The sequence below is a fragment of the Papaver somniferum genome, chromosome 3 (assembly GCF_003573695.1).
Source record: "Papaver somniferum cultivar HN1 chromosome 3, ASM357369v1, whole genome shotgun sequence".
NCBI lineage: Eukaryota > Viridiplantae > Streptophyta > Magnoliopsida > Ranunculales > Papaveraceae > Papaver > Papaver somniferum.
In genome coordinates, this window is record NC_039360.1 from 15,438,512 (window position 1) to 15,510,600 (window position 72,089).

The 72,089-nt window shown below is 35.7% G+C and overlaps 5 protein-coding genes, 2 long non-coding RNA genes and 2 other non-coding genes across 9 annotated transcripts; 8 read left to right on the forward strand and 1 right to left on the reverse strand.

Annotated features, from left to right (window-relative positions):
* The first annotated feature begins 24,060 nt into the window (after positions 1-24,060).
* Positions 24,061-24,713, forward strand: LOC113360950. The gene is made up of 2 exons (XR_003364883.1): positions 24,061-24,269; positions 24,421-24,713. It is a non-coding gene; the product is annotated as an uncharacterized LOC113360950 (long non-coding RNA).
* A 5,617-nt stretch (positions 24,714-30,330) lies between these two features.
* Positions 30,331-31,036, forward strand: LOC113360951. Its single transcript, XR_003364884.1, has 2 exons — positions 30,331-30,493; positions 30,655-31,036. It is a non-coding gene; the product is annotated as an uncharacterized LOC113360951 (long non-coding RNA).
* Positions 31,037-32,079: 1,043 nt separating this feature from the next.
* LOC113359039 (EP1-like glycoprotein 2) lies at positions 32,080-32,868 on the forward strand. Its single transcript, XM_026602736.1, has one exon. It carries the CDS (start codon positions 32,080-32,082, stop codon positions 32,866-32,868), a length of 789 nt encoding a protein of 262 aa, XP_026458521.1.
* An 813-nt stretch (positions 32,869-33,681) lies between these two features.
* LOC113359040 lies at positions 33,682-34,503 on the reverse strand. Its single transcript, XM_026602737.1, has one exon. It carries the CDS (start codon positions 34,501-34,503, stop codon positions 33,682-33,684), a length of 822 nt encoding a protein of 273 aa, XP_026458522.1.
* A 17,560-nt stretch (positions 34,504-52,063) lies between these two features.
* Positions 52,064-52,151, forward strand: TRNAY-GUA. Its single transcript is given in 2 exon segments — positions 52,064-52,100; positions 52,115-52,151. It is a non-coding gene; the product is annotated as a tRNA-Tyr (tRNA).
* Positions 52,152-52,720: 569 nt separating this feature from the next.
* On the forward strand, positions 52,721-53,711 carry LOC113359041 (N-alpha-acetyltransferase 20-like). Its single transcript, XM_026602738.1, has 6 exons — positions 52,721-52,792; positions 52,883-52,979; positions 53,072-53,192; positions 53,288-53,357; positions 53,469-53,532; positions 53,638-53,711. Exons 1-6 carry the CDS (start codon positions 52,721-52,723, stop codon positions 53,709-53,711), a joined length of 498 nt encoding a protein of 165 aa, XP_026458523.1.
* Positions 53,712-54,603: 892 nt separating this feature from the next.
* TRNAY-GUA lies at positions 54,604-54,690 on the forward strand. Its single transcript is given in 2 exon segments — positions 54,604-54,640; positions 54,655-54,690. It is a non-coding gene; the product is annotated as a tRNA-Tyr (tRNA).
* A 108-nt stretch (positions 54,691-54,798) lies between these two features.
* On the forward strand, positions 54,799-57,334 carry LOC113355390 (BI1-like protein). The gene is made up of 4 exons (XM_026598242.1): positions 54,799-55,120; positions 55,859-55,972; positions 56,133-56,290; positions 56,735-57,334. Exons 1-4 carry the CDS (start codon positions 54,874-54,876, stop codon positions 56,942-56,944), a joined length of 729 nt encoding a protein of 242 aa, XP_026454027.1. The 5' UTR covers positions 54,799-54,873; the 3' UTR covers positions 56,945-57,334.
* A 538-nt stretch (positions 57,335-57,872) lies between these two features.
* Positions 57,873-58,936, forward strand: LOC113359042 (ATP-dependent DNA helicase PIF1-like). The gene is made up of 2 exons (XM_026602739.1): positions 57,873-58,402; positions 58,561-58,936. Exons 1-2 carry the CDS (start codon positions 57,873-57,875, stop codon positions 58,934-58,936), a joined length of 906 nt encoding a protein of 301 aa, XP_026458524.1.
* Positions 58,937-72,089: the final 13,153 nt, after the last annotated feature.

Here is a 72,089-nt window from a genome sequence, read left to right on the forward strand (position 1 = left end):
CTCATATGTTGAAACATTGAGGACAATGCTAGATTCAGGTTTGGGGGAGTATTTTGCGTATAGATTTTTTTTTTTTTTTTTTTTTAGTCTTTGCATATTTTAAAATTTTCAAAAAAAAAATCAAAATCAAAATATTTGCATAAAACCTCAAAGTTGTAGAGATTTTAGAGTCACTAGCATGCTCCTAACTATGTTTACGTAGAGAGTCTGACCGAAATAACTGAACTTGGAAGTACTGGAGAACACAATCGGGTTTCTTGTTTGTCTGAGCGTTAAAGTTGGAGTTAACCATGTCGGTGGGAAAATTAGGTGCAACAACGTTATTTGGTATTAGAGTTGTGATCACCATTAGTGGATACTACCTATTTTTACATCAAGCGAGGCACCGATCTTCATTTTTGTGACTATCTAAAAAGTCCTTTTAGAGTGTGTGTCTCTGTATGTAAATTCTGGGTAGGAATGGTGATCTACCCAACTTCGCACCTCTTTCAGCACTATTTTTGATCTCTTGAGTGCTAATTCCGTCAATCATGAGGATGACGTCTAAAGATGAAAACTCCTTCTTGTAGTTTGATTTGCAGTTAGCACCATTCTCTCTCACTAGAAAAAATCAACAGATCCATAGAAACACATCATCATCAACGAGTAGAGCAACGTCAGATTTTATGAAGAAAGATTGAAATAGTCCGAGGTTAACATGCAACATTTCAATGAAAAGTAAAAGAAAGTCATATTCAAAGTGAAGATACAGTGCAAAGAGCATAATTCTATATAGAAGATTGAAGACTTATCTTACAAGAGCAAAGAAAATCAAAAAATATGAGAATTAGTGACGTTTATGAAATCAAGACAATAAAAGTTGTGATGAATTGAGTAATAAATTCCTTCACCCATGGATTTAGTAGTTTCATTATTTATTTTGTTATTTTGTACAAAAAAAAATAAAAAATCAACTATCGTAGTTTATTTTCTTAATTTTGTTTAAATAACACCATGGTAAAGAAGAAGAATTTAAGAAGAAATTCCAAGCAACAAGGAAATTGAAGAAAAGAATTAGAAATTGTCAAGGTTCTAGGAAGTTCATCATAAACAGTTGAAGACCGAAGATTGAATACGTTTCTATGGATGTTGTGAGAGTGGTGTTGATTGCCGATCAGATGTAAAGGTAAGTGAGTACTCTCATCCTTGCTAATGATTGATTTCCTTTCTTAGAGATCATCAGAAAAAGATTCTTATTCCCACAATTTTGTGGAGTCTCCATAAACTATTTCAGAATGTTTTCCTTCCCACCATTCAACGTGTGCAGGATTTCACTCTTTATTCCTGCATTCACACATGAGAGACTAAAAAAACGGTCTTTTTGAGTGCAATTATCATAAAACCCTATTGGTGAGGTAGAAGTCGAGGCTTGTGATCACTCTCGAACCCGAATTCTTTCATATGGTATGGTTATTTCTCGCTCAACTCTTAAGGATGAGAATGCATTCTTTTGTAGTTCTAACTTCTTATTACTAGCATATAGAAACTCTATGTCCTCATAGCTCCTTGGATGCTTGGGGCTCTGATATGCTCTGAAGTTGGAGAAGGCTTTGTGGGTACACCTCTCGTAAACCCTCACGAGACTACAACTCGTCCACTAGGGATACCTAGAGGTTTAAAGGCTTAATTATTGTATCCGTTAAATGCATTCGAGAGACCAGCGACAGTGGTATAGTTAGATTTCTTAATTTCTGTTTCACTTGAGGAAAAGTAAAATTCAGGTTTGGGGGTATTTGATGAGTGCCAAATATTGCATATTTTTACACCTTTTTATTGACAATTATCTCATCTTTTGTGCTTTAAAATCATTTATTATCCCAAATTCTGTATTTTCATTGTTTTCAAGAATAAATACTTGTACAAATTAATTTTGTGCTTTTAGGTAGTAAATAAAGCTTGGATGAATGGAGAAACCAAAAGAGCAGAGAATCGGTGGCAACGGAACAGAAACAACAAAGCTCTTGCTAGAAGGCGGTGAAGAATATTTCTTGCACCTCATCCGCAAGTGAAGAATGTCGTTTGCACGACCCAAAACTAGAAGAGAGCTTGAGATTCTTAGCTTTAAATAAGACATGGGCCTAAAAGTGAAAAAATCAAAGACCCAAACTCGTCTCCATCCTAGACCGTCAGATGGATATAGCTTATGAGCATCCAATGACATCCAGATCCATTGCATTAACATCTGATACATCCACTCAATACTGCACCACCCTGTATCCCTTTCTCTTTCGACCAGAAACAACCCAATTTCATTTCTATTCTATTTCATCTGCAGAACCAGTACCACCATCATTTCACCTTCATCCCTCCATCAGTCAACTCCATACCCGACCAACTCTAAGCACATCCGCTCTATCATCCACCCCATGCAATTGGAATCTTAATCTCTATTTCTCTCAATCTTATATTTTCTCTTGTCAAGAACAGTAACCCTAGAATCTATGGTTGAGAGAGATAAGATTAAGGGTAGCTTTAACAGCTGGAGAACATCAAATCAAAGAGTTACACAGATGAATTGCAGAAGGGGTTTGTCGGAAAACTCATTTTGAGTGAGTGGTTGTTTTCTAATTATCAAATTCTAGTGTTTGAGAATAAAATTGGGTATAAATAGGGTTCTCTGTGAATTATGTAAATGTCCGAATTTAGTTGGATCTATTTCTTAGTTTAAAACCATTGTTTAATCATCTTCATCATGTTCTAATTTCATTTGCTAGGGTTTAGATGAAGCCCTAGCTTTCTGATATGTTATTCATGTTATTTGTGTTGCTCCTGCATGCTTAAATTTTCCTAGGATATATTCAATCTTAGTGTTTCAATACTTTGCCCTCACAGTGTATGTCAGGCATCCATTGTAGTTAGGATAACACTGTGTTGATTGTGTTGTAGCTCATGCCTTAGAGATTGTTGTTAATCGCTTGACTAGTTGTGATTAATTAGACAGTTAGTGCTCTGGATTGATACATTAGTTGCGATTGAAATATCAATTGGTGAAACACCTTAGGTAAGTGGCAGACTTGAATCTCACCCCTTATCTGTCACCAGGACAAGAGTAGTATAATTAGCTGAATATATAGCATGAGTCAGTGGTGGATTTGACAATCTTAGTACCTCCATTTTCAGTGCTAACGTATTGTTTATTGCATCTTTATTTTGTTGTTATAGTCTTCACCAACATCTCGTCGTATCGACACAACAAAACTCGTTTTTGTTACTTCTCATTGAATCAGTGTAGGAAGATTTTAGACTCAATTCAACATCGCCCTAGTCTCTCTGGGATCGACCTGTATTTGCTCAGTCTACAATAGACGATGTGCACTTGCAGTTAGACATAGTCGTAGGCTTGTTTACAGACCTACCAGCAACCCTGATTTGAAAGGCTATATAAGGGAAAACTCTAGCAACTGGAAAACCTAATCCCGACACTTCTGTGTGTCCTAGTTGCAAACTGGAGTTGATTCTCGTTTAACCTAGGTTTTCCAAAATCATTATTAGGTTAACGACTTGAAGACTTCATTTGGGATTAGTGAAGCCAGATCCAACTATTTTTTATGTAGTTGCGTATTCTGATCTTACGTGTTCTATCGTATTGAATATTTTTTTTCTAAGATTTACTCGAGATTTATCTCCGATAGGTAAGATATAAAAAATAATCACAACAGTTCTTCTTCTCAGACTCTTACGATTCTGCAATAACTTCTTCTGTTAATGAGTTAGTTTATTGTGAGGTGACTAATATTTCTAGGCTGCTCTTCGGGAGTATAAGACCGGATTATTAGTTGGTTCTTGTTCACCTTGATCTTTGTATCAAAAGAAGGAACAAAAAATAATAAATGATAGACACATCTTTGGGAGACCGATTTGTTTATAAGTCTTCGACTTTGGGTCGTAACAACTCTTAGTTTTGGGTAAGATCAGCTAAAGGAATCAAGTGTGGTTCACGAAGAGTAAGGAACGCGAATGTACCTTAGTCGGTGTGAGACTTGGTTAGGGCTCAAATACATTCCAGTCCGAAGTTAACTTGTAGTAGGATAGAGTCTGTAGCGGCTTAATACAATGTGGTGCTCAAATTTGTACTAGGTCCCGGGATTTTTCTCTATTTGCGGTTTCCTCGTTAACAAAATTTTTGGTGTCTGTGTTATTTCTTTTCCGCATTATATTTATTTATATAATTGAAATATCACAGGTTGTACGTAGTTCAATCACAGTTGATAAATCCGACCTTGTTTGTTGGATATAACTTGATTGGCACTTGGGCATTAGTCTTTGGTACCGTCCAAGTTATTCTCACATCAATCAGGCTCACATATTTTTATATGTTTGATTTTTTGATTGTATTGAGAATGAGATAAAACTCTTTCATATTTTTCTTGATTTGATGGAGCATAGCTCGGTTGAATCCACTAAGCGTTTGTATGTCAAGTTTGGTTGTAATATTTTAGTGTGTCAAAACTCATCTAAGAGTCGTTTGATTATGTACTAGAGACAACTTCATTTAGGTTAGACTATAAATTCTAGGAATATTGAGACATACAAGTACTACTCGAAGACCTGAAGAACGTGAAGAAGTAACGAGCTACAACGATGACATCATCCTTCCTCTTGAGGTTAGTAATATTGACTTGAACTGTTTCATTCCTAACTTATCTTTCAAGTCGTGTTATATTGAAAACATAACTGTGAAACTGTGTATTTGGGATATTACTCTAGTAGTGAGACATGAGCGTAGTATTAGGGAATTAGACTACGAAGTATAACGCTTATCTTTTGAACTTCGTAGATATGACATCGACATAATCTTATAAATGTTGTTATGATTATGTGAATGGGTAATGGTGAAGATTTCATCCTAGGAAACAATATTTTACATTTTATTAAAGGAAATACATTCATGAACTAGTTTTATGAATCAAAAGGGAAATCGCTAGGCTTATTGGTACATATATTCATTACAAATCTTTGTATTACCAATATGTGTCAGATGGTAGAACCGATCGTAACTTTGTTGTGTATCTTGGTACAACTAATCACAATGCCTGACTTAAGATTTGGTATGACTAGTTTTGATTAATTACTGTAACCGATCCTAAGTAATCACCTGAGATGGTATGATCGATATTTGTAATTGGTGTGACTGATCCTAGTAATAAGTGTGACCGATTACAAAGAGTTGTACAATTGATCCCTGTAATTAGTGTAACCGGTCCTAGTAGTTAGTGTAACCGATCCTGGTAATTGGTGTAATCGATCCTAGTGACGGATCACAGAAAATACCATGAGTATATGGTAACCGATCCTGGTAATTGATGTAACCGATCCTGGTAATTGATGTAATCGGTCCTGGTAACTTGTGTGACCGATCAAAAGTGTTGCCATTAGGGTATAACCGATCCTAGTGGTTGGTAGAACCGATTGAATCCATGGATGTAATTTGATATTTGGTCAATCACATAATAGTCTCGGAATACAGGTGAATCAATTCTAAACTTGTTTGGAAGTGTGGTAAAACCGATTCCAAGAATGTAAATATGAAAGATGATTTACAAAGAGAATATGTGAACATACTTTGAACACGGAAAATAACTCTTATCATTTATTATTCAAAGATATTCCTTAGTACTCAAGCAGATCTTGTACTGAAATTAATTGAGAATAGTTTAATTAAGGTTTTTAGTTATATATGCTTTAATTACCAGCAATTAAATGCATATCTCTAGAGAATAAAAATTAGTAATGTGCATTTACTAATTGGAGATTTTCTACTGAGAGATTTCGAAAAAATTTGGACAAACATTTACTGGAATTATGAAAACCGAATCTTGCCATTTATTGTATATCTTGAGAATATTTTCGGTTTTGGAAATTACTTGGTGTCCAAACATCATTGGTGTATAAATACCTAAGTTTGCATTCCTAGAAAACTATCCTAAGAGTTAGGCAAACTTCATATTTTTGTTGTTTCTAGTTGTAAGGATTCCCAAGCTCGTTAACGCTATTTGACCGGTAAAGAGAAGAATTAGTCGCTAATAACTCGAACAATTGTTTATGAATTTTAATTAATAGAAATTAGTCCAATAATAATCTAGAGATGAAATTAGTACTATTAGATAGATTTCGAAAAAAATTATGTGAAATGGACTACTAAAATGCGTCAATCGAATATTGCTCGACGAAGATATCGCAAACGGAAGTTGGAAACGAAAATCCGTTTGACCTTGACTTTGACCGGACCTCTGCATTGGTTGTACCTATGTGTAGTAAAGGTTATTCCCTAGTAATATCAGGAGTTGGCATTAGTAAAATTAGATTGGGTGTATTAATAAATTAATAACCTAATAGATATCTAGTATGCATGAATTATATCTTCTCTATTCTTTTCCACGTCTGAAGGTGGTGGTGTTGGATAGTTAAAGAAACAGAGAGTTGGGGAGGGAAGTAGATAGTTTTATAAGTTTCTTTACATTTAAAAGAAAAGAGATAAGAGAGAATTGTAGAAGAGACTATGGAAAAGAGTTTTAAGAGAAACCTAGCTAAAGGCATATAGAGAGTGAAGTGAAGAATTAGTTAGTAATATGAAATGGAAGTGAGTGATGAATTATACATAAAATACACAGAGGGATGAATTTAGTTTATAATATATAGTCTTAATGAGATGTCAAAAACGTACTTAAATAGTACATATTCAAAGTATTGGTTAATGACTTATAAAAAAGATGATAAAGCTCTTGTGATATGATTATGGTGATGGTGATCATGGAAATGATGTTAAACATTCTTAAATAATAAAGTTAGTATAGGTTAACAATGATCGATTCAAAGGATGAAGCAGTGGATTGTAAATATCGAGGTAGGCATGGCTTGTCATCATATCAGGTGGGAATTCTGTAACCTTTTTGTAATCATTAAGATTTCTTTATCAGCGATCATGATGAGACTCTACTATTTATGTTCATGATTGTGTGTACTTTGATGTATTATTCCTGTATCTTTAAGTATGATGTATATGTTGCATATGTATGTACGATGTTTGATATGATGTGTTTGTGTGTGATATGTATTATGAGATTTCCCTGCGAGGAGTGTCTGTGTTTCCCCACGGCTCTTAGCTAAGTTAAGTATGTCGGTACGCCATCCGGTTGAATATTATCTAGTAGGGTGGTACGCCATCCGTCATAGTATTATTATAACTATTTCTTTTAGTAGATCGGTACGTCATCCGTTTGAATATTACTTCTTATTAAGATAGTAGGGCGGTACACCATCCGTCGGCAATAATATCTAGTAGGGAGGTACGCCATCTGTCGGCAATAGTATACATGCTATTTTATTTTATGGGATTTCACTCGTGTGCATATTATACTTGTTTGTCTAACTTTCTGATCTTGATTGTAATATTCTGAATCATGGTTTGTATGGGCACTCTGTGTGGACGATGTTATTATTATTGATTAGGGTTGCTTTCGCATCGTCTTCTCCAATGAGTTTGGAGAGGTTAGAGTGACACTTGCTTCGTGATGCATAAATTGTTGTATGATTAGTTTCTTCTTGTTTTCTTTCAATTTGTATTCTTTAGAATTGTGAGGCATGTTAGTGATTATTTGAAAGTTACATTTTTCCATTGGTCACCCCTTTTGGGATGATGTGCTCACTCGTTCCCACTTCAGTTTCAGTTTTCCGAAGAGATGGTATGCTTGAAGACATTCGCTTCCGTAGTTAAACCGATAGCCGATTAGGAACGTTTTTTTGTATCTTTCTTATATATAATTCTTGTTGTTTGTAAAACAACACACATATATATTAATATCTTTTGGGAGTTTTCATCTATAAAGTATCAGAGTGCTTGGGAATTAATTTTTTTTTATGATAGACGCATTTATGTGTCTAATTCGTCCTCAGTGTTTCGTATTGTTGGTACTCGTTTTCGTCCTTATTATAGTGTTTTGTGTATTTTTAGTTATTTTTGGAAAATAAATATTGTTGGAAAAATCGGCTCGAAAAATCATTCGGAACACCCCGGGGGACACTTGCTATACGGAGCCCAGATTTGGTTAAGGGGCACCTCAATTACTAAGGGGCACCCCCAAAAAGGCAGCTGCTATTCGCACCCTACAGCTGGTTAGGGGGACACCATCTTCTTCGTTTGAAAATTAAATTTGGCGGGAAAAAGAAGCACTGAAACTGGATGAAGTTTCGATCGAAATTTGAAGCAGTTCTGGGTAGACTAAAGGGCTGAAACTTAATGGGTAGTTGTGATATGTCCTAACAAAGCTGATATGGGTGTTTGTTTCGACCCAGTTTGGCTGGAATTGCCGTGGTGAAGAAAACAGGGAGTACGTGGCCGGAAAACTCCATCACGGGATTACAACAAATTGAAACGTGTATTGCTCGTGTTTGGATGGAGTTTGGACTCTGCAGAGGCGTGTAGAAGGAAAATAAGGAAGGTTGGACAGCTGCAGATGCTCGGATGAAGAAAAAAATATCCGGAGAATATTTTTTATTTACTGCCGAATAATAGAGAATTTGTGGTATTTAACTCGAGATTCGAGGGGGCTGTTGAGTATAAATAGGCTGCTGGGATATCATAGAATAGGACGAAAAGATTGGGAGAAGTTTAGAGCACCACAGAGTCAAAAAATCGAACTTGCAAAGAGACCACCTGCTGCTGCTGCTGCCATTGAAGAACACTGAAGAACACGAAGAACGGACCTGCACCAGCAGTCGTTTTTGAACAGTGACATCAACTAATTTTGTTGGTCGCAGTTTACAGGCGAACTTATTTGCTACAGCGTTTGCGACACAGCTGAAGCAGTCTTATTTTGCCACCGAGGGTCGTAGTTCTCTGGTTTGTAACAAATATAATTGTTACAAACCCTGTTTTATTGTATTTCTCATATTCTCATCATTTGTAAACCATTTTTGAGCATCAATGAAATTCTTTGAGGGGTTTTCCAACATGATGAGCGGTTAATTCTCTCACAACCAAGACAATGAGGAAGCTATTTACGCATGAATAATTGGTAATTATTTATTCTCTCTAATTTATAATTTATAATTCACTCAATCACTGCTTTTGCAGAGTTTTTAATTGTTTGCAAAAAAATTCTTCATTAGTTGTGATTCAATTAGATAGGTTATGCTTTGTTTAGATAATCTATGCTTAGGGATACAATTAATTTTTGAGAATTTTCCAGATTATTTGTGAATTAAGAAATAAGAGTCTTAAAAGATAATTAGAGTTTTGGATTGTTTACCATAATTTATTCACGTGTAATAGTGAAATCAGTGTCTTGGTTGTTTTCTAATATCTTGAGGTCAATTTTGTAATAAGTTTTCTTTGTTTTTAAATTTTTATTAAGTCTAAAATTCATTGCCTTCACAAGCCTCAACGAACTCTTTACTACAACATATTTGAGATAACATCAATTTTTGACGCCGTTGCCGGGGATTTGTGCTTAGGTAGAATTTTTAGGTTTTTTTTTTATTTCATTTGTTCTTTTTACGTTTAATGAACAATGGGTAACTATTTCATTTTCTCTAATATTTAATTATAATTCACTCAATCACTGCTTTTGCAGAGTTCTTAAAATTTTACATAATTTTCTTCATTAGTTGTGATTCAATTAGATAGGTTATGCTTTGGTTAGATAATCTATGCTTAAGGGATACAATTAATTTTTGAGAATATGTTTGATTATTTGTGGATTAAGAAATAAAGGATTAAAAGGATAATTAGAGTTATGAAATATTTGACATCATTCATGTGTAATAGTGGATTCTAGTGTCTTTGTTACCTTTCGCCCACTTTGTTAATATTTTTGTATATAATTTTATTAAATCTTTAAATTTAATCTTCACAAGTCCGAGAGTTTGAATCTAATTACTACAACATCATCAAAAACAAAAATCATTTTGGCGCTGCCGACGCGGATTTGTGCTTAGGTAGAATTTTTAAGTTTTTTTTTATTTCATTTGTTCTTTTTACGTTTCTTTGGGTGTGTCTTTGTATTATAGGTTTGAAGTTGGATACTGAAGACTTGGAATCAAAGCTTAAAGCCAAAAGAGAAGGAAAAAGACAAAGCAAAAAAAAAAAGAGCGAAAGAAAAAAAAAAAAATTTAAAAAAAGAGAATTTATTATTTATTTTTTTTGAAGACCTTCCATTTTTTTTGTAATTATTTTTTTTGTTTCTTTTCTTTTGCACTTTATTTGGACTTTGGACTTGGACAATTATTTTATTTTTTTTAAACCCTAAGGAAGGGTACATTAAATATAAAACTGTTTGCAGGGAAGGACGACGATTACAATATCGTCTCGGCTCCTCGGGTTCGCACATGACATAGGAGTCGTGGTCCGAGTCGACTTCAGCGCTTCTGCGCCCGTCTGGTACGGGAGGTAAGCTTTCGAAACACCCGCAAATCCCCTGTCAACGGGTTTATTGTATGCCTTAAAGTGAATATATGCTGAGGATTTGAATACGGTTGTTTTAATTTCCTAGCAAAGGGCAAGGCCTGGCCAAATTAAGATAAGGACTCGGATTTCATCACCGTTTCCTTCTTGCCCGCTTTAGGAAAACGAAACCAAACGCGAACCTAAGCTTAAAATTTTGACTAGAACGAGACCTATAGGGTAACAAGCTTAGTAGGAAAGTCGTTCGAAAAATATTGGTTACTCTTTTAGCATACTTCGAAGTTCATGATGGTTTCTGTGAGTTGAATGCGTGACTGCGCCGCCTAGTGATAGCGGTGAGGCCTTGGGTATCAAAGCTCCACTGAGCTTCCATCGCCTCAATTCAACTTACTTTGACTCGGATTGATTCCAGAGGGGTTTGCTTAAATTGTAACGAATTCCCTTTCGAAGGATTAGAAGCTGGTCTAGAAACAATCTAAGTGGAGCCATCATGCTTGTTGTTTGCTAGATTTTATAGGTTTGATTTGGTCGAGTCAGCCTTGTTTGTGATTGTGTAGAATTCCCTTGCAATTAAGAATGTCGAACTGGTATGATAGAAGCCAATACAATGATTATCGACCTGAATTTGAGTATGGAAATCATCCTTTTTATGACCATGTTGGGAATAGTGCTTGGGAACGCCATCCTTTGGAAGGATATGGGTCATACCCTGGTGAGCCCAATTACTATCCACACATGCATCAGTCTTACGAGCAAGAAGACTATAGTACTAGTTCTTCGTCTCTAGAGGATACAATCAAACTATTGAAAAGTAGTCCTTTTTATGATCCCTCTGTTCCTATTCCTTCTTTAGAAGATTCCCTCAGGGAGTTAGCTGAGTCGACGCGTAAGTTAGCTGAGATGAATAGTGTAATTATAGACGAAAGAACTACAATAATGAGTGAACTTTCTATAGAGGAATCCCTCAAGCTGATGGCTGAGACGAACGAAAGACTTGCTCGAAATAATCTTACTTTCCAATATAGTGTTTCCAATAATACCCTTAAAAATGAAGATAGTTATTTTCATAATCAAGATGACGAGGTTAGAATTGGTAACACTACTTGTTTTGATGAGGTTCGATCTTTTTCATGTTATTATGATTAGGATAGTGTTGATGGAGAATCATACTTATGTAGGAATAGTGATCAGGAAATGGTTACTCCAATTGAGCTTTACAATGATAATATTATTTCTAGTTCAAATCCAAATAATTTTAATAATTATTCACCTATTTAAAAGGACGAGGATTTGACTAGAGATACCCTCGTTTTAGACGATGTAGTATTTCCTGTTTACAAAGCCGACAATGATTTAGAGGAACGAATTTATTCTGAGAATAATGTTTTAGAGTCTAGCGATTTAGAAACAATAGTCTTAGACGAAGAAGATGAACTCGTAGAGCTTTTAAATATGAGTGAGGATGCATCACCTGATTATAACTTAACAGAAAAAATTGACCATTTTCAGGATTCCGATGATCTAGAAATTAAGGAAATTGTAGTTAGTCTACCTAGAGACACACAAAACTCTAAGTTTGGGGGTGATTATCATTCTCCCCGTGCTTTACCTTTAACTCTTAGAAAGTTCCCTCGTGTAGGGATTGACATTTGTGCCTCAATCATCGTTCAAGATTATCTCCATACACGTTTTCTCGAACCTAATAATGTCCAGAAAGAAGTTCAGTCATTAGAAACCCATCCTATGGTTGATGTGGTTTGCCCAGGCTATGATACCCTTATTGACTTTGTTTTCCCACCAAATAGTTTTCTTCCAAATGTGGGAACATTTATATTTCAAATGTGTCGAATATTTAGTTGTGAGACTAAACCTAAATGCTTTAGGAAATTAGAATCAACACATTTTCTTAAGAATGACTACTACCCTCACTGTGGTCAATTTTGTAAGTCAAACCTGATTGACTTAGAGGATCCCCAATTATTTAGGTTATTATTATGTGCTTCTAAATTTTTATTTGAGTTTTTACAGACTCTAGGACCTAATAATTCGGATCTCACTTTTGAGGAGTTGCAGCCTAAAGAAACATATTTAGACCCTTTTATAGAATCTGAACCTGAACCACAATTAGATGTAATTGTCTTAATCAGGAAACTAGGTAAGGGCATGCTAGTCTTGTTCATTTTCTTGGTTTACTGCAGTTTCCTTTGGTCAGCTCTTTTTGGTTTTGAAGACCCACAGTTATTCCGGCTACTGTTATACGGTTCGAGTTGACTAATCCTTTCCTAAGTCTGGCTGAAGACTTTAAACTTAGCACTTCTTGGGAGGTAACCCATGCTCATGCAACATGGTAATATCTTTCCTTAACTCTTTTTCTTCAAGTGGTAATAGTTTCTCCTTGTTCATGCTTTTAATTTTATCTTTAGAACATCGAGGACAATGTTAGATTTAAGTTTGGGGGTGGGGAAGAACTTTTTAGTTGCACTTTTGAAACTTCTAGCGTCACATGGTACCCGGTTAGCTAAGTTTACATACTGTTTCTCACTGAAAAGATAGAAATTGGAATGCTAGGGATAACAACCTTTTGAGACATTAGAGAAAAAGACATTGAGATCCTTGAAATTCAGGAGAGAACTTGTTCCTTTTAGAGGGTAACCGTGATGGACCTAACCATACATGATGGAAAGGCAAGTAGGTCAGGAAATGCCAGAAAGACAAAACAACCTCATAATGTAGTCTTAGTTACTGGATTGCGAATCTCTCTCAGTGGAAACTTATCATCATCAACAAGCGGAGCGACATCAAAATCTATGAAGAAAGTTGAAGAGGTTTTAGGTTTAGAAGCAACAATAGAAAAGAATGATTCAAAAATCAAAGTTGAAGTTATAAGAGCAAATGATATGAGTTGTTAGAATCCATGATACCAAGACATCACAAGTTGCGAAGATCCAAGTTTTGAAAGTCCTTCTCCCATGGCCATGTAAATTGTTGTCTTGTAATTTTTGTTTCAAAAAAAAAAAAATGAAAAAATGAAAAATGAAAAATGAAAAAAATCATCGTTACGTTTTGTTCAATAAAGCCAAAGGGAAGTAGAAATTTATAAGCCAAGCAAGAAATCGAAGAGAAGAGTTAATTGTCAAGGTTCTATGAGGTTCGATAGTTTATCATCAACAGTTGAAGACCGAAGAAGACGTTGTTTCTACTGAGCACTATGAGAGAGTCGAAGAAAGATACATTTGGTTGCTTTGTTAGTCCGCTTTCAATCTGGCACAAGATCTTTCTAGCACTTGTTTAACTCATCACACGTAATTAGTCCAAATGTGTAGCAGATGTCCCTCTCATCTTTATATCTCTCCTAATCTTATCCAGCTGTAAAGCAGCGGACGCATCTTATAATGTTTATCTAGCTGTGTAGCGGATATCTCTTTATCTAGCAGTGTTGCGGATGTGTATCCCTTTTCTTCAGTCAGCTTTAGAGATGACACCTTTAATTTCTCTGGCATTCTAGTTACTTGGAGATAGGTTGAGAATATGTATGTCCTCATAGGTCTTTGGATACTTGTGACCAATTAGAAGTAATGGTTTTGTGGGTACACCTCTGGTAAACCCTCCCGAAATTAACTCGGTTTTATTTATTATTAGTTTTGCTCGAGGACTAGCAAATAATAAGTTTGGGGGTATTTGATAGACGCATTTATGTGTCTAATTCTTCCTCAATGTTTCGTATTGTTGGTACTCGTTTTCGTCCTTATTATGGTGTTTTCTGTATTTTTAGGTATTTTTGGAAAATAAATATTGTTGGAAAAATCACTCGGAACACCCCCGGAGGACACTTGCTATACGGAGCCCAGATTTGGTTAAGTGGCACCTTAATTACTAAGGGGCACCCCCAAAAAGGCAGCTGTTATTCGCACCCTACATCTGGTTAGGGGGACACCATCTTCTTCGTTTGAAAATTAAATTTGGCGGGAAAAAGAAGCACTGAAACTGGATGAAGTTTCGATCGAAATTTGAAGAAGTTCTGGATAGACTAAAGGGCTGAAACTTAATGGGTAGTTGTGATATGTCCTACCAAAGCTGGTATGGGTGTTTGTTTCGACCCAGTTTGCCGTGGTGAAGAAAACAGGGAGTACGTGGCCGGAAAACTCCATCACGGGATAACAACAAATTGAAACGTGTACTGCTCGTGTTTGGACTCTGCAGAGGCGTGTAGAAGGAAAATAAGGAAGGTTGGAAAGCTGCAGATGCTCGGATGAAGAAAAAAATATCCGGAGAATATTTTTTATTTACTGCCGAATAATAGAGAATTTGTGGTATTTAACTCGAGATTCGAGGGGGCTGTTGAGTATAAATAGGCTGCTGGGATATCATAGAATAGGACAGAGAGATTGGGAGAAGTTTAGAGCACCACAGAGTCAAAAAATCGAACTTGCAGAGAGACCACCTGCTGCTGCTGCTGCCATTGAAGAACACTGAAGAACACGAAGAACGGACCTGCACCAGCAGTCGTTTTTGAACAGTGACAACAACTAATTTTGTGGGTCGCAGTTTACAGGCAGACTTATTTGCTATAGCGTTTGCGACACAGCTGAAGCAGTTTTATTTTGCCACCGAGGGTCGTAGTTCTCTGGTTTGTAACAAATATAATTGTTACAAACCCGGTTTTATTGTATTTCTCATATTCTCATCATTTGTAAACCATTTTTGAGCATCAATGAAATTCTTTGAGAGGTTTTCCAACATGATGAGTGGCTAATTCTCTTACAACCAAGACAATGAGGAAGCTAGTTACGCATGAATAATTGGTAATTATTTATTCTCTCTAATTTATAATTTATAATTCACTCAATCACTGCTTTTGCAGAGTTTTTAATTGTTTGCAAAAAATTTCTTCATTAGTTGTGATTCAATTAGATAGGTTATGCTTTGTTTAGATAATCTATGCTTAGGGATACAATTAATTTTTGAGAATTTTCCAGATTATTTGTGAATTAAGAAATAAGAGTCTTAAAAGATAATTAGAGTTTTGGATTGTTTACCATAATTTATTCATGTGTAATAGTGAAATCAGTGTCTTGGTTGTTTTCTAATATCTTGAAGTCAATTTTGTAATAAGTTTTCTTTGTTTTTAAATTTTTATTAAGTCTAAAAGTCATTGCCTTCACAATCCTCAACGAACTCTTTACTACAACATATTTGAGATAACACCATTTTACTTTATGTAATTATGTTCCTTAAGATCGATGATCTCGAAGTTGTTACTTCATGTTTAGGATATAATCCTATTGGTTAAGCAGGTTTAAGATTAGGGGCGTGACACTAGTGAATCCATCTATTCATAGAGGAAAGTACCATAATTAGGCGAAATCTCTTACAATTGCTCATTTAAAGACTTATGTGGGATCAAGAGGATCTACTAGTACCGTTGGTAGGAAACTAGATAACTGCAGTGTTATTAGTTTTCGATTGATTTGATTGACTAACGGTATCTTCTCTTCTGATATAAGATTCAATTAAACTAGACCGAAGTATCGAGGGGATCTTTAGAACTGTTTGTAGATCTAAAGACATCTTGTGATAATCCATTGTTAACAGACTCCGTTCTATGCGTGATTGATCATAAGAGATTCAAGTGGTGTTATGCAGGTTTTAATTAAAGATTAAAGAAGATTTGAAGACCAAGAAGATTTCTTATTTTGTTTCTCATATCTTTGTGTTGCACAAACCTTGATCGGATGGGATTCAACTCGAATCGAATTTATTCGATTAATTGATTAGTTGCATGAGATCGGCATTCACAACATATCTCTTTGAGATTTATTTGGATTGAGTGTGAATCTAAACTTGACTAATTTTGTAGTTATTGGATAGATTGATCTAACCAGGAAAAGGAGTGTATTAGATTAAATGGAAGAGCCTGCATATGACTTGAGACATCTTTATCTTAAAGAATAAATAGAGTTGTTACCAAAAAGATGTGTTGTTCCTTTACTGTTTGGAATACGATGCAAAGGAATTGTTCCAGTGTGTACACTCATCGAATTCGAAAGCGCAAGGATACTGAGGAAACCAAGTGAACTAGGGGTAGTTGCTTGGTCTCAACTATACAAAGTTGGTTTAGATTTTGTATAGCGGATTAATTCTGAGAGTATTCAATTCTAAACTAGGTCTCGAGATTTTTCTATATTTGCGGTTTCCTCGTTAACAAAATCTTGCCGTGTCTTTTACTTTTCTATTTCCGCAATTATAATTGTTTATTATAGTTAGAAGTAAGATACACAAACGTAAACTATGCTTTACTTGATAGTGATCCTATAGAGTTTGGTTAGGTCCGAACCTATTATCAATTAAGCATACTTTAGTAGTCGTATTGTCTCAATATCGTATTCATAGACAATCACACAAAGTGTGAATACCGATTTGTAGTATTGCCTCGACTTTGTCCATAGACAATCACTTTGGGTAAGAGGACTTATAGGTGGATAATTTAAAGATTGTGGTGTATTTGGGTACCCTCGTTCTTTCATGACTGAGTCTCACTTTTAAGTTGGTGCTCCCGAAATTATATTGGAGTGTAGTCCATACAGATTGCCGAACGAGTTATTGGGTGTGGTTGTTATACCCCCTTTTTTCACTAACTAAAAAGGAGAGAGAGTAAGAGAAAAAGAGAAGATGAAGAATGGAAATAAGGTGAGATTAAATTTGGGTTATTCATGAAAGCGTGGGATAATTGGCTTGGTCGATGAGTGTGGAAAGATATGAGATAAACTTGAAGGAGTTCGAGGATGATTGGGGCACTAGTTACCCCAAAGTAGTGGAATATTGGAAGAGACAATGGTTAACGCCACACAAAAATAGGTTTGTGTATGCTTTTACTTACGACTATAAGCATTTCAAACTTGAGTCCACAAGTATGGTAGATCAAGTTCATGGGAGATTAAAAGGTCAACTTTTCACGAGTCAAAATGGGATTCTGACAGTGGTCCATGAGTACACTAATAATGATATCAACAGGATAAGAAAGCAATTTGAAGAAAGTAGGTACAAGAAGTTGAAGGAGTTTAAGGAGGATGAATGGTTGCTTGTTGTTATACATTCCGACGTCTGGCATTGGGAAATACGTTTTATGATGAAACAGCTCAAGTTGTATCAAAAGTATGAAGACCTGAACACTCCTTGTAATTGTAGGATAATGAAGGATATCAGACTTTCATGTCATCATATGCTTGGTAGGTATAAAACTCCGATTCCGATTGAAGATATTGATCCTTATTGGAAGCAATTGTCTTTCATCCCAGCTTCAAGAAAAGCTCCCGGTGAAGAGTTTGGCGACATGGAACTTGGGAGAATAATCCTCGACAAGTATCCCACATTGAATAGGTTGGAAAAACAAACTATGAAGAACGAGTTGATGCCGATTGTTTACCGTTTTATGGAAGAACTTCAAGAACCCTTGAAACAAGATCCACCGGGTAGACCACCTACAACAAAGACAAGGGTGGAAGAAAGGGAACAAATTAAAGAGTTGAGTACAACATGAGATCTATACAGACATGAATATACTGAAACAAAATACAAAGAGGAGCCGGCTAAAAAGAAAAGAGGTCGTCCGCGTAAAGAAGCAACTACACCAACAGTTTCAAACTTGAATCCAAATGGCACTCCATCCTTGGGAGTCAAGCAAGTGTGGAAGTTGTTGTAAATAAAATGGGTTACCCGAGGAAGGATACAACTACCCCAGTAGAAAAACCCATGGAGCCAAATATTACACCTATTGATATTCAAGCAAGTCAAGGAGATGTTGTGAAGAAAAGATATCATCCGAGGAAGGTAGTAAAACCGCTATTGGAAGAGTATCGCGTACAACTCCCTCAAATTATTCGAGAGTTCGTTATTGGTACCGACAACGTCCCAAAGGATGGAAATTGTGGGTTTCACGTTTCCTCCCAACAATTGGGACACCTAGGTGGAGAGGTTGAGGACAATCTCACCTAATGTAAATACATAAGAAAGAAGATGCATCCCAAAAGACAAGGAGTTTTATATCTCAATGATGCTAGAAGGTTCGATGGAGGACAAAGAAGCGACTTTTAAGGAATTGCTTACTAGTGTTAAAGGCCTGGAGGGAAATGCACCGATTAAATGAGAACATTGGATGAGAATGCCACAGTGTGTGTCCATCTATTGACGGATACGTGGTCATGCGTAGTACATTTTTTAGTAACATATGTTGTGTAGTATTTGCACCGAGACATGTGGTTTGTGTGGAGCATTCAAACTCCCTTCAATAGATTTGGGCGATGGGTGATTGCGCTTAGGAAATAAGGAATATTTTTGTAATCGCATTCATGTTTTGTGTAATGTACTTTGGAGTACTACAAATGAATGAAATGGATGTGGTTTTTTTGGTGCTTACTCCTTCCAATTTATATACGTCGGCATTGTTTTATATTTCCTAACCATCCCGACTTAGATGTTTTACTAGACAGTCGACATTATTATAATATGACCTTGTCGACCATACAGTATGACACAATTAGTTTGAGTTTTCCCCAGAGTCGGAAGGTTATAATTTTGTCAAGTTTCCGACTGCGCATCATTCTTACCCATCAGAAGTAAGTCTCTTACTAGGTCCTTCTCTCCGGTTTCATCACAATGATCTTCTATATAAGGATAAAGCTTTTCAATCCATGCTAATAGCTCTGCTGCATTGGTAGGACAAGGGTTACCTTCTACGTGTTCCGCTTGGAACCTAAACAATACACAAATACAAGATATGAACACAAACAACGGTGTTGAACATACGATATTGGTCGGTACATTCAAGAATTTGGATAATAATTTTCATCTCCCTCCCACTTTAGGTGTTTGTGAAAATGGTGAATTTTTTTGTTTCTTAGAAAACAATAATCAATCGCCCACTTCCCCATACACATAAAGCGGAAGGGAGAAAAAATTGTTACACATTGAAACATGTTTTTTTTCAACTACTAGTCGGCATGGTTCTATTCATATAAGATGCCGACTAATAACAAAATTGAACTCAGGAAAACCAAGTTTCTGTGACATGAAGCCGTGACGTTACAAGTTTAAGAAGATGACGACTGAAGAAAATCATTCCCAGTATGAAAAGTCGGCATGGTTGGTTATTGATTACCTTTTCGCCCCTGGTTAATGTTTCACAGTCGCCATTACAGTTATGAAAAGTCGACATGTTCTTCATATTATGACCTAGACGAATACCACTAACAACCGAAGGCCGGCATCTTACTTTTTTAAAAACCCCGAAGACTTTATACCTAAAAATCATCATTTCCAATAATCTAACCTAATATAACAATCAGAGCACACAACACAATAATGGATTTGAGTTTAGACACCATTTACAATATTCTTTTCGCAGGTAGTGGGTTCTTTTCAACATGCTCAGGGATTGGATATTTGAGTTCGGGTATTTCACTAGTTCCAACTTTTCCCTTACCTTTTCCCTCTGATTTGGATCTTTTGATATCACTTATTAAATCTCTATTGCTACTTGATCGTTTAGAATTAACCATTTTTGTGGAAAATCAAAGTTGATGATTTGCAGAGAGGTTAATGGAAGATGGAGGAGGAAGAGAAGATTAAGAGTTTTTTAGGTTTTTAATTTTAGGGTTAACTAATTAAGAAACAAGGTTTAGTTTTTAAGTTTAAATAATATAAAGGATATTAAGGTAAAATTATCAATTTTAACTACTCCTTAGCAAGGGCACTAGGTCCACTTAAATTTGGATATACCCCAATTAATCTGGGTATACCCCAATTTGACTAGGCTTTTTATTTCTTTATTTCAAAATAATTACCTAATAGAATGAATCCACACAATAAATGACAACATACGGTTTCACAATTGCCTACAAGTTTCTACTGCACCTAAAGTTAAATATTCTAGTGCTTGAACGAAATTCCTCCTACAATTCTTATATGGGGGAAAATATTTCTAGCCCTTTTTTTTCAATTTTCTTTACGACAAATCCATAATTTAGATACTCTATATTTCAAACCCATAATTATTTTTAAGTTGCTAGTTTTACTATACTAACCTTTTATCGCATTAATTATTTTGTTTTTATTATAATAATTATCCGTTTTTAGTCAACCGTGAAAAGCAGAAACAATCAAAAATCGGGAATTTAGGAAAATCAAAACAATAGTGAGACTGATTTAATTCCTAAAAAACCTCCATAAAATAATTCGATTTTCTAAGCTAACTCCCTAAAATTACTCTTTCTTTATTGCGTGTTATTCTCTACCTTCCCCGAAAACCTAAAATTATTTGTTAAGAAAAAAGAAAAAAACTCGATTATCACCATGCGTAGTAAATGAGAAAATAAAAAGCCAATTTCCACTACAAAAAAAGTTAGGGAAAAATCAATTATCACCATGAAAAATTAAGGAAAATTCTAATTTTCACCGAAAATGATTAGTGAAAATTTCAATCTTTGGTGATAACTTTGTGAAAATCGTGATTATCATAGCATATTGAAAATATCAATTTTCACAATATAGTGATTATTATAATTTTCATCTATATGTTTTATGTGTAGTTGTTAATGATCAGTTTAATTAATTCAATTATATATCACAATCAGCAATAAAGAATTAAATGATTGTTATTACTAAATCCTAGGATTACTATGGCAGTGTCGTGGGTGTGTAAAGTCCAGTGAGCAAAACCTTGATCTCGATCAATTGTCCATTTCTTTAAAATATAGAAGAAAAGCAATTGAAAAAACGGCTCCGTGGAGAGTATACGAAAGAGCAATTGCTAAAGGTGTAATCTAAACACCGTGTTTCCGATAGTAAAATTTATTTCTTAATTAAGAGTACACGAAATAACGTGGAAGAGAAAGTAATTGCCGAGAGTGAAACGAGGCAGGATGCCCTAGCTAAACAGGACCTCGCGTGAAAGAAAAAAGTGGAAGCACAATTTAAATTTCGCAATCGATGGGATCAATTTTACCTGGCCGAAAACTAAGAAAGTAATTTTAGTTGCGATAAATATGGTAACAAATTTCCCAGGGAATAATTTTACCTGGACGAAAATTAAGGAAGTAATTTTAATTGCGGAAAATATGGTAACAAATATCATTGACCGGATTCTTTTTCTTAAAGTATTTATTTTAATTTAATAATGCATAACTAATTAAGGTTAATTCAGTCCTACACAAAATATGAAAAACTCAAATTCAATCAAAACTATTAATCTCAACCGTAGATCTTATATATTGGGCTATACATATATACAATTTAAATGACGGGATTTTAGGAGAGAGAGGAACCAAATTTGGGTTCTTCAGACATTTCCAGGTTCTTGTACGATAGGACATCGACCGTTTTTTTTTATTAGAAAAAGTCCTAAAAGGTGTTTGGTTACAAAAAAAACAAAAAAAAAAAACTTTTGCTTCTTCAAAATTAGCAGACAGTTACAAAAATCAAAAATAATAAATAAAAACATTTTGTTTCACAAAAATTGCTCCTTTTATATCCAGAAATCATTGTATTTTCATATTAACTTCCGTTATTCGAAGAATATCCAAACACGCCTTAAGCAAGGTAAACAGTCGGTGATTTCTCGTGGAATCTTGGAAGAATGGTCGAAGAACATTTAGAATTACTGGCACATTTATATTGGCCGGCCAGCGTTGAAGTGCTAAAATAAATTTAAAAGAAGATAGGGAAATGAATGAATGTAGGAGTCAGGTAGTGACAGTTCCATTAAAGAAATCCTTCAGAATTCAGAGTATCAAACAACCAATTGCACGGAAAGAGTACAAAGAAAGATATGAATTTAAGAAAGAGTACAGGTTTGACCAAGTATAGGTCCATGTTGTTTGACTAATTCGGTTTTTAAGGTTTACATTTTTTTATGTTGCCATGAAGAAATCGTCAAAATTTTGTGTTCCTCGTAACATGCCAACTCAAAGATAGATAATGTCGATGTTTTCCTATTTATTTATTTTTTTGAACCAAAATATAATAATAAGTGAAAATTTCCGAAGAATCCAAATTTCGTTCATCTTTTTTCCAGAAACCCATCAATAAAATAGTACATGTATGTAGCCCAAAATACGAGATCTACGGTTAAGATTAATAGTTATAGATTGAATTTAGATTTTTATGTTTTATGAGGACAAAAATAATCTTTATAAATTACGGATTACTAACAAAAATAGTTGTTCAATTTATAATCAGGTAACAAATTAGTCTCGAGCGATTTTTATGGGGCGGAAATTTCTCTTTTTACGTTAAACAGAAAAGCATTATTATGAACGGAAATTTCTCTATTTTGTGGGCGGAAATTTCGGGTGACAAATTACTTTTTCCCCATATGTTGAGTAATAAATCATCTTTTCAGCTAAATTTCGCTAGAAAATTCCATTTTTCACTATTAAAATTACTAAGTCTGACTAAAATGCTGCATTTCTCAATAAAAGATGCTGCATTTCTTAATGAAAATCCGTAATGAGAACTAATGAAAAATCCGGTTATCACACGAAATACATTTCTGATAATTGTAGTTTTCGTTTAATGCCCATATGCGACGAGATAATCAAAATTATCACTGATTGTCATTTGTGATAATTGTAACTTACGTTTAATACTTTTATGCGTCTGGCGTGATAATCAAAATTATCACTAGTTTCTTTAGTGCCAAGACGCAAAAATTATGAACCAAAATAACTATCAATTAAGGCAGAAATTATAGTGACTGTCCTGAATACTTGGATTTGACGTTTAGTTCCTAAATTTTTGGATACGTGAATTTACCGCAACCATTGTATTTATTAATTAAGAAAAATGTAATTAACCGCCTGACTATATATTTTGATCTCAAGTATTAATGGTAAACGAGAATTTTGGGGATTTCCTTAAATATCGTAATTTTTGACTTTTTCCGGACAGTAATTTTTTCTTAAATATTTGTTTCCCTAAATGAGAAATAGTCTCATGATTTAGTTTAAGGCTAGTTTAGTAAAAATAGTAATACTAAAACTAGTTATGGGTTATAAATATTTATCATCTTATTAGTGGGTTTTAAATATAACAGAAAAAAAAGGAAAATGGGTTATAAATATTTTTCCCCGTAATAATAATACTCCGGCGATAAAGTCATTAGCTGAGCTGCTGAAGTGCCCCACATATCTTGGGTTGCTTCATCCATGTTAGCACAAGGTTCAATATAACTACATCATTGATTGAGCTGCTATATTTCCGGGTGCCTTCATCGGTATTCTGTCTTATCAGACCGTGATCATCAGCGGCGGAGCCAGATGGTGCATTCGCCACTGACCGTGATAGTCTTGATTTTCTTCATTATCTTCTGCTCCTCTTGCTGACCAGTTTGTTGATGAGTACCTAGACATCTTCCATTAATAAGTCACTGATGTTTGCTGCATTCAAACTTAGACTAGCTCCTGCAACATAGTATATCATTCTAATCCCTTTCAGCTTACTGTCTTTATCAGACTTTCTTACACATATATTTATAAGATTCAAACATATCCTATAAATATTTTAGTAATAAGTTGTCCGAAGGACCATTACATATACTTATATATTCTAATTTTTTATTAGTTTCTCTCAAACTATCTTCCTGTTGTTTCCCTATAAATAGATAGAAATCTTGTTCTCACTCACAACATCCTCAATTGAATCAAGAAAAAAAAAGTTATCAGATAAAGAGTAGATCTTCAGAAGAAAAAAAAAATCGAAATCATGAATAAAAGTTTTTTGAAAGTCTTGTTTGCTGCTCTTATGTTGGTTTTGGTTATGATGTCCGCCGCACCGCGTAAGTATCATAACATTTCTTTTTTTATATACAAAAATTAGGATATAGGCGAGTTCAATTATCCGTATAGTAAAACTGATCAAACAACTTTACTTTTCTTGGTAGCTAGCTACTGTTTTTTACGTACTTAATATTGAATGTTTATTTACAGATGCTGTTAATGCCGGTGAGCCAAGTTGGACCAGCATCCCTGAGGATGCCGACAGTCAATGGGACGAAAATGAAGGGTGAAACTAGTCACTGAAAACACTAGTATGGCAAAAGCGTTTCAATTTTTTAAATAAATAAATGATTTGCATATATTTGCAAGTGTGTGTACTCTGTAAAAGAAGGTGGAACTCTGCAGCAGTTATTGTGGTCTTATAGACTACCTTGGGCTCATTTGTCTGCTTGAGTCACAGTAAATTAATATAATCGTTTCAGTGTGAATAATTCTTGCCGATATATTGTTTCCATTAATGTTGCATTTAATTACGCTGAGTCTCTTTAGCTTGATGCACATGATTATACGTTAAGCTAACGCTCCTGATTATTAGAACTCGACAATGAAAATTAAAATTAAAAGAAATGACACTAAAACATTTGCTTCTAAGATGATCGAGTATAATAATAGTTTTTAACGCCTCATCAGCCACTCTAACAGAATCAAGGGTTGACTGATCCTGACTCTATTCCCCTAAATTCTCCAAATATACGTAGAAATCCTTTATTTTATTTTATTTCTGTTTTTTTTATGTTTAGTTCACTAAATATTTAGTGCTTAGCCCACCAATCTCTCTATTTATAATAAAAAAATATTTAGCTCCCCTTAATATTTTTTTTATTTGACTCTATCGCTGGCCACTCCACTCATAGCTTTGCTGAAATATTCAAATGAATACTAGGCCAAATTAGAAGAAATTCCAGCTGTACAAGGCAGTAATGTAATATCAATTGCTTCAAAATAAATTGGAGCATTGATACTCGTAACGAAATATTTTTATCATTTTTTGCATAAAGATATATTGAGTTCATATATATGTATGCCGCACTTAGGCTAAGTCCTATGAGTTAGATTTGGCTGCTAAACTAGACAAGAAGTGTTGCAGATTAGAAAAAAAAAGGTGTTGCATATTCCTTAACACTACTTCTCTTTCTAGATATATCTCGCATTTGAACTAGTAGCGAGACAGTTTTGCTGAATGGTTCAACGCGGAAAAAATCACCTTGTGTTGTTTGGTTCAACGCAACATGGAATATTCCACGGTATCTGCCCTCTTCCGTTCAGCGCAAAAAAAAATGTTGTGTTATTCCTTTCAGAGTGACCTGATTCTAATTTTCGTTGTTCCATTCAGCACATCTAGATGCTAGATAAGAATTGTCATAGGACTTAGTAAGTTGTTCTAGCTGACGTGGAAATTACAAGACCACAGGACTTAGCCTAGGTTAGTCTTATGGACTTCCAATCTATAGATTGGAAATCCATGTCAGCGAGAAGACCCATCTAAGTCTTATGGTAAGGATAATTTCATAAAATTACCCTTTAGTGTTGCTTCTAGGTCCATGTCATTCGAATTGGAAAGGATAGTTTCATTACCTTACCCCTTAGTGTTGCTTTTAGGTCCACCTAAATTCCTGTATACCCCAATTAGCTTGGGAATACCCTAATTCGACGAGTAAAAAAAACACCAAACTACATTAATAACAAATGCAAACAGCCGCAAACCCAACATCCATCACATCGAGGCCGCCCCAACGTACATATCATCGCCCACCCCCACCCCCACTGCTGAAGAATTGGCTCGTAAGAGGAAGATGGCATCGAAAGACCCAACAACAAGTCTTAAGTTCTTTGTAAGTATTTTAGAGTTGCTCTTACTGTTTTAACATTACATTGTAGAATCATTCTATTAATTTTTTGTTGTTTAATTGAAAATAGAAGGAGCATTTCAAGACCTTGTGAAGGTGATGTGTTGCGCGAGAGACAGAGGAGAGGCTTTGTCGATTGGAGAGAAAACCAAACACATTGACTATGCTAGCAATGTTTACAATGAGGATGCCTATGAGTTGTTCAAGTAAGTTGATCCTGAAGTAAAGAGGGAAGAAAAATCCAGGAGGGAAGCACAAGCCAAGATGAATGTTGAAAAAAAGAGGGGTCGTTCCCGTGGTGGTGAATCTAGTAGTGGTGGTGCTTCTAAAAGGGTCTGTGGCCGTGGTCATGGTGGTGAATGAATGCATTCCTAGTTTATTTCTTTATGTTTTGGTAGACAAATGTTAAGGTTAACGGTTGGACAAATGTTTTTTTTTTTGAAGGTTTATCGGACATGTTTTCGTATTTTGGACAAAAGTGTTGGATTTCTAGTTGTTGAATGAACTGTTTGCTAGCTATGTAAAGTTTCAATATCGTCGACATGCTTTTTTTAAGTTTACATTGCCGACTACACCAGGGCCGGCATGGTTGTGAACTGTCAGACTGCCGGCCTGACAACAGAAATTATGTGCATACCAGGGTCGGCAAGGTATTATGATATCGACCCTGTCGACAATGTGTTGCATAAAATACCTTCTCCTGTTGCCTAAAATCATCATAAGGTCGGCGTGGTTGTAAAATATGACCTTGTCGACTGTGTAATATCCGGCACGCTAGTGACCAAATACCATTGCGACGGATAAACAGAAGAAAATGAACTCCTGATGCCTAAAATCATAATAAGGTCAGCATGGTTATAAAATATTACCTAGCCGACTATATAATAGCCGACATGCTAATGACCAAATACCATTCCGACGGCTATACAGAAGAAAATGAACTCTTGATGCCTAAAATCATAATAAGGTCGACAGGGTAAGAAAATAAAGACCCTGTCGGCCAGGCTTAGTCGGCATATTAGGAAATAAAATCCGCGCCGGCGAATTCAAAATTCAAATTTTTTGCAAGTACAATTGCATTGATTGACTTGTACTTAGCCACTATAACAGCCAAATTTAGGCACCATCCTATAAATACACTACTTCTCTCTACAAAACAACACACAACTATTTACATATACTCTCCAAAGCTCATATCATCATACACTCCATCTAACTCACCCAATAGCTCTCTATATACAACAATGGCTGTATTTGATTCAAATGAAGATTTGGCAATCACCAAAGCGTGGTACGCGGAAACTCGAGTTAGACATCAATCCTCTTTAAGGGTGGATGCAGTAACCTTTTGGGCTAGGGTACACAACAAATTTAAGCAAGAGTTTGTGAATCCTAATGGAAGAAGTGTTCAACAAGTCCATGATAGGCACCTAGCCATCAAAGATGCGATACTTGCTTTTTTAGCTCTCCAACCCCGGATTTTCAATGATACCAACTTCAGCTTGTCCATTGAACAATTTTTAATGGACGAAAATGTGCTACATGGAAGCCTCAAGTCCATTGGAATTTGGATAGGCAAGGCAATCAGTTGGGGGTGAAATCAGAACTTATAGCCAGGATAACTTATAGAGTATTTAAGGCCACCATTATGTTAGAGTTCTCTAATACAAACGTTTTCAAAAATACTTGCAACCTCTCAGTTGGAAATCTTATCCCAATTTTAAGTTTCTCTTTCTCTTCAGGGGAAAAAAAAAGTCTTAATCATTTTCGTTTTAAATAAAAAGGTGAGACAGTTTACAATGATGGCTATGGAAACAGACACAACCAACAACTGATACAATTGCCAAACAAGAGAAGAAAGAAAGAATCACAATGGCAATCACAATATACACATCTCGAGAAACAAGTGTCGTACAACTGAAAAATGATGACAAGAAAATTTCACATTAGCAAACACAGATTGAAAGAAAGAAAGAGGTGAAGAAGAAAATTGGAAGATGCCCAAACACCATATATCTGTGCATATTTGTGGTTTATTTTACGTGATCCATATTGTTTTATCTTCCTACTAAACACCACTAACAAATTAAGTTTGTGTTTAGTTTTTGTAGCATGAAGTCGTGAAAGCGCGCTATTTTGAGGAAAAGGGGGAAGCATTCGCATTCGATGGAAGCAATAAATTCATGGTCTCCAAAATCCCGGAGTATGCCCCGGACTTCATGCAGGCCGGAGATGAATGTGATTCCTCCAACGAAGATTGATGGTTTTAGTGTAGGTTTTGTGGGTAAATCTCTATGTAAACCCTCACGAGACTATAACTCGTCCGCTAGGGTCGCCTAGGGGTTCAAAGGCTTGATGCACATGCTAAGTACATTCGTTTTTCCGTCGATTAGGAGTTAGGTTTTATGTTTCAATCAATGTAGTAACCAAAATTGCATGAATAAAGTGAATTACATCTTCCTCTGTTGGGTATAACTAAAAGTCGACAAGGTTAGAAATTAATTGCATGCCGCTATAAGTCAGCCGGCAATGTTAGAAATTATTTGCATGCCGATCATAAGATTGCTGGCCCAAGATAGTCGGCATAATCTTCATTCAAAGACCATTCCGGCCTAAAAAGGGTCGACGTTTTCTTCATCCGCGGACCATACCGTCTAAACTTAGTCGGCATCTTATTCAAATGTCGCTCATGCCGGCGGAACATAACCGACACTTTATTCAAACGTCGACTTTGCTGACCTTTCACATTTTCAAAACCAAATTTTTTGGTCGAAATCGAACTCATAAGACAAATTAAAGGTTTAATCACTCTGGGTATAATTTCAAAATTTTGATCTAAACTCAATTAATTAACCTAATAAAATTTTTTAATGTTAATTAAACAATGACATATTGGCCATTTAGAAAATACAAAGATTCTTTTACTTCAAAATGACTTAGCTTTCGTTTTATTAGGTATACCCCAATTAATTTGGGTATTACACCAGTCAACCCAGGTTATAAAATTGGATTTCCAAACTAACTTTTCCCTAAAAAAATCCAAATTTGCATTTTTTGGTTGGGTAAACAATCAGTCACTTTCTCGTGGAATCTTGAAAGAATGCTAGGGGAATATTGTGAACAGCTGACAAACTAATGTTGGCCGTCTAGCGTTGAAGTTCTAAAATACTTTCAGAAAAAAGAAAGAAAGGGAATGAATGATTGCTGGAGCCCGCATAGTGACAGTTCCGTTAAAAAAACCTTCGAAGTATCAACCCAACAAATTCCGTAGAAAGAGTACAAACATGAAACATGGATATGAAATAGAAAAAGAGTACAGGTCTGACTAGGTATAAGTACTTGGTATATTTGACCGATTCAGTTCTTAAGGTTTACATTTTTTAGGTTACCATTAAGAAATTGTCAACATTTCGTACCCTGGACCATGACTGGAGTATGTGCTAGCTAACTCAAAGATAGCCAGGTAATGTTGTTTTCCTATTCTTTATTCTTTCCAATCAAAAATGCTCCTAGCAAAAGAAATATTATCTCTTTTTCATCTTGATCTAAAAATGCTATTACAAAAACACAAGGCTGCTAATGGGGGAGTCAGGGTTAGCAGGAGTGTACGAAGCAAAACAAAAACAGTTTTGTCCTATATGAAAATCCGTTTTGTCTTATTATGATTTTAGTACACCCCCACTTAATTTGGTACCCCTATTAGCAATGTTGCAAAAACAGAGGTGGTATAATATACTTCGGTAGGAAGGATAGTGTCATTAGCCGAAGTTCACCCCATATGTTGGGTTTACTCCATCCATATTAGCCCAGGGCTCAGTGTAACACTACATGAACCCTATTTGATATCGGCTGGTGTCTTCACTAGCATCGGTATTCTGATATTCTTCTGCTCTTCTTGCTGACGAGTTTTGTTGATGAGTACTTACATCTTCCATTAATAATTAATTTGAATTCAGTTTGTCAAGTCAGTGATGTTTGTTTGCTGCATTCAAACTTAGACTAGCTCCTCTAACATAGTATATCCCTTCTAGTCCCTTTCAGCTACCGTCTTTATAATTAGACTTTCTTACAAATATATATTTATTAAGGATAAGATTCAAACATATATCCTAAATATTTAGTAATAAGTTTTTGGAAGGACCCATTACATATTCTAATACTTCATTGGTATCTCTGGAACAATTTGTTTCCCTATAAATAGATAGATAGAACTCTTGTTCTCGTTCAAAACATCCTCATTGATTCAAAAAAATATCATCACATAAAGATTAGATCTTCAAGGCAAAACAAAAGAATCGAAATCATGGGTAAGGGGTTTTTGAGAGTCTTGTTTGCTGCTCTTATGTTGGTTTTGGTTATGATGTCTGCTGCACCACGTAAGTATCATAACTATCACAACATTTTCTTTTTTATATACAAAAATTAGGATATATGCGCGTTTCAATTATCTGTATAGTAATATTGATCAAACAACTTTACTTTTCTTGGTAGCTAGCTACTGTTTTTCATGCACTTATTATTGGATGTTTATTTGCAGATACTGTTAATGCCGGTGAGCCAAGTTGGGGTAATATCCCTGAGGATGCGGACGGTCAATGGGACGAAAATGATGGATGAAACTAGTCACTGCATACTAGTACTGCAAAAGCGCGTCAAGTTTTTAATTACATAAATAAATGATTTGCATATATTTGCAAGTGTGTGCTCTGTAAAAGGAGGTGAACTCTGCAGCTGCTATTGTGGTCTTCTTATAGACGACCTTGGGCTCATTTGTCGCTGCTTGAGTCGCAGTAAAAATTTAATATAATCTATGTGTGTTTGTGCGTGAGCAAATTCTTATCGGTATGGTGTTCCTCTAGTGTTGCATTTTCTCCATTCAAGGAAGGATAATGGAGAATGAATATAGGTTTGGTTTTTGATGCGCCGACTGATTAGTATCCCAAATAAGAACATGTTTGTTTTTTCCCGATTCACCTGACTTGTCTGGATTTAACTCATCTGGATTTGACTAAAATCACCTGATTTTTATCTGGATTTCACTCAATATGTTTGGTTTTTTGAGTCAGATCTGATTCATCTGATTCAAAAATATGAGTCAGTGGTTTGTTCCCATAAATCAGGGATACTTTATTACCTGACTCAAACGGATCCGAGTCAGGATTATGTCTGACTCAAAATAAAAACAAACAATCTGACATCTGACATGGACCGAATCAGAGACCGAGTCAGATCCAGACCATGAATCAGCAGAAAACAAACATGCTCTAAGTTACACTCAAGTCTTTAGCTCTGCTTGATGCACATAACTAATTAATCTAATGCTTCCGGATTAATAGAACTTGATCGCCATCGAAATTAAGACTAAAACAAACGACATTAAAAATGATTTCCTTATAAGATGATTTGACTAGGCTATACCTGCGATTTTTCATTACCAGTTGCAATTTTATAACTGCCAAGATTTCTCCCCCCACCGTTGGGCGCAAATGCCCCACTAGTCCTCTTGCCTTCATAGCAGCATCTTGTCTCCTGGGCTTTGAATGCAAACCCTTGACTTTGTTACTTACAAGTAAAATATTACTCCTAGTGATGATTTGCACGTGCTAGACCTAAAAATTGTCCTATACAAAGAAGAACCTAAAATTATCTTCATCATCTTCATTATGGCTCCCAAATTCATTTGCATCTCCTTGTGTTGTTCATCGTCATCTTCAGTTGTTGCAGTGTCTTGGTTCAGTCTCAAGTTCCTAACAACCAGACTTTCCAACTCATAAACCAAGGCGAATATCTTAGTAAGCTAGATGAATACGGGTCGAATTTCCGTACGGGCAGTCTGGCCGCAAAACCATATGAAAATTCTATGGCATACTTGATACGTTCCAAATTAGTAACATACACATTTGGGTTATATTTCTATAATACCACTCCCGATGCATATGTTCTTAGTATTGCCGGCGGTAATATGGGCGGCACTCATCGGTGGGTCTGGGATGCTAATCGCAACCACCCAGTTCGAGAAAATGCGACTCTAACTTTCGGTACTAATGGTAACTTAGTTCTTGCCGATGTCGATGGCTCTGTAGTTTGGCATACTGATACAGCCAATAATGGTGTGACCGGTATTTCTATGCAAACTAAGGGGAATTTAGTACTTCATAATAAAAGGGGGAAGTTTATTTGGCAGAGTTTCCATCATCCAACTGATACTCTTGCAGTAGGTCAATCACTTAAACTCGAGGGTAACACGAAACTCGTTAGCCGTACGTCAAACCGAAACAGTCATGACGGCCCTTACAGTATTACAATCGACGACAAGAAAGGATTCATAATGTATCAAAACACTTCTGGTAAACTTGTTCAATATGCAGGCTGGGAAGCAAAGGGTCTTTCTAATGTAACATTTCGTGCCATTACAAGAATCGATCCGGTTCAACCACCACCAGGTCCGCGAGATTATTATCAATATAGCGAAGCTAAGGGTAAAACAAGTTATTTCTTATCTCTAGCGGGTACTCCTCCCTCTACTAAAACAGTTGTACTTGCAATGACGGATTATTACCATTATCAGTACTATTCATTTCTCAGATTAGAATCAGATGGAAACCTTGTAGCTTATAGCTACATTATGCCAGCTGCTCATCCCTTTGATGCTCATTGGAGAAAAACGTATGCGTTCTTCGGAGATACCGTGAAAGAATGTGCATTGCGATCTAAATGTGGTTCATCTGGGAAGTGCTATGGGCGACTGTAGCGCTTGCCCTCGTAATGGTTCGTTAGGTTGCATGATCAGTACTTCATGAAGAAATTATCTTCTTATTTAGCTCTTACAATCCTTTATGAATTGATGTTTGTGGTTTCTTTCTTCTTCCTTCGTTGATAGTTGTAGACAAGGTTTGGGTATCATATAAGGCTAAGTTTTATGGGCTAGATTTTGGTTCTAGATTAGATAAAAAAACTTTACAATTTCTTCTTAAATGTCTATTCTTCGTCACTATTTTTCTTTCCAGATATATCTCGAATGTCAACTAGTAGCGAGATAGAATGGCTACGCGCAATTAAAATTCTATTTTTCGCTCTTAGTGAGATTATTTTATTTTTTAGATGCTAGATAAGAAGACCATAAGACTAAGCCTTGTGGGAGAACTGTGGTGGTGGGCCTTGTAATATTCAAACCAAGCTATATAAAATAGAGTATTTGGGATGCTTTCAATTTCAAAGTCAATTTTTGGAAATTAATTTGAATCAAAAGATTTATGACACCTTCAATTTTTTTTGAAAATAAGATATATTGCCAAGCAGAAAGTTAATTTCTTGATTCAGACCCATTTGGAATCAACTGTGTAGAAGTTGTTCTGCTAGTGACTGAATCTTCAGAATTAACAGTTTATGTAACGGTTACAAGAGAATTTGGTTGTTACATAGTTGTTGTGCTTTGACAGAGTCATAAGCGATTGAAGGAAATAAAAACGTAGGTACATAATCAAACCAACATGCCGTCAAGTGTTCCTTTCTCCCTTTCTTTGCTAGTAAGTCTGCAACCTTGTTGGCTCGCCTTTCGACATGTTTAAAGCCCAAAAAAATAAACTAGTTTAGATGATTCTGATTTAACTTCTTCCAAAATAGGTACACTTTGCCATTGAACTGAAACAGATTTCCCCTGCAGATAGTTGATAGTGAGTTGATTGTCTCCCTCTATGACCAGTTTGTGTAGATTATTCTGATTAGCCCATCTGGTAGTGTGCAGAAGAGGTAGAGCTTCTGCTTCTTCTGTTGTTGATGCTCTGAAAACTCCCATTGTTGCTTCTTTGCCTGTTCCTAACCAATTACGAAGCACACAACCAAAACCTGCATCAGTGTATTTTGAAACCCAAGAGGCATCACAGTTTAATTTGAGAGTATCTTTTGCAGGAAAGTTCCATGGATTAAGCATCACTGTCTTAATTCTAGGTTGTGTTGTGTCACTGTTAAGAGTTTGTGGATGCCAATATGCAAATTGCCTTGTGATATCTACAACAAGTTGTTCAGGTGTTCTTTCTTGTTTTTCAAACACACGCAGGCATCTTTCTTTCCATATGAACCAACATTTAGTTGCAGCTAGAGCCATAGATACAGAATTTATGTCACCTGTCAACCATTCATTGTATTTACCTAAGAAAGAAGTATTATTAGAGATATAGTTTACTCCCTGTGATGCCATAGGTGGTAGATTCCATACTGCTTGAGCATAAGAATAATCAAAGAACACATGGTAAGTTGATTCAATGGCATGTTTACAGAAAATACACTGAGTTTCCACATCAAGAACTGAGCCTAATTTCTCTCTTGTTGGAAGAGTGTTTTGCAAAAACTTCCAAGTGAAAATCTTTATTCTTTGGGAGGTATCCATAGGCCAAAGACCCTGCCAAAATCTTTTAGTTAGGCCTGTCAATATTTGTCCGATATCCGGTATCCGTTTCCGAGTATTCGAGATCCTATGGGATTTTATCCGTTTTATCGGATATCAGATCGGATATTTTATCGGATATTTCTTCCTTAACATATCGGAAACGGATTAGACCCCATCCGAAATGTTAATATCCGATAGTATAGGAACTTATTTGTAATTTATCCTAATTTCGAGTCTAGTATCGGATATTGTCGGATAAATATTCCATAAGTGTCAATTATGAAAATGTTTTACAAGGGTTTTTAAGCTTTTTTGTTATAACCGGATACTATCGGATATCCGACAGCTTAGCCTATCGGAATCGATATCTGATTTTGATATCCTATAGGATATTATCGGATATCGAATATCCGGTAGTGCTTAACATGTCGGATATCGGATTTCTAAATATCCGACGGATATTCTTCCATTGACAGGCCTACTTTTAGTCTCAGCGGAAACTGATCCCATAGGATTAAGCAATTTAGCATATAAGGATTTGACAGAGAATTCACCATTTCTGGTGAGCATCCATCTCAGTTTATCTTTTTTCAAGTTTTCAGTGTTGTTGATGTAAAGCTTGATGTTCAAAATTTCAGAAACTAAAGAATTATCGAAAAAAGAGTATAATAATGATTCATTCCACTTCTTTGTGTCATGATTGATCAAATTAGACACAAGTATTATATTGGAAAATCTGGTAATTGAATTAGCCAGAGGTTGGTCCCTAGTTGGTATCCATTTGTCGTCCCAAAGGCTGATAGATAATCCATCTCTTACTTCCCAGAAACTGTATTTCTTTATATGTTCTATTCCCTGTAGGATGCACTTCCAAATCCAAGAAGCTGAAGACTTCTTTTTTGAGTGTAAAGCCCCAGTCTTCTTAAAGTATTTTCCCTTTAAGATTTTTGCCCATAAGTCATCTGGTTTACTAACTAATCTCCAAGCTATCATACTAATCATCGCTTGGTTAACCTTATTTGATTCTTTAAACCCCAGACCTCCCTGGTTAATATGGTTACAAAGAAAATCAAAGGCCTTTATGTAAATGCCTTTGGAGTTGGGTTTTTTCCCCCACAAAAAATCCCTCTGAATGTCATTTATTCTTTTTGTAATCTTTTTTGGTAAAACAAAACAACCCATGGTAAAGATAGGCATGCTAAAAAGTATTGATTTGTTTAAAACAATCTTGCTGGACTGAGATAGCACTTTATCTAGCCAATCTTTGACTCTTTGTTCCATCTTTTCAATTATGTTATCAATAGATTTCAGTTTTGATCTGTCAACAAACAGAGGAACTCCTAAGTGTGTATCTCTAATATTGATTTTCTTTATTTTCATGAGTCTAGTTATTATTCCCCGATGTTTACTATGAAATCTCTTGCTGAAAAATAAACCTGAATTTGTAAAGTTTATAACTTTCCCTGAAGAGTCACTAAAAAGATTTATGGCCTCTAAGAGGTTCTTACAACTGCCTAAGTCAGCCTTAGTGAAGAGTAGAAGGTCATCAACAAAAAATAAATGAGATATTGGTGGAGATTTAAGAGTAAGCTTAACTCCTGGAATCTTTTTAACTGTTTCCAAATGACAGAGTAACCTAGAGAAAACCTCCATACAGAGGATAAAAAGGTAAGGGGACAAAGGATCCCCCTGTATGATTCCTCTAGAGGGCTTAAACTCAGTGTAAGGATTGCCATTAAGGAGTACTGAGATAGTTGAAGTTGAGATACATTGAGTGATTAGTTCACACCAATGTTCCTAAAAACCAAAAGATTGAAGAGTTTTTATCAAAAATTTCCAATTTACTCTATCGAAAGCTTTAGACATATCTATCTTAGCACCTATGTTACCTGTTTTTTTCCTACTTTTCTTCATAGAATGAACAATCTCATGAGCTACAATAATATTATCTGAGATTTGTCTGGAAGATAAGAAAGCCGACTGTAAAGGAGAGATTATCTTTTCCAAAACTTTTTAAATCTGTTAGCCAAAAGTTTAGCAATCACCTTATAAGGTGTGTTGCAGAGTCCTATTGGCCTATAATCGGCTGGTGATTTGGGATTTCTAATCTTAGGTATAAGGAATAGAAAAGTTTTATTTAGATCTTGATGTAGGTTTTTGTTTATAAAGAAATCTTGAACTACTGCTATCATCTGATCTCCTACAATCTCCCAATTGTGTTTAAAGAAGCTCACCGGAAGGCCATCTTGTCACGGGGCTTTATTAGGTTTAAAATTTTTAATCACATTCCAGATTTTTTCCGGTGAAGGGGTAGCAGTTAACTCACTGTTTTCTTCTAAAGTAATACAGGGTTTAACATGGTTGAAAAGTTCCTCATTCATGATGCTAGATGTTTCAGTAAATAAATCAGAGAAGTAACTGTTTAGGACCACTTATATTTCCTCTCTAAAAGAGACAACATTGTCATTCTTATCAGTTACACAATAAATGTTATTTCTTTTCCTTCTCTTTAAAGTTGTAACATGATTTTTTTTTTTGTATTTCTTTCTCCTAAAGCTATTGTGTCGTTCCTAGACTGCTGTTTTGCTAAATTCTCTTGTATGTCATAAAGTTTTTCTAACTCTAACATCTTTTTATCTGTCAAGTCAGTATTTGTTGTAGTCATAGGTTTGGATGCTAACTGATCTATTTGTTTAAGAAAGACCTTAATCTGCTTATTAGGTTTCCCAAAATATCTCTTCTCCAAGAACTTAGGTTTTCTCCCACTGTTAATATGTTTTGTATTAAGTTGTCAGCAGCTGATAATTTCCACTCATTCCAAGACTGCTTTATGACTTCTATACATGTTAGGTCTTTAAGCCAAACATCATAGAATTTAAAAGTAGGGATACATCCATAGTTTGAAGAGTTTAAAGATAGGCAGATTGGTCCATGATCTGTACCTATTGCCACCATGTTCTCCAGAGTTTCCTTATGAAATTCTATGGTCCACTCCGCATTTGCCATAGCCCTATCAAGCCTTTGCTTGATGTTGGCTATGCCTTTCCTTTTATTGCTCCAGGTGAAGATATTACCCTTAAAGCCTAGGTCTTCTAGTCTTGTTCTATTCAGAAGGTTTAAAATATGTTCTACTTTTTTCCTATCAAAGGGTAGACCACCCTCTTTCTCTTCACTGTTGAAGATAATGTTGAGATCCCCCATAACTAACCAGGGAATATGATTAAAGTTAACCCTATAAGATATTTTTTTCTAGGTATCCCATAATGTATAACTTATTTTCATGTTTAGGAGCCCCATAAAAACAAGTTAGTAACCATTATTTTGAGTTGAAATTGTTTTTAACAATGATGTTAATCATGTTAAGGTTCCACTGAACCACTTCAAAGTGAAAACCATCCACCTAACCGATTGCAACACCACCAGCTATTCCGTATGGGTCTACAATGTGGGTGTTTGGGAAATGATTAAGAAAATTTTTCATCAAGCTCCTCTGAGACTTGGTTTCAGATAAAAACAAGATATCAGGTTTTTCCAAGCTAAGTAATGAGTGTAACTGTTGTTGAGTTTTTTTCTGTCCATAACCTTGTGTGTTCCAAGCTAAAATTTTCATGGCCATTATCCACAGAAAGACAATCAAGGTATTCCACAAAAGTAAAATGCAGATTATGATTACACAACCTAAGTCAAAGTTTAAAGCTAGTTCACGGAGATATGTAGTATGTAGTAAGTGCATAGCCAGTCGATAAAGGAGCAAGCAAGAATAGAATATGCTATGGGTTGTGAGAAGATTGTGGAAATTAGCTAAAGAGTTGTTTGCTGGAATTTAGAAAATACTGAGATTATTCTAATGCTACTTAACACTAAATGGAGTCTAAAAAAGATATAAAATCTCAACTAAGATATTCAACAGGAGTATGAAAACACCCTTAGAAAGATATTTTAAAAGTACTGCACCGTGCAGGTTTGTCAAGACAAGTTTCGGATGTAAGATATTGCACGAAATACATACTAAAGCTCAGGGTATAACAAAGTATGGTTTAACAAAATATAGATTGAGATGATTTAGGCAAGGAACTAAGCAGGGCACCAAAATTGAAACAGCTTCAATGGAGTGACAAGTTTGTCAAAATTTTGTATTCTAGAGTATATGCCAAATCAAAGGGAATTTGCAACCCGAACATGAATTATTTATTTAAATAAAATATGATATATTTTTTTAGATGGGAAAGGTTTCGGTCATCAGCTGAAGTGACCCATATTTTGGGCTTACTTCATCCATGGTTAGAGCAAGGGCTATGAGATACATTATTTTGGAGTCTATCCCTATCAAAATGAATGATACATGTGTATTTTTCTTTCTCCGGGAATTAGTGATCCTCAAGACAGATTGGGGATATAATTGTAATTTAGGAGGGATTATTGATTTAAGGAAGTATTCCTATAAAAGGAAAATAGATTCCTAGGAGGTTTGGGAAACCAAACCAAAGTAAGGAAGTATACCTAGATAAGGAAATACTTCCTAGACAAGGTAATATTCCTAGATAAGGAAATATACCTAGAAAATGAATTATTCCTAGATAAGGAAATTGATTCCTAGAAGGTTTGGGAAACTGTTAAAGCTATAAATAGAGGTGTTTAGCTCATAGCCAAGACATCTAGAGTGTGGTTTGTGATACAGACACACCTAGATCTATAGTGTGGTTTGTGATACAGACACACCTAGATCTAGAGTGTGGTTTGTGAATCTATGATACATACACACTTAGATCAAAATAGTGTGGTTTTGTGACACGAATCACCTAGAGAGAAGTTTGTGAGGCAATTAATTATTATAAAAGCAATCTTAGAAAAACAATTTATGATTATTTACTGTTTAGAGAGATTGGGAGCGTAACAAAGAGAGATTGTAATATTTTTCTTTTTCATAATCTAGAGAAGATATATTTCTTCGAATTACTACTTGTGGTCTGTTTTCTAAATTTTCGTCTATTATTATTCTGAATTCCTCCTCTATAATAATAGTCATTAAGGTACAGAAATCAACACGTACCAATGAAAGAGAGTCTACGTGACGGAGTGTAAAACCAACTATGGGATAGAAGGATAATAGTCTATACTGTAAACAATTGACCGTCTAGAAAAAAAAATTGAAAGTCATAAATTTATATGTAGGAAATACCAATAGGTCCTACAAATAATATATTAGAGCTAGTTTGGTCCTGTTGACTGGGTCAACTGTCTGTTTGGTCCTTTTTGAAAATATAAATTATAGTTTGGTCCTAGAAATTATGGTTTGGTCCTAGAGTGACGTCATGGATGATGTAATTGTCATCTTATAGTGGCAAAAATACCCTTTTGGGACCATTACATCATCCATGACGTCACCCTAGGCATATATACTCAATTATCAAGAGAGATGAAATCATTTTCAGATTTACTTTCTCTCTCATCTTTTATTTCTCATATCTACTTTTTCTTTTCTGCTGCTGCATAGAAAAGATAAGATTTCTAGGGTTTTAATTGCAGACATGATGTGAAACAAAAAACAAAAAATGATGCTCCTACTGTTGAAGTTCATCTTCGTCGCTGCTACTGCTGAAGATGTAAACGAGTTTATTTCTTGATTTTAATATGCTGCTGCATCTGTTTGATAAAGACGACGATGAAACAAAGAAACAACACGAGTTGATGAAGACGACGATGATGAAAACGAGTTTTTTTCTTGATTTTAATCTGCTGCTACATCTGTTTGATAAAAACGACGATGAAAACGAGTTTTTTTCTTGATTTTAATCTGCTGCTGCATCTGTTTGATAAAGACGACAATGAAAACGAGTTTTTTTCTTGATTTTAATCTGCTGCTGCATCTTCTTGATAAAGACGACGATGAAAGCGAGTTTTTTTCTTGATTTTCTTGTTACTAGTGTTGTTGAAGATGGTGGAGACGATGAAGATGATGAAGACGACGAAGATTTGTGATGAAGATGTTGTTGTTGAAGATGAACTCGTGTTTTTTTGTTGAAAACGACGAAGATGATGAAGATGATGATGTTGCAGTTCATTCCATAAATGAACTCTGTTTTTTTAGGTTTTTATATGGAGTTCATTTCTGGAATGAACTCTGTTTTTTAGGTCTTTATATGGAGTTCGTTTCTGGAATGAACTCTCTGTTCTTTTAGGTTTTTATATGGAGTTCATTTCTTGAATGAACTCTGTTTTTTTTAGCATTTTATATGGAGTTCATTTCCGGAATGAACTCTGTTTTTTTTAGGTTTTTATATGGAGTTCATTTCTGGAATGAACTCTGTTTTACTCTGTTTTTTTAAGGTTTTTATATGGAGTTCATTTCTGGAATGAACTCTGGTTTATATGTTTTTTGAAAAAATAAGTAGAAATTAACAGGAGTTCATTTTGACGAATGAACTGCTACAAGAAAATAAGTAAAAATTAACACGGAAGGGTACTTTTGTCTGTTTTATATTTTTAAATAATTATGGACCAAACAGTAAAGGCGTTTTCCCAAAAGGACTAAACAGACATGGGCCCACCTAAAAAAGGACCAAACGATATTTTCCCCAATTTATATACGGCTGATTATTATGCGTTTATTTTGGTGGTTGTCCATTTGTCAATAGCTTATTGGTCAGTGAAATACGTTTTATGTACATTTAATATTTCTTTTTTTTAAAATGCTTAATATGGTAAAGAAAGTCAACAAATCCTGTTGATTTTTAGCCGTTTATGTATCACAAAAGAGAATACTGCAAACTAAAAAAAAAAAAAAAATTTGGACGGCAAATTGTTTGCCTTTTTTTCCTATATTTATTTCAAACGGCAAATTGTTAGCCGCATAGTGAAGACTTTCATTCACTCATTCGGATGAAAGAAAAGGTGATTGAGTTTTGGTGAAAAGGAGTTTCCCTTCATCCATAGTAGGACCTAATTTGATCCAATTTGATCAACTCTTTCATTTTGACAGAGACTCTCAACCCCATAACCCTTTCTCTTAGCATAGGTATAAACTACATGAACCTATGATTCCTGGTGTCTTCATTAGTATTCTTTCTTATCAGACCGTGATAGTCTTGATTTTATTCATTATCTTTTGCTCTTCCTGCTGACGAGTTTTGTGGATGAGTACGTACATCTTTAATTAATAATTAGAATCATGTTTGTCAAGTCACTGATGTTTGTCTGATGCATTCAAACTTGGACTAGCTCTTGTAACATAGTATATCCTTTATCTCTATTCTTTGGTCTTTTTGGAAATGTAGAATTAGCTTGGTTTTTCAAAATACTAATTAAGGAAACTCGTCTTGTTGTTATGCATAGAGTTAGAGCCATGCTTTTAACTAGGAAGCTTAAAATGCACATTTCTCCCACTATAACCATTGTGTATTGTGACAAATGGATGCCCCCTCCCATTGATTGGATAAAATTTAATATTGATGGTTTCTTTGATGATTTATTTGGGAACAATGGTGCAGGCTAGGTGATGAGAGGCTTATCAAGCAAAGCCTCCTTTTGTGCGTTTATAGTTTTTGAAGTAAACTTTGCTGAATAAGCTGAAGCCATAGCTATTTGGGTAGTCTTGAAGAAAGCTATGGAACAAAAGCTTACTCACATCGTCATTGAAAGTAATGCTAAGAGTCTCGTCGACCAATTTTCTGCTGGCGTGTTTGATGGAGACTCAAGAACAAATGTTATTTTTAAGGATATTCAACTTTTCTCTTCTAGTTTAGTTGTTTGTTTGTTTACTTTTCAACCTCATGTTTGTAACTCTGTTGCCCATGAGCTTGCTCAATTGGGTAAAACTCACAAGTCTTCCATGTACTGGTCTGTTCCTCCTATCTGGATTTTGCCAATTGTTGAGGGAGGTCATTAGCCTTTTGAAGGCCTTTGCTTATTAAAAAAAAAAAACATTCCCTTTAGTATACAATAATTAGTTTTTCAAAGGATCCCATTACATATACTTAATTGTATTATTATAATATAATATAAATCCATTATAGGGGATCCAAATATTTGCTTTCGAGGGCTCATAAGATGACGAAAGCCGGTCATCAAATAACAATAAAAAAAACCCTTATCCTACTAATTTTTCTAATGGCTAAAATACCATCAATTAATTAGTGTTAATGATTGATTAACTAAATTAAAACTAATGATTATATTAGACTAATAATTTTATCTATAATTAGTATTATATAATGTTGGGAGTTCATAATTTCCTAATCGTAGACAAATCCAGGAGAAAATTCGAAAAAAAAAAATACGGTCGGGGTTTCTAACCCTAAACTATAAATACAGTTAGGAAATATTGGTTTCCCAACCATATTAAGTTCTGGAACAAATTTTTAAAACTCTAGTTTAATCATGTAACATGTCCATGCAATCAAAAGCAAAAAAGAAGTCTGGGTTTCTCAATTCTTACCCAATCATAATCATTATTGGCTAAGATAATCGTTGTTGAAGAAGAAAAAGTGGAAGAGAATGAAGAAGAGCAATGAAGGGTAAAAAGAGAGGAGAATAAAATATGACGAAGAAGAAGAAGAAACGTGTTTTGTTTTTTTTAGGGTTTAGTTTTTGGTTTTAATTGGATTTAGGTTAGGTAATTAAAATTAATTTTCAAAGGGTACTTTCGTTATAGCATAGCTCGGTTGAACCCACCAAGCGTATGTCATATTTTAGTATTAAAACTCATCTAGAGTCGCTTGATTAAATACTAGAGTCAACTTCGTTTAGTTTAGACTAGAAAATCTATGAATGTTGAGACGTATAAGTATTACTCTGAAGACCTGGAGAAAGTGAAGAAGTAACGACTGCAACGAAGACATCATCCTTCCACTTGAGGTTAGTAATACTTCCTTGACTTTTTTCCATTCCTAAAGTATCTTTCAAGTCGTATTATACTGAAAACATAACATTAGAAGTTATATATTTATAATACTCTAGTGATTAGACTTGATAATATCATTATGATCAAAGTGTCAAGGAATTATATTATGAAGTATAACGTTTATCTTTTGAACTTCGTAAATACAACATCGACATAATATATGCGTTTACTCACTTGATTATGTGTGGGATATAGGTGTGATTTCATCCTAGGAAACTATGTATTATTACATTGGTTTAAGGAAGTAGATGGATGGAAATGTTTCATACCGAAAGGGAAATCATAAGTGTGTTGGTCCGGTTGGATGACCAATACAAGATGACAAATTAGAACCTACCTTAACTTATGTTCAGAATTGAGGTATAACCGGTCATAGCCTATATTGTGTGACAAGGTGTAGCCGATCCTAACTAGTTTTGGGAAGTAAGGTGTAGCCGGTCACAATCCATATTCTGTAGCAAGTTTTAATCAGTCACAAGTTAGTCTGTGAAGCAATGTGTAAACGATTACAAGCTACATTGAGAAGTTAGTTGTAATCGATCACAAGCTACTTCGGAAATCAACGTGTAACCGATCACAAGCTACTTTGGGAAATAAGGTTTAACCAATCACAAGACTCACAACCTATCTTTGGTGGAACATGGTATAACCGGTCACAACTTATATTATGAGTCATGGTATAACCGATACCAGGAGAAAAACCAAGTTGTCAAAGTTCACACATTTCTTGATGTTGCATGTGAATTCGGAATTAGGGTTTGCTAAGATGAGAAACTTCGAGATGTCGACATTATTAAACATGTGTGTAACTCTTATCATTAATTTTTCAAAGATATTCCTTGATGCTCAAGCTGATCCAAAACCAAAATTATTGAAAAGCATTTAATTATGATTTTCAAATATATATGTTTTAATTACCAGCAATTAAAACATATCCTCTGGAAAATGTTATTAGTTATTGTGAAAAGCTAATAATAGAATTTTCTAAGAGAGATTTCGGAAATATGGTTTGGCATTTAATTGGAAATAGGAACACCGAAATTAGGCACTTTAATGAATATCTTGAGAATATTTTCGGTTTTGGAATTTCCTTGTTGTCCAAACAACCTTGGTTTATAAATACTTGAGTTTGCATTTCTTGCAAACTATCCTAAGAGCCAGGAAAACTTCATTCGTGTTGTTTCTGGTGGAGCCGTCTATCCAGAGAGGAAAGTACCCTAATTAGGAGAAATCTCTTACGACCGCTCGTTTAAAGACTTCTGTGGGATCAAGAAGCTCTATGAGTACCATTGGTGGGAAACTAGATAATTGCATTGTTATTTTAGTTTTCGATTATTGATTTGATTGACTAACGGTTGTTGAAACTTTGATTGCACCTAGTTTGATTATTCTTGAGAGACATGTCTTCTGACATAAGGGTCACTCAAACTAGATCAATTATCGACGGGATCTTTAGAACCATTTGAGGATCTAAAGACATCTTGTGATAATCCATTGTTAACAGATTCCGTTCTGTGCGTGATTGATCACAAGAGGATTTAAGTTTGTGTTGTGCAGAGTATTGAGAAGGAAATTGAAGATTTGAAGGCGAAGAATATTTTCTTAGTAGTTTTCGTATCTTATGAATTTGTGCACACATTTTCATCGAATGGGATCCAACCAGATGTTATTTATCTTTGATATACTTGTGTTTATCTAGTTGATAAGATCAACATCACTTTATAGTTAATCTTTGAGTTCTATATCGATTGATTGCGAATCTGGAAATTGGTTATTTTGGTAATCAAGTTTTTGGATTGATCATACCCGACAAAGGAGTTTATTAGTTTAAACGGAATATCCTTTGTCAACAACTCAAACATATCTTTTACCAAAGATTGAATAGAGTGGTTACCTAACAGTTTTATTCCCTTACTGTTTGAAATACAATCCAAAGGAGTAGGTATTCACGTGCATGACTCTAGAAGTCGAAGACGCAGGGATACTGAGGAAACTAAGTAGATAGGGTTAGCCTACTTGGTCTCAACTATACGAAGTTGGCATTAGATTTTGTGTAGAGGCTTAATTATGAGAGTATTTAAAACTGGACTAGGTCCTTGGATTTTTCTGCATTTGCAGTTTCCTCATTAAAAAATCTTGTGTTGTGTTATTTACTTTACTTCAGAATTATAAGTATTTTATATTATAATAAAGTAAATACACTTGTGCGTTAATCCTAACCACTTGATATTGATCTTATAGTAAATTGGTTTCGGAATGTAACTAATATCAAGTGAATATCAAGTTGTTTTATTGTCTCGACTTTGTCCATAGACGATCACACTTGGTATCGGACTTATAGGTTGATATTTAAAAGATTGTGGTGTATTTGGGTTACCTCTTCTTTTCACATCTCAAATATGTTATGCTTAAGTCTTTAACTGTGCTTGATGCACGTAACTAATTAAGCTAATGCTTCCTGATTAATAGAACTTGATCGACATCAAAATCAAAATTAAAATTAAAATAAATGACATTAAAAACATTTTTCTTATAAGATGATTGTGAAAGTGCTCGTTTTCCAAAACATTTTAGGGAAAATTGGGAAAAGACCTCAATACGGGGTGCAATGTTGGAAATCTGCCCCAACGTTAAAAATAGTTGGAAAAATGCCCCATTCCATTAACATTGTCATCCAACCCATTCAAGTCACATGTGTAAGGCCGCCACCACCATGATGCTGAGTTGAACACGTTCAGAATCACTGGAGTACTTGGAAGTGACAAAGATTTCGAGTAATATTGAAGAACCAAGGAAATCAAGCATTTGGATGAGAAGATACAAAGTTTATTTATTTTGTAATCCATATATATTGATAGTTTTGTCACTAAAATTGACAACGGGGGAGATTGTTAGAGCATTGCTCGGTCGAACTCGCAACCGTTGCTATCTCAATCTTGTCTATCAAGTTTAGTTGCCAAAACTATAAGTCTTGATTTCTAGTCTACTTATAGCTATGTCTCGGATTAGGATAGAATGTGTCGTTGATCTTTAGACTTCACGACGTTCATCGATTGAAGACGAAGAACTACTAAGGGGAGCTTGTGGAACTTCATCAACAAAAGGAATGAAGAGACTTGAACCCATCTGTCACTCAGAAGTATATTTCTGTTTTATCTACTATTGAGACAAAAGTTGTATAGCTATATAGACTTTATTTTATACACATTTGATAATTCGAGCTGAGTTTAACTCGTTTACATATTTCTCGAAATATGTGTTGGTAAGCTTTCGATTTAACCAAGTTCATCTTTATTCTTGACGAAAAGTCAAAAGATGATCATGTGAAAATCGTCTGGTAACATCTTACATGATTTGTGTGAGACAGTCATTTGATGTAGACTCGGAATGTTTCGTATTGATCTATTGAAAATTGCTTTGAAGCTAATAGTTTGTATGAGACATCTATTCCCGTCTTCCAAGAATGTTTCAATGATTAATATGGAGTTTAGAACGATTAACCATTGATTGGATATAACACAATATGTGTACTTGTATGCTAACTGTTGCAAGTTATTCAAAGTCCGGGAACAATATTATGCATACCCGTATGCGTACTGGTTTGATAGTTGAAGTCCGAGAACTTAGTATGGATACCCGTATGCGTACCGGCTGAGAAGTTCAAGTCCGGGAATTCAACTGAGTTTGGTCACGTACGACAATATGCGTACCCGTTTGCATCCTGGCGAACCCAGACCAAGTCCGGAACTCTAAGTTTTGGGTACCCGTTTGCATACTTGAGTGGGTTAAGTTCTAAAATCGTTTATTCATGAACAAATACATTTATATATTAAGGAATACAATCTTTTGCAAACTGTGACTATAATGTTCATGAATCAATTCAAGTGGATCAAAATCGATTTTGCTTCAATTGTGTCTTGTATACTTCTATGAGAATATAAACAATTGAAAAACTCCATAACTAGTTTCATTTGTGTCTTGTGATTTTAACTAGTTGTGTTTAAGATGAACAAGGTTGATATGAAAGTGTTCATATGGCTAACTTCGGTTAACTATTGTTGAGCCAACCATGTGCACACGTTTGGGTACGGTTACTCATACCTAAAGGAAGTCACATTTCATTTGTGTATAACAAGCTAAGTTCGATCTAACGGTTGAAAGATATTAGCTTGAATATAATCAGGTTTTCATCTAACGGTAAATATTGAATGCTTTGTTACCAAGGTAGAATTGATTGCAAACCCTGATTTGAAGATTATATAAGGGATAACTCTACCAACTGGGAAACGTAATCCCCACACCTCTTGTGTGATACTAGTTGCGACTAGATTCGATTCTCCGTTAACCTAGGTTTTTCCTAAAACCACTATAGGTTAACGACTTAAAGAATTCATTGGGATTCTGAAGCCACACCCAACTATTTTCTCTGTAGTTGCGTGTTCTGATCTTACTTTGTTCAATCGTATAAATTACTATCTTCTCTAAGATTTTCTAGATATTTAATCTCCGATAGGTAAGATAAAAAGTAGCCACAAACATCTCCGTCTCATCGTTTGTGATTCCACAATATCTTGTTTCGCTTCCATACAATTAAGATTATCGTGAGGTGATTGATATTACTAGGCTGTTCTTCGGGAATATAAGTCTGGGGTATCAATTGGTTCCTATTCATCTTGATATGTCAAAAGACGAAACAAAACTCGTAGGTATTTCTGTGGGAGACATATTTATCTATTAAATAGACTTTTCTGTGTGAGACAAATTTGTTTATCAAGTCTTCGACTTTGTGAAAAGACGAGGGTACCCAAATATACCACAATCTTTTATTGTGATCACAACCTATACAAGACCCACTGTGTATAAACCTCTTGGAGATACAATCACTCAAGGAATATTTCAACACATTGTCCACTTGAAATAGGGTTAGTCCGGAATGACCTAACTCGTGAATAAATAACAAAGTCAAGTGGAGAAATCCAATACACTTTGTGTGATAGTCTATGGATATGAAATCGAAACAATATAACAACGAACTAATGGGATCAATATCAAGTGCCCTGTTAACGTACAAAGTGCAATTTACTTTAATTATAATAAAACAATTATAATGCGGAAATTAAAAGTAAATGGCACTACAAGATTTTGTTAACGAGGAAACCACAAATGCATAAAAATCCCCGGACCTTGTCCAGAATTGAATACTCTCAGGATTAAGCCGCAATACAAAATCTAAACCAAATTCGTATAGTTGAGACCAAGCAACTAAACCTATAGTTCACCTAGTTCCGTCTGTATCCTTGCGCCTCCAACTAGTAATAAGTCACGCACTTGGAACAATTCCTTTGGTTTGTATTCCAAACAGTAAAGGAACAACAAATTTGTTCGGTAAAAACTCTTTTCAAACAAGTGACATGAGTTTGACAAAAGGATCTTCAGTTTATCCCAATAAACTCCTTTGTCAGATTCTTAGATCTATCTCAATACAATTACCAAAGTAATTGTCTATATTTTTCAATCAATACTCTTAGTCACAAAGACAATATATTGATGTCGATCTACTCAACTAATCAAGCAAGGTTATCACAAAGATAAACCGATTATAGTTGGATCCCCAGCCGATCAAGTTTTGTGCACACCAAAGATTATGAACTTAAACAAGCAATCTTCTTTGTCTTCAAATCTTCTTAGATCTTCAATAAATACCTGCACACAATCAACTTGAATCTCTTGTGATCAATCACACACAGAACGAAGTCTGTTAACAATGGATTATCACAAGACGTCTTTAGATCTACCAACGTTCTAAATATCCCCATCGAAACTTCGATCTAGTTTGAGTGAATCTTATATCAGAAGAGAAGATTCTCAAGCATAAACAAACTAGGTGCAATCAAAGTTCAACCACTATTAGTCAATCAAATCAATCGAAAACTAATAATAAACTGCAATTATCTAGTTTCCCACCAACGGTACTCGTAGAGATTCCAATCCCAAAGATGTCTATAAAACGAGCAGTCGTAAGAGATTTCGCCTAATTAGGGTACATTCCTCTCTGAATAGACGGATCCACCAATAACAACACAACTAGGTAGTTTTGCTAGCTCTGAGGATTAGTTTACTTGAAATGCAAACTTAAATATTTATAGACCAAGGAAGTTTGGACACCAAGGAATTTCCAAAACCGAAATTATTCTTAAGATATGCAATATATTTCCAAATTCGGTTTTCATAATTCCTGGAAATGCTTTGTCCAAATAATGACCGAAATCTCAGTAGAACATCTCCAATTAGTAAATGGACATTACCAATTTTTATTTTCTAAATATATGCATTTTAATTGCTGAAATTAAAAGCATATAAAACTAAAAACCTTAATTAAAAGATTCTCAATTTATTTCAGTCCGGGATTCTTTCTTTTAGCTATTAAGGAATATCTTTGAACAATAAAAGATAAGAGTTATTGCACATGTTCAAAGTATGTCGACATCTTTACTTTGTAAATCCTTTTTCATATTTACAATCTTGGAACCGATTTTCCACACTTCCAAACGAGAAAGATTGACTTTACGGGTATTTCAGTGTTTGCTACCCCTCTATCAAGACTTGATTGTATCATTTGGGACAAACATCCTCCCAAGACTTGTTTTGGGTAGATTTTCTCAACTCCATTTATTTACTTATTTTGATTCAAAGAAGATATCAGTGAGATTGTCATATGTTCTAATTTCAACTAAATCTCAGGTTTGCAACAACATACAACTCATAATTAATTTTCTTGATATCACAAAGAAATGCAGAGACAATACATGAACCAAATCTAAGAGATTGAAGTTTGAGACGGAGTTGAATCGAGTAAGTAGGTAAGCTTCTTGCAAATCTTGATTCAATAGTCTCCAAAATATCTTTGGAAGAATCGATACCAGCAACATAAGTAATAATACATTCAAATATTGATAATTGAATCCATAGTGTGAGAGTAATATCGTCATCGTGCCAAGTTGTATAACCGGGATTTACAACGTTATATAGGGAGCACATAAAGACATCCATCAATAAAATAATGAACTTTGTATCTTTTTAAAGAGGAATAATAAGAGATTTCCGGGTGAGGAAATTATCATATTTGAATTTATACGAGAGAATACTAGATATTTGATTAAGAGGAATTTCTGAAATTCTCGATTTGTAATGAGTCATTGTTGAATTGAAATAAACAAATGAGAGAAAAGATTAAGAGATGAAGAAATATAATGAATGAATCGGTTTCAAGACAAGAAATGATGACGAAAAACTTTAGATCTGAAAATCAACCATTAATGGCGGTGGCGGAAGCTGTATCTTCTGATAACATAGTTTTAATGGATAAATTGTGTTGAATATTAATCATTCTTACAGACTCGCACACAATTCATGTTTGTATTTATAACACACAGAAATACAGACTGACAAAGAGAGAGAGAAAACATATGACCACCTGATAGCCTGTAACCACTCACATATACTGACTAATAGAAATGACCTAAGACACATTTCGAACACACGTGTGACAGTGAGCGGAAACATAAACAGAATTAAGCCTTCTGTTATTAGCTTGTAGCTACATCATGCCGGCTGCTCATCCCTTTGATGCTCATTGGAGGAAAACTTATGTGTTTTTCAGAGATATTGTGAGAATATGTATTGCAATCCAAATGTGGTTCATCTGAAAAGTTTTGTAAGCGACTATGTAGCACTTGTCCTTGTAATGATTCGTTAGGTTGCATGATCAGTACTTCATGAAGAATACCATATCAACATCATCTTCTTATTTAGCTTTCATAATCCTTTATGAATCCATTTTTGTGGTTTTTTTTATTTATTCGCTAATAGCTCTGGACAAAGTTTGAACTCTCTGAGTTGCGGTACCGTATAAATTTCGCCACCAAAATATAATCTACTTGCCTAAAGAAAGCACAATATAATACTCTCGATGAAGTTTGTTTAGACTTTTTATCGGCACTACATTAGTGCCCGTTCTTTTAACTATAGTTTTGATTTGGTATGCGCGAGGCTTAGCCCCGCCCTGTAGCGATGCATTTTTGATTTAGTGTCGTCCCTCCCCGTCTCGATGTGTTCAATGGGTGGAGAAAAGATAAGAAATATGTGCAGGTTTTATTTATTTATTTCCTTTTCGCAGAAAATATATGAGAAATATATGAGTTTTTTTCTCCTTTATGTATTAATTTGGAAAAAAGAGTTCTAATATGGTAGGTACTTGACTTGCTAAATGAATTTGTATTTCCATAAAATCCAAACACGATAAGTTAAGTTTCCTTTTGAGTTTGTAATTTTTATACCATTCATATGTTGCCAAGTGTCCTCACCAAACTCTCCTTTCACAAGAACCACAAAGGGCTCATTTTAGTCAATAGGAACCGAAAATTTCACCGTTCAACGTGAGAGTTTTATTTGTCTAGGCCTCGAAGCCTTTAGGTTGTAAGATATTTTCTTCCCACCACTAGTACTAGATCTATCACCATGGCTTCAGAGCTCCAAAGATTCTCTTCCTAGCACTAGTAATAGGTCTACCACCGTGGCTTCAGGGCTCCAGCGGCTCCTATCCAAAATTTGCCATCCTTAAGTCATGATCAAATTCGTTAATTCCTCAATGCGGTCATCAATCCGACCTTAGCTCAGTTGGTAGAGCGGAGGACTGTAGTAGTTTGCAGCTCAATCCTTAGGTTCACTGGTTCGAATCCGGTAGGTCGGATTTTTTATTTTTTCCTTTTTTTCCTTCTGGTTTTGGCAAACTACAATCTCATTACAGAATCAAAATCAAATGTTCCATTTAAATGGCCCTTTGCATACCAACTTGCATGTTGTTGAACCAGTTTTGTAATACCCTTGACCTTAATTGACCTTCACTTTTTAAGTACTAAATTCCCATTAGGTTGCAAAGAAATACCAATAAATCTCCCTCGACTCCATGCCGTTCTATTTGACATAGGCAGCTATAAAACCAGCTTTATTCCCCGAATCAACCCCTCACTTCCTTAACTTGTTGTTACAAATACAAATTCTTCTCACCCTTTTCCTCCTCCTCCTCTTTTCTTCTGCCACCAGAAATCTCTAGTCTAGTGCACAACAGATAATATATACAGAAGAATTCTTAACCCAAATACATTTCACTCGAATCATAGGTACTTTTCAGGTTGAAATAGAAAGACCCAGTAATCCGGTTCTTGGTTTCTTGCGCATAAGCCTTCTGAGTTCTTGGTTCCGAGAAAACGACACTGTAATTCATATTCAAAAGAAACAAAGATAAAGATCCTAAAGAGAATGACAACCATTCGAGAGATCTGCTGCAATGATCTTCTTGGCATGACCAATATGATGATGGGTCAGGAATCTGTAAGAATTTCTTTACTAGAATCTTTTTTGATTATGCCAATCAAAGAATTTAATCATAAAATTACGATGTTGTTGTTGTTGTTGTTGTAGATGAGTAGACCTTTGTCAGACTATATGTCCACCATGTCAGAATACCCCGAGTACTCTCTTGTTGCTGTAGCTCCTGGCAATCAAATTGAGGGTTACAGTAAGTAATTCTTTATTCACCGGGTTCTTGAGCTTACTCGGTTCTTGATTAATGTGTTTTAGTTTTTGATCAACACTTTATTTTTGTTCTAGTTACTGCAATTAATGTTGGAGAAGGTTTAGAGAAGCATTGCGAGATTAAGGAGATGCATTACCTGAGAGGGGACATGGCTGAGATGCTACTCAAGACAGTAGAGGAAACAGCTGACAACATGTAAGTAAACTTTTATCATCTTAACTTGATTCTACCATTTTTACAGATTTTCATGTTTGTTAGGATCTGACGGACCGAATTCGGCTTCTGAACAGGCATAATGTGTATTATTTGGAAGTAGATTTGCAGTCAGACAATGAAAAATACCTTACGTTGTTCAAGAAAGTAAGCGCATCTCTAAATCTTATAGTAACTTTGATCAATTTCTGTATGTTTTGATGCTACTTTCGAAGCATTTGCTTAAACAGTACTAAAGATTACCAATTTTTTCCTCAGATTGGGTATACTTGCAGTAAGGAGTATTATGATGTCATTCATGGAGAGCTAGTAAATAAGACAGGTGAGTCTCCTCCCGTATAACCTGCATTTCAGATTTGGCAATATTCGCAACAAACGCTTGCATATAACTAATCTAAAACTGCTCTATGTTTCTTTGGTCATACAGTACTCAAGAAATATTTGTCAGGTGGAGGCTTGCATCTCTTGGCAGAAACTGCAGCAACCAGTACTGCCATCTAAAACTGGACTTTCGGTGCCTTTTTCTACTAGTCGTTCAGATGTGATTGCTGACAACGATATGCGTACACATTTAAATAGTGATAATGGTATACAAAAAAAAAAGATGGTAAATAGTAGTATGTCAAAGTGAAAGCTAGGCCTTACATTGTATGGAAGCAATTCAGTTATAGAGTTGTTGCAGAACATGGTGACAAGTAGTCTGCCATTTAGAGGAGCTGCTGATGTTAAGTGAATCTATCGCCGTCTTCATCTTGTTCTGGTGGTTATAGAATCTTTGAGGTGAATTTAGAAGTAATGCATGATCACTCAGCGGTGGCATTGGAAACCAATAAGGCTTGGTCTACACTGCGCGCATTTTTCTGTAAAATACTTGTCAATGTATCAGTATGTCTATATTTTTCCCCAATACCTATTCTTGTTGCAAGTAATTTTGTTGTCCAACCATTTTTGTTGTTCAACTGAAATCTACTTCCCAGTCATGAATCATGTTAAGATACTTCGGTGGTACCGGATTCTGATAATACTCAATATACGTTTCAAATTCCTAAAATCCGTCCGCAAACGCTCTGGTGATCCATGAAACACAGTTACAAAGTATCAATAAATTCAAACATGCCATCCAGGGCAGGCTGGCAGGCCTAGAGGTTCGCGTAACAAAGATTCAGGGGACATCTATTAACAGCCCCAAAGTTGCATTTAAGTAGTAGATGAGTCTAACAAAATCTAATGTCATATCACCAGTCCGCTGCTTGTTAAGCATAATGCAGAGATTATCATAATCAACATGAATTGAAATTTTTTTGCATTGGCATTAGGCCAAATAGCTGAAGGAAAAAAGTTGTAAATGCAATCAACTGTATACATATGTTAAATGTGGAACTCTAGCATCAATCCGACTTTAGCTCAGTTGGTAGAGCGGAGGACTGTAGTAGTTTGCAGCTTAATCCTTAGGTCACTGGTTCGAATCCGGTAAGTCGGAATTTTTTTTCCTTTTTTTGTGGTATTTTAACATAACAAAAGGACATTTTAGTAATTGACAATGTCAACCATCTCTTTTCTTTTCATTTCTCTACGAATATACCCTTTCTGTAAAAATATCTACCAACATCTCTCTCTCTTCATTTTTCTTCTTCATTGCCGGCGATCTCTAAAGTGAGGAAAGATGCAGGGATTTATGAGTGTAAGTAGTAAAGTTGGTGATTTAGAAGAAGGAACATTATATCCAGGGATCAGTTATGGTGAAAGTGAATTGAGATGGGGATTTATTCAGAAAGTTTATGGAATTCTATCTGCTCAGATCCTTCTTACTACTTTCATCTCATCTATTACTGTTACCTATGCTCCTCTCAATGAACTCCTTAGAGGAAATTCTGGAATCTTGTTTCTCTTCGCCATCTTGCCTTTCATCTGTAAGTAAAGGTTCCCTTTCTCTCTAGATTTCTTGATTTTGGATGAATCCGATTGTTAAATTAATGGATCTTGAATTAGTTTGAATGGATTTGATGTCCAATGATAGTTCTGTATAGATTTGTTATTGTTATTTGATTTTAGTTTTGTCGGTTTGAGTCGGTGTGGAAGATGATTTTGATATTTGTTGGTCGGAGAATTTATGATTACAAGTCTTTTGGATGCCCTAGGTTATTAGATGGAATTGAATTGTTGTCATGATCATATCTTACATGCTTGGAGGCTCCTGGTTGGTGCGTGGTGTTGGAAGTTTTTTTCATGATTTGGAGTTTGTTGTGAAACTTCTCTAGGATACACGCTTAGGCTTGCTTGTTGTATCAACACAACGAACACATTTCCATGGAATACTTGTGCCCGACTCAAGAGGTCCTCATTGACTGACCCAAGCTGCTGCTGATCCTGTTTAGCTGGGATATTAATTGGTTTATTGCTATGGTTCCCTGTCACTGAATGATTTGGCCTTGGGTGGTTCAAATTTGGCTCCTGATTTTACTGCAATGATCTATATTATGCCTTGCCCCTACATGAAGATGAAAACATTATTGGTGTCTGTCTGTTGTTGGAAGTTTTGTATTGCTGCTGTTTCTTAATCCTTAGGCATCTTGCTGTTAATTGTTTGTAATGTTCGTTATGTCTGCAATTAAATTTTTGCTTACTAATAACCTTGAAAATTAATGCAGTGATGGTGCCATTGTATATCTATCAACAGAAACATCCATTGAACTTTGTATTCCTTGGGCTCTTTACTGCATGTTTGAGTGTAACTGTCTCAGTTGCGTGTGCAAACACAGATGGTTAGTACACTTGAATATTCATGTTCCATGCTTAAAATTTTAATTATCTTTGGAAGGTTTTAATCCATTAACCTTACCAATTCCGATTATCCACTGGAACTATTGCTGCACTGGTAACTTTTAAAGGCGAGTCTCATTCTTTTATTTTGTATGTTTACAGGAAGAATCGTACTCCAAGCACTCGTTTTGACATCAGCTGTGGTTTGTTCGTTGACTGGATACACTTTCTGGGCTGCTAAGAAGGGCAAGGACTTCAGCTATCTAGGACCCATATTGTTTACCTGTCTCATGGTTCTTATCCTAACTGGATTTATGCAGGTTAGTTTTCTCATTTTATTACTTAGATTGTCTGCATACATGAAGCTGCCTTAGATTTGCTTATCTGAAAGATTTTCCCTAAAGATCAAATGCTTTTGAAAAATCGAGTTAGCTCACTTGTTTATATTATACGCATGTTTTATTGTTAAACATAGTATCAAGATCTAAGACATCGTTTGAGAGACACAAAAATGACTATATGACCTATGATCCACCTTCAGGGTTTTATCTTGAAACAACTTAAATGAGTTTTCTGTTTTTATTTGTGGTGGAGTGTTTTGAATCTCATGTTTTCGGATTTCAAAATATATCTACCTAATGCCACCACGGAATTACTTAATATTCGTTGGCATTTCATGTTCTATATGTTGTAATATAAATACATGTGTCAGAGTCTGTCTGTCTGTCATGTGCTAATTTTGTTTTGTTTGTTTATGCAAACAGATGTTCTTCCCACTTGGTCCAACTTCAGTTGCCATCTATGGTGGTTTGAGTGCCATGGTTTTCTCTGCCTATATTGTTTACGATACAGACAACTTGATCAAGCGTTTCACATATGATGAATACATATGGGCATCAGTCGTTCTATATCTTGACATCCTCAACTTGTTCCTCTCCATCTTACGGGTCTTGAGAGGCATGCAATCTGAGTAGGTACCAGGTAGTTTCTTACTTCGCTGGAGCAGAGGATATGACTGTTCGTCTTGTAGGTATTACAGCAGTTATTACTACTATGACTGAACTACTCTTGCGTTGTTGTAAGTAATTAAGATGACACCAAAAGCATGCTTTACATATATAAGATATTTTGTTTTTGTTTCAAGTGTGAATGTTTAAGATTTCAAGAAAAGGAACTTAATTTTTCATCCTAATATGATGAAATACGATGTCTCAAATTGACAAGTTCAAACTGTGTATGGTCTGTCTGAGCTTTTTGGTTACAGTGACACAAAAGAACTTGGATTATGTTTTTTAGTCAATATGGGAAATGATGTATCTGAATATCGGAAAGAAAGTATATAACATTCTGGTAAATTTGTGCGACTCAGTTGTGAATGTATCAAAATAGCTCCTCTTTGTTGAATTCTTTGGCTAAGAATGCTGGCCGTATCAGCAACTGCCACCTATGCTTCAAAAAAATGAAAAACAAAAAAAACAACGGCAACCTAGGTGTGAGAAGGGTAGTTTTCTTTTCAAGTGTTGCTTCTGATGAGACGACCAACGAAGATTGAAATAATGACCCGGATCTCCCTGCGTTTTTGTTGGATCATTTGTTTCTGCCCAACTTAGCTTCATCTTGCCCTGGAATTTTGCGACCCAATGACTAAATCTGAATTATCATTGACGAGTGGCTGCATACATTTTAAAGGGACAAGCAGATGCTTCTCTTCGGTCCACTACAGTGTGGCATCTACTTACTGCAAATGAGAAGCATGGGCTGTGTAGTGTACAGTATGAAGACACTTTAAAACTGAGACTTAAAAAGTGAAACAAGCCTACTGAATATATTACCTAATACTCATATTTTATTTCTTTTACCTCATCTCTGACTGATTGATTGTAATCTATGTAACTTCTATGCATGATAGTGAATTCTGTTATAAGGGGCGACAAATCTATATTTTTCATTGATGGTCCAGGTGGTTCAGGCAAAACGTTTCTCTATAGGACGATATTGGCCAAGTTACGAAGTGAGGGACGTATTGCAATTGCAACTGCGACATCAGGTATTGCCGCAACCATGATGCCAGGTGGGAGGACAACCCATTCTAGATTTAAGATACCCGTACCAGCATACTCAACTTCTACATGCGACATAGGAGCAGAAGATCCTTTGGCAGATCTCATTCGAAAAGCCGATTTGATTATTTGGGACGAAGCAACGATGGCAAACCGATATGCATTTGAAGCTCTGGATACAACGTTAAGAGACTTGACCAAAGTTGCATTGCCATTTGGAGGGAAAATTTTGCTTTTAGGTGGGGATTTTCGTCAAGTATTGCCTGTGATTGAGCACGGGATGCGAGCACAGACTATTAATGCATGCTTGACAAACGCAAAATTCTGGAAGGATGTTAAGGTGATCCGCTTAAAAGAGAACATGCTTTCAAGGTTAATTAGACCCTAGATTCTCAGAATTCTTGCTACGGATTGGAGATGGGACTGAGCCATATGTCACGGATGACATGGTGAAACTTCCGGATGACATTGTAATGAAGTGGGAAGGTGAGCAATCTATTGAGAGACTGATTGATGAGGTTTTTCCACAGCTTGAAAGGAATGCAAAGTGACAAAAGTTACATGAGCCAGAGGGCATTGATAACACCAAAGAATGATATTGTCGAAAAGCTAAACCAGAAAGTTATCAACATCTTTCCAGGAGATGAGGTAGTTTATCATTCTTTTGACATGGCTAAAAATGATCCTAACAATTTGTGGACCGAAGATTTTCTCAACACTATTGCTCCGGGTGGATTGCCTCCTCACAGGCTTATACTCAAGATAGGTGCTCCGATAATTCTTTTGAGGAATCTTGATCCCAGTTATGGTCTTTGCAACAGCACGAGGTTACATGCAGAGGTTTGTATAGAAACTTCATTGATGCGGAGATCGTTACCGGTAGTTGTTCAGGGCTCAGAGTCTTGATTCCACGGATACCCATGGAACCTCCCAAAGAGGTGATACTCCCATTCAAGTTCGTCCGCAAGCAATTTCCAGTTCGTGCAGGTTTTGCACTTACGATAAACAAGGCACAAGGGCAGACAATACCACATGTTGGTATTTATCTACCGGAACCGGTGTTTAGTCACGGACAATTATATGTTGCTTTGTCTAGGGGAGTTTCAAGAACTACAACAAAAGTGTTAGTTAAGAACGGAGTTCTTCCGGATGTCTCTGGAACATGTACTAAAAATGTTGTATTCCAAGATGTTCTCAGATCGTCTGATATTGCTGAGTGATATGTTATTGATAATCAAGTTTCAAATAATCTATCTTTTTATTTTACTTCGGTAATCTGAGGGTCTGGAATTCGAGAATGCGGAATACGTATGAGAAAAAGATTATTGCTTTTTGGTTACAGTGACATAAAAGAACTTGGATTATGTTTTTTTAGTCAATATGGGAAATGATGTATCTGAATATGGGAAAGAAAGTGTATAACATTCTGGTAAATTTGTGCGACTCAGTTGTGAATGTATCAAAATAGCTCCTCTTTGTTGAATTCTTTGGCTAAGAATGCTGGCCGTATCAGCAACTGCCACCCATGCTTCAAAAAAATGAAAAACAAAAAAAACAACCGCAACCTAGGCGTGAGAAGGGTAGTTTTCTTTTCAAGTGTTGCTTCTGATGAGACGACCAACAAAGATTGAAATGATGACCTGGATCTTCCTGCGTTTTTGTTGGATCATTTGTTTCTGCCCAACTTAGCTTCATCTTGCCCTGGAATTTTGCGACCCGATGACTAAATCTGAATTATCATTGAAGAGTGGCTGCATACATTTTAAAGGGACAAACAGATGCTTCTCTTCGGTCCACTACAGTGTGGCATCTAATGCGTCACCCCTACAGGCGTGAAAGCCCTTTCCGAAAAAGAAAATGTAACTTCAAAATAGAGAGAAAGAAAAAACATTGATTTGGGAAAAACCAAAGATCTAAGTTCTTGAAACTAAATACACTAACCATTGATCTTTCCGGTTGCCTCAACCGAGTAGGAAAAACCACCAACAAGCAACAAGCATAAGCTGAGAGCCGCACCCATCTAAATAGAAGTGAAATTGGATATCATTTGTTGCTTCGAGGAACTACCCATTTAAAAAAATATATTTTGTTTCTCCGTTTGTTTATGGTGTAGTGCATTTATAATGGGATTAATAACCGAAATTAAGTAGGGTGCATTAATTATACTTGATTTTGGCACTTTATTAAAATAAGATATTAGATTATGCAATTAAATATGCTTCGAAAGAAAATATTCTGCAATTTAAGCCAGGTTAATGTTTCTTAGATTTTTTTTCCCCAATTTCTTTGTTTTTGGAAGAGATAGGAAAATGAAACAAGTCAAGTCTGTTGTTATTAACCTCGAACTGAAGGACGATATCACCATTGATGCCAATACATTTTTGGGTTCTTCATGAGTAACAAGATCAACTCTCAACTTATGTTCCCCAATCTAACCTGATGAAGTTGACTCTAGTAATCAAATCAAGCGACTTCGAGTTTCAGAACTAAACTTGATATACCAACTCTAGGTGGTTCAACCAAGCAATGCTCTAACAATCTCCCTCTTTGTCAGTTTTAGTAACAAAACTCTTTATACAAATACAAGAATTAAAAGGCAAAGATATTACACTACACAAACATTACCTTAATATTATCTTCATACGCTCGATTCTAAGTTTTAACAACACTTATGTCCTATAAGTATTCAAAAATAAATGTCGTTGTTGAAACATTTGAATAACAAAAACTCTACCCTCCACCCACTAAAGGTGAGCTAGATATATATTCATTTCGAACATACTTACTATTCAATTTTGTAGTATGTAATACTGCATAACATGATATGTTACTCCCCCTTGATCAATAATTTATCTCTTTATATCAAGATATATACTTTACAACACATATCCTTTCTCAAGTGATTGTAAATTACTTTATACTCCATATATTTCTGCCCCTTTTGTCACAAAGATGATAAAGGTCCAAAAAATATAACATGTTAGAGCATTGCTTGGTCGAACTCACAAGTTTTTATATCTCAAACTTGTTGTCAATGTTAGTTGTACAAAACTATATCTTCATTTCTAGTCTACTAAAGTCAAGTCTCGGACTAGGATTAGAGTCTGGTAGTTGAGTATCATAATAGTTGGATAACCCTCGAAGATCGAAGACTGAAGATCAAACGAAGACAGTTGCGAGAACTTTATCATAGGTATGTGAAGACTGACATATTATATTTACTCATAGCATTTACCATTCTATCTTATGAAACTATGCCGTATGACTGATCGCTGTCGTATGCGTCAAAAATAAATTACACTTTCTCACTACTCAAAATATATAATATAGCAAGGGTAAGAAATGATCTTTCCCACAGAGAGGACTATGGTTGTCAAGTTGTTTCGATTTCCGATAAATAACAATGGGGGCTTTTCTGATTTTTATATACTAAAATAAAATAAAAGCGAAACAAATAATTAAAGCAAAATCAATAAGATTATAATATTGGTCAAGGATTGGTTTTCATTCACAAACATTATTTGAAACAATAATTAGAATTGATATTTAATCTCAACTTTTATCAAAGGCCCTAGGATACCTTTATCGCAAGAATATCCCGCTAATTTCCTCTTGTCATCAACAAACACATTAAAAGATGCGAGTATGAGTTCTACCTTAGAGAACAACCTAATGTGTAAAAGCACTAATCAAGTTTAATTCCCTAGATGCATTAAGTTCTATGAAATCAGGCCAATCAAAACAATCGAACGTGTAAAAGCACTAATGCAATTTAACAAAGGTTATGATTCATATGTGACTACTAGGATGCATCACTACAAGCAATATGCTACTTGCAATCAGAAATTTATCACTTTTACGTATAATAAATCCTAATCTAGCAATAAAGATGAAAACACACTCAATTGATTATAAACTCAACCAAACAAGTATCCAAATCATGTAACAATATCATCAGTGAATCATAAACAATAAGTATGGAGACAAAACTAATTTATTGAACACAACCCATGCTTGGAAATCCAACTTATTCCTTAACCAAAATAAAATTAACTCATGTTCATGGCATATGAGTTCATAACAAGAAGGAAGAGAGAAGCCATCATGTTTCTAAACCTTAGGCAGAAGTAGAAGTCAAGATCCCGAAAATAGAACATAAGACCCTTCTTTATATCCTTTCTCTACCTTCACGACTTCTAAGTGTCGGCCAAATCTGTCCAGCCCATACTTGCAGCTACAACTCTAGCCTCTAACCAAGCCCATTAGATATTTGGCCTGTCAAATCTTTGGAACTGACAGCCTATTCTAGCCTTCAGCCACCGCAATACTAACTCTTCTTCCCCGTAATGCACATACAATTCATTGCAATCACCACATCCATTCTGCAGCTTCAATCATTGTAACCTGATCTCAAACTCATGGCTCGCTTCTTACTCTTCTAAAATCTCTCGAAAACCTTCGCATACAGTCACTGCACACATTGCAAAACAGCAGCAACTCTAACTCGAGAATCAAACCACCACTAATTCAGCTTTGATTCCACCACCGTACCCAGACTCAGACCACCAATTGTTCTAGGTCTTCTCAGTTTCACTATTTCAAACCAAGTTCCTCCTTGAACTGCACCTGCAATTCCCTGCCCCAACATACATCTAAATTCATTCATGGGCCAACACACAGCACTACTGTTTTCCATTTCCTGCGGTAGCGTCAAGACCTGTAGCTTTAGTAATCAACAACTCCATTTCTTCCTGTGTTCATTATCTCTTCATCCCTTGAATCATCCATTTATAGCACCAGTGCCTTCTCCTGTTCAACATCATTCCCTGCAGCTGCAACTACTAACTTCATTTCAGCTTCTGCCTTGTACCCCATTGCAGCTAAACAACACCATTTTTTCCTACCTTCACTGCAGCAAACTGAATCCAAAACTCCACTAATCTCTTTACCTGCAATATAACTCACCACCAGAGACTCGAGCCATCTCTTTCCAGGCCATGTCCATCTCCAATAATCCTTGTAACTTCCACTTCCGGCAACAACATCACATTCTGTAACCCAGCTAACCCTTAACAACTTCCTTTCCTGGCTTCGTTCACCATTGCCTCATACAGAATCACCACCAGTGCTGCCATTACATTCTCTGTAGCTCACCAATTGCAGCAACACAATCAATGACACCATTTCATCAGGACCCAGGTCTTCACGGCGCCATCATTCTTCCCTTTACAACATATGACAACAACTTGAGTGCCAATAATTCCAGCATACATAGCATCTCCTGTTCAACTTCCTTGTAATTCATTTCATCACTTATGCTACACAATCCCACTAGTTTCAGCTGCCATTATTTTTAACCATCATCTTGTCTGTAGCAGCAACATTTCTGCTTGTTTCAGTTCAATCTTCTCAAACCCCTAAAATCCATTGAACCCATCTCTGCGATTCTCGGTTAGAACCACAAATCAGACTCATCCCAGGTAATCTCAGCTTCATCTTCTCTGGATTCATCAACAGACTTCTCGAATTCAATCAAACCCTAACTTCTAATTCCCGAGCAACACAACACAAGGACATGAACTTGAGCTTAATCTTCGATGAGCAGCAAACACATCTCCTCCAACATCACTGTTGAAATATAATGCGTACATGTTACCATGGGATTAAGGTGCTAGTTAAACGAAGGCAAGTGAAGTGCAGTCAAGATAAGTGAAGTGCAGTCAAGTCTCCGTTTAGATAATAGGATCAAGTCAGTTGTAAATCCTCCATTCTAGATAGACTAGTTTTACACAGTCAGAGATACGGTTTCTTTACCTTCTTTATTCCTATCATCTATAAATAGGAAGAACCAAAGCAAATGTAACTATCCCAGTAAATTACGTCTGAGATCAATCTAATTCACCCTACGGGGTTCTGTCAGTGGATGTAGGCGTTAGTGCCGAATCACTTTAATTCTATTGTCTTGTTTATTCATGTTTTGATTGATTTTGCTTAATCGATGATCCGTCTCGATACCCATAATTTATTATGGTATCAGAGTGGGGAGATCCGCTCAGATTGCTTCTGCTTTCAAATTTTTTTTCTTTCTCTGGCTAGTCTTCAATATTAGTCCAGAAGATTTAAATTCATAATCGTCATTTTTATGAATTCTATTCAAGTCTAAGACCTACAGTTGTATAGGCTTTCCTATGTTCACATTCAAGAAATTGTTTTATGAAATGACCGGCTCTTTGTGTTGATCAGTAAAATTATATTGTTTGCTTCCCAAACTTGGTCATTTTCTCAACTTCATAATCTCTCTTATCATCACGAATTCCTTCTCATATTTTTATGACTATGATATCGATCATAGTTTCATGACTTTGTGCAGAAGATGGTAGTTTCATGATTTTTTTTCCTTTTCCTGCTCTTGTCGCCAAGATTCATGGAAACTCAATCATTTTCGAAGAGTATTCCATTTTTCAGATATCTTGTTATCGCTTTTAACAAGTTTATCTTATTGAGGTTTTGCTTTACCAAGACCTAATATTTTCATGTACTTAGTTGGATTCTCCAATCTATATGATTTCATTCAATAGTTCAAACTATGGGCTAATCTATTCTTTCGCTATGTCATGTCGATACAGTACACATGATATTCTATCAATATCTTGCCATTGTTCACGGCAAAACATTTCTCTTAATATCAAATACTCTACACCTTAAAGCTTTTATGGTAATTATGGATATTTCAATCAAGCACATTGTGGATGATCAAGTATACATCCCTTGTAATTTACTATTTATTTTTACTTGGTTTTTCTTTGCCAAGAAGAATTAAATTCCGAAAATATTTCCATTTCCGAAATTCTTGCCAAAATCTGGCGAATCAATTCATTCATTATGGACGTTTCCATATTTTCCATCTTTTACGAGATACATCCTTTATTTCCGAATATTTAAGGAAAATATTATCTCATCTAAGATTTGGTAACATCATTTTGTTATAATAATATTCTCTTTTTTTTTTTTTATGTTTCTGGAAAACATAAGTTTCCTTCGGTGAAACTCATAGCAAATTGTTTTTGGTGTTCTTCGCAAGCTAACACGTTGAACTATCAGTATCAATTACTTTTCTTCCACCATAGATCCGCAATGGCTCGTATATATAGCCATTGCAGTGGTTATTTTTGGTCAATGAAAGATTGTTTTCCCATTGACAAACTAGTCTTTATCTTAACTCATTCAGGCAAGATGCTATCATGATCTTCTTGTTCGGTATATCAATCATTAACCACAACAGATGCCATGATCCTTGGAAGTATGCTTTTGTTATTCATGAGCTATTTTTTTTTTAATTAATTGATCGCATCAATCATTGGCTGTTTGTGGTCTGTTAACAGTAACACAGTGAAGTGTGATGAAGTCCAATTATCATGTTTACAGTATTCATGATCTTATTATTCACGGGCATCATACACAACATTTAAGTTGTTGCTTTCTTCCGTCAACAGTATGGCCAATATCACGCGGAAATCTCCCTCAATATCAGGAGTTTCCTCTTCTAAGATCATCATTATCCTGATCTTATTTCTAACGTTAGTTTTTCATCCAAGAAAACTATCTTACACGTCCATCTCTGTTTATCAATATGGACTATTTTTTTATACACGACTACAGGTTGTTTGTATGTCTTACCTGAGTTATCTCTGTTTGTCGTCAACAAACCAAACCCATATCATTCTTCTAAACAATCTTCAAAGCCCGTTATCCAATCAAGTCCATTTTACAACCACAAAAGTTTCAGAGACGACCATCATTCGCTGTTGTTGGTTTGTATATCATGTATTGCCTTGGTTATCAACAAACGAAGCACCCAACTAAGCCATTTTGAGCCCCTCAGACAATAAAAGACTACATGCTGATGTTGACAAGGTCATTTTGGTGCTCTGTTATAATTTTTGTTCAAGTGGATATGATTAAAGATCAAGTTCCCGTGGTTCACAATTGAAGTTTGTATTATAAGATTCTTCGAGGAGTTTACCTTAAGGGATCCGTTTCAAAATTTTCAAGTTGAACACTTCAATTCTCTCCGTGTCCAACTTGAAGGGGGTGTTGAAATATCATGCGTACATGTTACCATGGGATTAAGGTGCTAGTTAAACGTAGGCAAGTGAAGTGCAGTCAAGTTTCCGTCTAGATAATAGGATCAAGTCAGTTGTAAATCCTCCATTCTAGATAGACTAGTTTTACATAGTCAGAGATACAGTTTCTTTACCTTCTTTATTCCTATCATCTATAAATAGGAAGAACCAACGCAAATGTAACTATCCCACTAAATTAACTCTGGAGATCAATCTAATTCACCCTACGGGGATCTGTCAGTGGATGTAGGTGTTAGTGTCGAACCACTTTAATTCTCTTGTCTTGTTTATTCATGTTTTGATTGATTTTGCTTAATCGATGATCCGTCTCGATACCCATAATTTATTAATCACTTAAATCCCTTATCTCTGTCGATCTCTCTTCTCTGTATTCCATGGCCGCCATTCTCTCCATTTCAGGCAGAGAGGAAATAAATGTAAATGATGATAAGAAGAAACAATTTCTTCTCTGATTTTTAGATTATGTGTAGGAATAGAAATTGATACATGCACCCAGCTTTCGGATGTAGGCCACCGCCTGTGACAACAACTTCTACTCAACTGTCGGTTCTGCGAGACTGACATTTCAGCTCAGTTAACAAATTCCACAACTCTGATACGCTTCAAATGCTCGCAGCTTCTTCATACGACGTCGGAATGATCTCATTCTTTCGCCACTGGTTTCGTCTTTTCGTTCTCTTCAACATGACCAGGATAAATCCTGGATTTGAGCAAGTTCCACTTTTTTTTGCTCCAATTGATTCCAAAGTACCTGATTAGCTCAAAAGTAATCATAAGATACATAATTTACAAGAAAACTCGCAAATAAAGCATAAAAAATAGATATAAATCTAGGTGTTTTACAACACCTATCAAATTCCCCCACACTTAGACTTTGCTAGTCCTCGAGCAAATCAAACAAAATAATTCTAAAACATACATACAACTCCGTGTCGTCGAGGCTACGGTCACACTTAGCATGTATAAAAATCCTTTAAATCCCTAGGTGTCCCTAGTGGACGAGTTATAGTCTTGTGAAGGTTTACTAGAGATATACCCACAAAACCTACTTTTCCAATTTACTAGTTCTCCGTAATGATAACATCCAACGCGTTAAGAAGACATACAAATTCTGCAGACTAGTCATAAGAAGTTAGACACATATATGAACACAATCTCATCCTTAAAAGTTGAGAGAGAAATAACCATCCCTTATCGAAAGAAATTCGGGTTCGGAGTGATCAAAAGTCTTGACTCTGCCTCACAAGAAAGGGTTTTATGAAATTTCTCTCAATAATAAACAGCTTTTTATGGGTCACACATGTGTCCAGGTAGGAATGAAGAGAGAATCCTACGACACGTTGAATGGTAGGAAGGCAAACCCTCCGAATTGTTTTGAAAACCCACATCTTTTATTCATTTTGAAAACCCTTTTTTCTGACGATCTCTAAGAAAGGAAATCAACCACTTAACGAAGGTGGGAATATGCTTACTTACCTCGTTATCCGTTCGACGTGCAATTAGCACCACTCTCACAGCATCCATAGAAACGTATTCGGTCTTCAATCTTTGTCTTCATCTTCGTCCTCGGTCTTCAACTCTTGATGATAACTCTTGAACTTCGTAGAATCTTGACAATGGAACTCTTTTCCTCTAAATCCTTGTTGCTTGAAACTTCATTGTGGATATTTCTTCTTGGGAATTTTAACAAACTGCCACACTTGCAAATCCCGATTCAAGAAACTGCCACCGTTTTTTTTCAGAGTTTATTTAATGCCACAACCGTTAGCACTAACGCCTTGGACCCACATGATTGGTCAAATTTTTTTGACTTTGTCAAGATTACTTACACGTGTCTTATATGGACGACTCAAGATGTCGTGCACGAGATTATTACACATAGCACATGCTAAATGACTACTTTATCCTTCGTGGGATTGAAAACAGTTTGTATCGTTTCATTTTTCTTCTAGTTTTTTCTCTTTCTCTCTGTCCGCTCTGTTCTCTAGTGGAAGAAATTAGGGTTTGAGTCAGTTTTCATCGGGATTTTGCTTAGGTTTAGTGTCTGAGTAAAGGGTTTTAGTAAAGATCGAGATTCAGAACAAGAAGGGGAAGGACAAGCAGCAGATATGGTATGATTGCAAACCCTAATTTCGTTTTTCTGGGTTGAATTAGGGGTTTTCTCTTAGGTTTCTGTTTCTCTTTCTTGTACTTTTTTTCTCTTGTTCTATGTCCGCTCTGTTCTCTAGTGGAAGAAATTAGGGTTTGGGTCAGTTTTCAGCGGGATTTTGCTTAGGTTTAGTGTCTGAGTAAAGGGTTGGGGAGCTGAAGATGAAGAAGAATAACGGGAAGGACAAGTGATGAGTGCTAAAAAGTGCATATTTCTATATATTTTTCTTGGCATTTAACTCATCTTTTGTGCATTAATTCTACATTTTATCCCATATTCTGTATTTTCATTGTTTTCAAGAATAAATATTTTTCTTACTTAATTTTGCATTTTTAGGTAATAAATAAAGATTGGATGAGTTGCGGAGCAAAAAGAGCAGAAAAGTAGTGAAAAGCCAGGAGAAATCACGCAAGGAAGCCGCGAAGAATGGTGCGCACAACCTCATTTTCTACACACAAAAACGCCTCCGTTCTCAGCCATCAGATCAGTTCTCAGAAGCATCCGACGGTCGCTCCTTCATAGAGCATCAAAATCTGAAGTCTCTGCCAAGCACCACAGCGCTGAAATTCCAAGCCTTCAGATTAGATGGTAGTTGAATCCAACGGTTGCTCCCTTGTTGTTCATCAAAGTTTGATATCTCCGCCTTACACTACAGCACCTAACCCCATCTGGAGCCGTCAGCTTCGTTGTATCACCTAATCCAACGGTCGCTCAGAGCTTGTTTACATCGTGCCGTTCGATTCAATTAGTAACTGATTATCCAACGGATCTCCTCGCTGCGCATCAACTTCAGATGATCCCGCTTCACACCCTAGCACCAAACCCTATACTACCACCCAAACACTCCCTTCTTCCCAAAACATCGATCTCATCTTCTCCACCCGACCATTTCCAGAACCACCACCACCTGCTCTACCCTGCCACCATCTTCCCCGACCATCCCAGTTCGTCTCGAGCTCATTCCCATCACCTCCCAACACCACAGAAACCCATACCCATCAGTCCTTTCCCCCTAGCCTAGAGTTCTTATCAAACTCATATCTCTGCATCCTAGGTATGGAGTTGATAAGAAATCTCGAGCTAGGGTTTCACTTGGAGCGACATGGAAAGCAGAGAAAGCATCGTACAAGCATGGGTCGAGCAGAATTCACACATGGGTGAGAGAATTTGATTTTCCCCAAATCAATTTAGGGTTTTCAAAATTAGGGTTTTTAGAAATTAGGAATTTGATGTAAGCTATAAATAGAAGTGATGTAGGATGTTAAAACTGTTCTTGGACTAGCCAAGTTTCCACCCAATTTGGGTTAGGTTAATTCCAATTTTAAATTGCACTGTTAATTTTTAATGTGTGATGCTCCTGTTTATTTTAATTGTTCCTGTTAGTTGCACTTTTGCTTTTAATTGCATTTGTTCTTGTTCTTGGTTTTAATTCTCTGTTTATATGAATGCTCACTGTTAGTTCACCATATTGTTCACTGTGTTGTCATGTTAGTTCACCATGTTGTTCACTGTTATGCTCACTGCCATGTAATGTTAGTGTAATGTTTGTCATGTTCTAAACCATCATGCTAGGGATTTGATGAATCCCTAATTTCTTATTGTGTAGTACATTGATCATATTGCTTTAGAAGGCTAAACAAGTTTAGGAAAAACTTGAACTTAGTTCATCATCACCTCACTTTCACAATGTATGCCAAGTATACTTTGTAGTTAGGTCCATGAGCTGTTGATAAGCTGCAACTCAAGCTGAATTCATAATCTTTTGACTAATTGTGCCTTAGAAAGACAGTTAGTACTTTGGAAAGAATACCATAGTTGTGTTTAACTTTCTATAGGAGAATACATACTAGAAGTTAGAGTGAATTCAAACCCTAGTTCCCATCCATAATCTACTTCATTCTCATCCACAATTCCATCTTCAACTGTTTAGCTTTGTTTTCTTGTTTTGTATTGCTTTTGCCTTGTTGTTTCTTCCCTGCCCTGCAACTCTGTTGCTTTTCTGTTTTGCATTTTCTTCACTGCTTGAGCAGCTGCAGTACTGCTGCTGTAACCCTTGCTGCATTGCTGCCTTTTTCTTCTACTGCTGCAATTGCTGCTGCAGCACTTGTGCTGCTTTGCTTCCCCCTGCTGCTGCCTCCTGCCTCAGCTGCTGTTGCTGCTGCCAAACTGCTGCAGCTCTTGCTCCTGCTGCTGCCTTCCTTTTCCTGCCTGTTGCTGCTGAGCCCAAAGCTCAAATCAGTTCACTGAAACCAAAGCCCATAGTCCACATTTCTGAGCCCAAGCTCAGTTCAATCCAATTCAAAATCATTCAAAGGCCCAAAGCACAATCATAACCCATTGGTTACCAAAATCCATTGGTACCCAAAGCCCAACAATAGCAAATTTAGGAACCCAATTAGCTAGAAAACTCCAAACACACCCGATCTCTGTGGATCGACCCGTACTTGCACGAGCTACAACTGACGACCGTGCACTTGCGGTATTACTGTAGGCCCCCGTTTTTCTGCGCATAATTTTATACCCTTTCAAGGCCTGCCAACAAGCAGCAGATATGGTACGATTTCAAACCCTAATTTCGTGTATTTGATGAATTGATGAATTTTATTTTAGGAGTTTTCTGTGTGAAGTGTGGAATTTTTAAAACCCTAATTTTGTGTGTTTGATGAATTGATGAATTTAATTTTAGGGGTTTTCTGTGTGAAGTGTGGAATTTGATGAATTTTATTTTGTTTGTTCATTTGCAGTGATTATACATATTATTCATATAGAGATATAAGTGTGTTTGATGAATTGTATTTTGTTTTTTACAGTGATCATACATATTATCCATATAGAGATATCAGTGTGTTTGTTCTGAATAGTAAACTTAATTTGCTATTCCCTCACATGGATAGAGATAGAATTGACCTTAAGGAATTTGAGCAGATGTTGCGTGTTAAGTTGCATCTTGATGAAACAGAAATTCCAAATTTATATTGGACCATAGACCCATGTCTGTCTGAGTATTTGATGACAAATGAAGACTTGTTTAAGTTTTGGGAGCATGTTGTACCTGATGATAAAGGCTTCATATGTTTACAAATGAGTGTAATGAATTCAGAATTTAGGAATGGTAATGACTTCATTAAGGCTGCAATGGAACAACCAGTAGTAACAATTGATGAGACTCCTAAGAAGGCACCTAAGAGGATTGCTAAGAAGCCAGTTTCAAAGGAAAAGTCAGTAAAGATATCACCTACAAGGAGATCACCAAGGTTGCATGCTCAATCAAAGAATGAAAACTCAAATTGAGGAGCATCTAGGAAGTTGTTGTTCATGGATCTGTTAAATGAAGTGGAATCTCAGGGTTTTTCTTGCCTAAGTCAAGCCACTGTTCTTGGTTCTAGCAGTACACCAGTTGATAACTTTAATCATGATTACTGGGTTGATGAAGTAAACAACACTGCTGCAGGGGATAACACTGACGCAGGGGATAAGACTGATACAGGGGATAAGACTGATGCAGGGGACAATAGTGATGATGATGATGAGGACAATGTGGTGCTAGAGAACACTACTGTAGATGAATGTCACCTCATTGAAGACCCAAATGCTCCACCAATCTTTGACAGTGATGAAGAGAATGATATTGATTATGAAGATATTGTCAAGACATACAAAGTTGGAGATGAAAGCAGCGATTCAAGCAGTAGTGAAGAAGACAATGAAGAAGGTATGGACCCTTTAGTGTTTATAATTTTTTGTTTATTTTTTACATGTACTAACA

Excerpts from the sequence above, each read along its gene's own strand:
- LOC113359039 (XM_026602736.1), top strand. The coding sequence starts at position 32,080 with ATGGGCGGCACTCATCGGTGGGTCTGGGATGCTAATCGCAACCACCCA.
- LOC113359040 (XM_026602737.1), bottom strand. The coding sequence starts at position 34,503 with ATGGATACCTCCCAAAGAATAAAGATTTTCACTTGGAAGTTTTTGCAA.
- LOC113359041 (XM_026602738.1), top strand. The coding sequence starts at position 52,721 with ATGACAACCATTCGAGAGATCTGCTGCAATGATCTTCTTGGCATGACC. Across the intron at positions 52,793-52,882 it reads TGATGATGGGTCAGGAATCT|ATGAGTAGACCTTTGTCAGA; the intron begins GTAAGAATTTCT and ends TTGTTGTTGTAG. Across the intron at positions 52,980-53,071 it reads CAATCAAATTGAGGGTTACA|TTACTGCAATTAATGTTGGA; the intron begins GTAAGTAATTCT and ends TTTTTGTTCTAG.
- LOC113355390 (XM_026598242.1), top strand. The coding sequence starts at position 54,874 with ATGCAGGGATTTATGAGTGTAAGTAGTAAAGTTGGTGATTTAGAAGAA. Across the intron at positions 55,973-56,132 it reads TGCGTGTGCAAACACAGATG|GAAGAATCGTACTCCAAGCA; the intron begins GTTAGTACACTT and ends GTATGTTTACAG. Across the intron at positions 56,291-56,734 it reads TCCTAACTGGATTTATGCAG|ATGTTCTTCCCACTTGGTCC; the intron begins GTTAGTTTTCTC and ends TTATGCAAACAG.
- LOC113359042 (XM_026602739.1), top strand. The coding sequence starts at position 57,873 with ATGATAGTGAATTCTGTTATAAGGGGCGACAAATCTATATTTTTCATT. Across the intron at positions 58,403-58,560 it reads AAAGAGAACATGCTTTCAAG|CTTGAAAGGAATGCAAAGTG; the intron begins GTTAATTAGACC and ends GTTTTTCCACAG.